We start from the raw sequence: 60,948 nt of genomic DNA on the forward strand, positions 1-60,948 counted from the left end.
AGGGGTTAATTTTAGCACAAATCTCCCCCTTTTGGTTTGGAAGAAACTTAAATTCAGAAAACTATGAATCATAGAATGATCTTAAAGGTAAAAACATAATAATCTCCTTATTAATATCAAATGGTCACCTATTACTGCTCTTGGATCACTACCGTTGTAAATAGCGGGTGAAGAATCACTGGGAATGCAGTAACTTAGGAGACATTAATGTTGTTTCTAAGGTTAGAGTCTCTTCCAATGGACCCTAGAGTCTAAGCCAATGTGAATGGAGATACTCATTATCTAAAACTAAAACAACTAACATTTCCTTTAGAACATTGTACTTTGTTTTCTCCCAATATCACAATTTCAGGGAGCCATAGAATTAACTATTTCCAAGTCTACATAAGCTCCAAAACTAAGTTTTTCTAGGATAAAGAAGATATTCAATATATTTTTAAAGCACATAGAAAATGACTGGCAAAACATCTATGAATAGTAAGGAGGAGAATATTTATTTGGTGTGATAATATATCTGAAGAGATAGGAACAAAGTTATAAGCATATGATGGATGCAAATAGGACGCAAAAGTCTGAGTGGGCAACATATGTTGGGCTGGAATACACTAATTTAGAAAAAAAATGTACAAGTAGTGAAATAAGTGGGATAGTCTTATAGAGGGCTGTTGAAAGGAAAATAGTCTCTTTGAATAAAAAATATCAAAGCCGAAATTAATAGTACCTCCTGGACGTGTGAGAGGTGACCCCCCTGCCACTTCAGAGGTGTTTCTGTTGGAAATCTAAGAGTGTATAAACTTGGCTCTGCTCTCCTTATACGTCTTTTACAAAATTTTTTATCTTTATTTATTAAAAGATAAAGCCTGAGTATATAAAATCTAGAAGTCCTTCCTTTGAATTGAGAAATAATTCAACTATCATAACTATGAAATGAAATGGAAGCAATTTCCTGAAAGGAAATGTGGATGAGAAACAGAAAACTATGGAATAAGGCTGTCCTCACTCTTCTGTTTTCTTCCACTGCATATTGGAAATGCTCCTTTTAGTTTCCACAACCAGTGGGACTGATTACCTCTCTTTAGAATACTCCCCACAAGGATTATATTTCAGTAGCTGAAACATTAACATTTCTATCCAAAGCGAAAATGGAGCACATAAGCCAGTATATAAAAGCCGCTCTTTGTAGAGTCCACTGTGTCTTTTCAAAAGTGAGGAGAATAACCCTATCTGACAACTCTCTTATGGCTCTTCCCAGTTCAGCTATCATCATTTGCACCCACTTTTTAATAAGAAGAATGCACCCCCAATTCAGAAATCTGCTCACCCTGAAAGCTACTGTAGTTCCTCGAGTAACTGAAGACATATCCACAGATTAAGTCATATTCATCTCTATGTGATGTTTTTGGTGCTGGAGGCAAGATCTAATACCTATTTTGAGACCACGAGGACAGGTGGAGGAGGACACTTTTCTATTCTGTGTGTGTGTGTGTGTGGGTGATATATCCTAAAGTTGGGAGCTGGGAAAACTTAATTGCTCCTATCTCTTTCTACTATAGTCTCAAAGGAGAATTGATTTCCTGTGTGTGTTTATAAGAAAAAACAGACTTAGGAATCAGATATATCTGGGTCCTAAAGACACCGGCTCAGCCACTGGGAATTGTCTTAGGAATTACTTTGTCCCAAATCATAGTCTAGGACTTTTGAAGGTATATTTTTTATAAGTACAACAGAGCCTATGTAGATCTGAAATGATTTAGACTTTTGGAATTAAATCCTTTGGGGAGACAGACCTGTCTACTACCTTTTTCAAAACTTAGAACAGTGTCATGCACAAAATTGGTACTGAAAAAAATATTTTAGGAAAAATTAAATAATCTTGCTCTAAAAAATTGAGCTTTATATGCAATATTGTAGTTAGCATTCTTGATAAATTTACTCATTAATTTTAACATTTTCATATAGATTACTTTGGATTATCTAGATATATAGCAACCCTTTGTGAATGAAGAACGTTTTGTTCTCCCTTTCCTGTACTTTTTGGCATGTGTGTGTGTGTGTATGTGTGTGTGTGTGTGTGTGTGTGTGTGCCTTCTTCACTAGCTACAACACCCTTCTTGTCAATGTTTAACAGGAGGAGTGAACAGGGACGTCTTTGTTTCATTACTGATGATTGGCCATAGTGAAGCCTACTAGGGATAGAGAAACCTAGTTCTAAACAATCATGTGAAAACTCTACATCTGAAACTAATGATGTACTTATATGCTGGATAATTGAATTTTTTTTTAAAGCACAGCAGTGCAATGATAAAAGTTATAAAATAAAAAGTAGTCACTTGCTTGAAATAAATCTTATTCCGCTAACTGCTTATAGTAGCATATAGTAATTTATAATAATATGCCTGTGCTTGCTGGTTGATAACATTTACTTGGACTTTCAGTGTGCCCCCCGCCCTGACACACACCCATACCTTGAAGCAAACATTTTGGATGTTCAGGAAAGTGTAATTCATTGCTGAGAAAATAATTCTGGATTAACATCAAATAACTCATCAACATGTAGGATAATTGCTATAGATTTTTATAGGGACCTTTTTTCCAGCTCTATTGAGATATAAATGACATATAACATGGTGTAAGTTTCAAGTGTACAGTGTGATGATATGAAACAGAATATTTGCCACAATACTGTTATTTAACATTCTTCACCTTACATAGTTACCGTTCTATTATTATGGTGAGAACATTAGAGCTCTACTCTCATAGCAACTTTCACGTATACAATATTGTTAAATGTAGTCACCATATTGTACATCAGACTCTCTAAAACTTATTCATTTTATAACTGCAAGTTTGTACCCTTTGGTCAACATCTCCCAATTTTCCGTACCCATCCACCCCTGGCATCCACCATTCTACTGTTTCAGTGAGTTTGATGTTTTGAGATTCCACACATTAGTGAGATCATACAGTATGTGTTTCTTTGCCTGATTTACTTCATTCAGCATAATGCCTTCAAGGTCCATCCATCTTGTCTTAAATGGCAAGATTTCTCTCTTTCATATGGGTGAATAGTATTCTGTCAAATATATATACCACATTTTCTTTATCCAGTCATCCATCTATAGATACTTTAGTTGTTTCCATGTCCTGGCCTGTTGTGATAATGCTGCAATGAACGTGTAATCACATTTCTTTGAGATAATGATTTTATCTCTTCGGATATACATACCAGGAAGTGAGATTTCTGGAGCATATGGTATTTCTATTTGTAATTGTTTGAAGTAACTTCGTGCTATTTTCTTTTTTTTTTTGATAGATTATTTATTTTATTTTTTATAATAATTTTTATTATATTATGTTAGTCACCATACAGTACATCCCTAGTTTTTGACGTAAAGTTCCATGATTCATTACTTGCATATAACACCCAGTGCACCATGCAATACGTGCCCTCCTTAATACCCATCATTGGCTGCACCAAATAGCATTCTCATCAACAGTGCACCACAGTTCCCTTTTCTCCACATCGTCTCCAACATTTGTTATGTACTGTTTGTGCTTTTTTTTATATATATATAATATCCATGCTAACAGATTTAAGGTGATCTTGTGGTTTTGACTTACATTTCCTTGATGATTGGTGATGTTAAGCACCTTTTTGTGTTCTTGTTGGCCATTTGTATGTCTTCTTTTAAAAAATATCTATTTAAATCCTCTGCACATTTTTAATAAAATCTTCAGGGTTTTGTTGTGTTTTGTTTTGTTTTGCTACTGAGTTATATAAATTGCTTATTTATTTAGGATATTAACCCCTTACCAGATATATGGTTTGCAAATATCTTCTTCCAGTCTTCAGGCTACCTTTTCAATTTGTTGATTGTTTCTTCCACTGTGCAGAATTTTTTAGTTTGATGCAATCACACCTGATGTTTGCTTTTGTTCTAGTGCCTTGTTGTCATATCCAAAACATCACTGTCAAGACTGAAGCCAAGGAGATTGTCCCCCAGGTTTTCTTCTAGAAGTTTTATGGTTTCACATCTTCCATTTAAATCTTTAATTAATTTTGAGTTAAGTTTTGCAAGTGGTGTAAGATAGGACCTAGGGCTCTTGATTCTGTCCCATTGGTCTATTCTGTTTTTATTTCAATATCATACTGTTTTGAGTACTATGTTTTGTGACATAATTTGAAATCAGGGAGTGTGATGCTTCCAGCTTTGTGAGTATTGGTGATTTATTCTTTTTAATTTGTTTCTTGTTTATCACTGTATGGATTTATTACAAGCCATTTATTCACTCACAATGCATTATTGGACATTTATTTGTTTCCTGTTTGGGGCAATTATGAGTAAACCTGCTCTAGAAATTCATGGGCAATCTTTGTATAGACATATATTTTCAGATTTATAGACATATATATTTCAGATATTTCTTATGGAAATATCCAGGAGTGGAATTGTTGAGTCCTATAATAGGTGCATGTTTAAGCTTTGAAGCTAGAATTGAGGCACTCTGCAAGTTAAAAATAGTTCTAGACTTATACTGCGATGGATACCAGACAGCTCATATGTTCCATCAGAGAAAAGTTGTTAAAATTTGAGGGTAACTATTGAGGATTTTTCCCCTGGCTCAAATATAGTCTAAATACCAAGTATCCCTCACTTTTTGAGTTCTTCTTATGTAACTTCACTTTTACAAAAGACTTACATTTGTACCGTTTTTGCTAAATGAAAGAAATTGAAAAAGATTTTCCCTTGTACAGAAAAAAAAAAAAGGCTAAAAGTGAAACTAGTGGTCAGTGTTTGTTGTAAATGGGGCATTATAGAGTCAGCGCACACCTGAGCAGCCCGAGCCCGCCGCCAGGCTCCTTCCCCAGGAACCACACCCAGCATCTCAGCATCTCAGCATCAAGCCCTCATGGCTTTGAACTGTGTCTGTGAACATCTGTGCTTTATCTCCATTTATTTTGTGCATCCATTAACAAGATGTATGTTAAAGTATCAGAAAAGCCCAAGAGAGGTTATTTTGGGATCTGGAAATGTTCACAAAATTTTCTATATAAATTAATGGTAATTGCCTCTTTGCTTTATGCCATTTCATAGAACACCCTATTTTCAGGTAACAGGGGAAATCTGTATATCGTTTCAACAAAGCTAAATCTACCTCCTGTCCCACCAGAGACCTATGGGACATCTACTTGTGAAGTGCTAAAAAAAAGTTTTCTTTGGTTTGGAAAATCCCCAGAGAAGCCATTAAGTGTTGATATAGAGGGTTCCCAACCAATGCCATACAATTTCCTAAGCAATACCAGTCATGAATGGAGATTTAAAAACATCAGGCATCAGGGTGAGTTTGGGCTATTCAGAAGAAAAAAATATATAAGATGCACAGAAAATCTGCAACTAAATAGCAGGGATCTGAGTGAGAGGGTGGCTGAATGTGAAGGACTAAATTATCTCACTCTTTTGACTTCTGAAGGGACTCACAAACTGCCTGGCAGGGGGAGGAGAAGTTGGGAAAAAATTTAAGTGTAGTTAATAGCACCATAGTGCTGATATGCTAAGGACCAAAGAGATAATGTTACAGGCAAGCAAATGTCTGCACAAGAACAGAAAAATTCTCTCTGTAAATGGAAAAGTCTTCCTTAGGAAGTGGTAAGACCTCTATGAATGAAAATGCATTAGGGCAAGAGTTGAAAGGAATTCTAGTGACCATGTACCTCAACCCCCTGGTAATGACGTTCATGATACACGTTATTCCTCCTTTGCTTGAATACATCTGATGACAGTAATCTTGTTACCTTACTAGAGATCTCTGTCTGCATGAATGAATAATAATACTTGATCCCAAACCTACTTTCCTATAAGTTTCCTTATTCATCATATGTGTGATTAAATTGTGCAAAATAACACAAAAGGCAATTACTTGCCTGCACTCCATGTACACATGCCAGCCAGTTTTAATTATCATGAATTTCACTAACAAACAAAAAACCTTTTAGGATTCTAGATAGCTTGAAACCATTTTACCTATCCTCCAGATACTCTGATTTTTCAATATGCCCACAATTTGTTAAGGTATTTATATACAAGCAAGAAGACCGATCAAAAAGGAAATTTTGAAATTCATTCATTCATTCATTCATTCATTCTAAGATTCTTTTCTTGTGCCAGTTAATACATTAAGTGCAAGAGACACAGCAGTGAACAAAATAGACAGCAATCCCTGCGCATATACATTTTACATTCTAGTGAGGGACTAAGGACAATGCTAATTGCTGTGAAGTATAGAAAATCTGGAAAGCAGGATGCTATGTAAAGGGTGCAGCATTGCCAAGACTGGCAAAGGTCTGTGGCTTGCAATTTTGAGTTAAGGTAAGGAAAAGCCTTACTTTGGGTCTGACACTGAGTGCAGACCTGAAAGTGTTGAGTGCATGTACCATGGTATTATCTGTGGAACAACAAAGCAGGCAGTAAAAGTGGCAAGTGGAGAACTGCGTTCATGCTTGCTGAGGTTGGGAAACCTCCAGCAGGTATGGATAGGCCGAGAGGATCAGAGTTAGAGCAGTGGGAGACCAACTAGAGATTCAAAAGAGTTCTAATTGTACAGGATGTTGTAAACAAATATAGAGATGCTGACTTTGCTCTGAGTGCGATGTAAGGCTACCAGAGGTTTAAGGGATGGCTAGACATTGTTTTGTTTCATTTATTTTATAAAGCAAAATAATGTAATAATACTAACAATAATTATGATAGTGCTGTATATTTTGTTTATTATGATCCAAGTTGTGGTGAAAATTTCCATGGTTTACATAATATTTCCATAGGTTGCTCAAATTACAGTTGAGCAAATTGCTTTAACAAATTGTCACTTCTAATCTTTTCCTATTTCCTAGAAAAAAATTTGCTTTTATCTTTTTTATATGTTAAAATTGTTTATATAGCATCAGTTGAAAAGTCTTCCACATGTTAAAAGTAATGGGTGTTATACGCAAACAATGAATCATGGAACTCTACATCAAAAACTAAGGATGTACCGTATGGTGACTAACATAACATAATAAAAAATTTTTTTTAAAAAAGTAATGGGTAAAAATAAACCAACTAACCACTTATATAGAAAAACTTTAGGCTAAGCTCTTTCTTTCTCTCTTTCTCTCTCACACATACAACCCACATGCACACACAATGGAGAGAGAAAATAGAAGCAATCAAAACTGGAACTTTGGAAAATACTTATATGGGGAGATTAAAATATAACAAAAGTATATATAAAATAATTTTTGAAAATGCAATAAAATATACAACATAATGCTGTGGGAAAATGAATAACTCAAGTTGCAAACAATAACAAAGGAAGGACTTTTAAAAATAGAAGATAAAGATTAATTTCTCAAAAATGAAACAGGGAAAGATATCCTGGGGTCATGATTAAGGTTAAATCCATGTCCCAGAACATAGAAGAAAGTTAGAAAGCTAACTCTTTCAAAAAACAAACAAATTGATTAAGAAAGCTTTCACCCTACCCAATATAATTTTCATAGTTATTTGGGGCAAAAAATAATATACCAAAAGAAACTAAAATAATTGTGATTATTGATATACTATGCTTATCTACATAGAAATTTGAAAGAACCAAGAGAAACTGTGAGCACTACATAGAGCTTAACAATGTCATTGGTTCAATGTAAATACTAAAGTCTTTCATGTTTACCAGCAAGAAACAATTAGATATATAGTGCAAAATGAACATGGATGGCCATGATTTGTAAGTTGTAACTTATTATGTAATTTTTGGCCCATCAAACCATGGCCTGAGAATATCAACACATACACATAGGCAGAGTTTAGAGTATAAAACCAAAGGAGATCAGGTCTCTGTTACAATGTTTGCACTGTGTTAGCATTGTTTTGCTTCATTAAGAGGCCCAGGACTACTCAGTAGGATCAAATAACACAGTGTGGGTACAAAAAGATTATTTTTCTCTAAATTTATTATTTATAGCATGCAAAATACCTGTTCATCTTTTGTCTCTGAGTGAAATCAATCTCACTACTATCTTCTTGCGTAGGTCGTCTTTACTGGTACAGAAGTAACATGCTTTGCAACTGACCATCATGCATGGAGCCAACAGCTCCGGCCTGACACCAAGACACTTCATCCTTAATGGGATTCCTGAACTAGAAGCCTTACACATCTGGATCTCCCTGCCATTCTGTTTCATGTACGTCATCGCTGTCCTGGGGAACTGTGGGCTCATTTACCTCATCAGCCACGAGGAGGCCCTGCACCGGCCCATGTACTACTTCCTGGCTTTGTTGTCTCTTACAGATGTTAGTGGGTGCACTTCATTTGTCCCTAATATGTTATGTATCTTTTGGTTCAGTCTCAAAGAGATTGACTTTAATGCCTGCCTCGTGCAGATGTTTTTCATCCACATGCTGACAGGTATGGAGTCTGGGGTGCTCATGCTTATGGCCCTGGACCGCTATGTGGCCATCTGCTACCCTCTACGCTATTCTACCATCCTCACCAACACTGTAATTACCAAGGTTGGGTTTGCCACCTTCAGTCGAAGTGTGTTGCTCATGATCCCATTCGCTTTCCTGATCAAGCGTCTTCCCTACTGCAGGGGCAAACTCATCCACCACACCTACTGTGACCACATGTCTGTGGCCAAACTCTCCTGTGGCAACATCAAGATTAATGCCATCTACGGTCTCATAGTTGCCGTATTGATTGGAGGATTTGATATGTTCTGTATCTTCATGTCTTACACCATGATTATCCGTGCCGTAGTGAGTCTGTCATCTGCAGATGCTCGCCACAAAGCCTCCAGCACCTGCATGTCACACATCTGTGCTATTGTCATCACCTATGTCCCAGCCTTCTTCAACTTCTTCACACACCATTTTGGGGGACGCACCATACCTCACCACATTCACATTTTTATAGCCAATCTCTACCTGTTGCTGCCCCCCACCTTGAATCCAATTGTCTATGGAGTGAAGACCAAACAGATCCGTGAAGGAGTGATCAAATTGTTTTCAGAGAGAAAGATATTTTGAGTGTGAGCTAAATTTATGGCATATAATTCTGCATATAGCATAAAGGTAAAGAAAGAAGTTATAGAGCAAAAGAATAGATGCAAAATTCTTAACCATGAGGTCAGGAGAAAATACCTGTCAATATTCTATTATAATATTTATGAGAGAATCACAAAAAATCTTAATATGAGACCTCTAACTTGATAGAAAACAATTAGACAGGAAACAATTGTATTTTCCACACAGTTTAACTTTAGTTAGACCTGGTAGAATGAATTCACAGAACAGGAGATCCAGAATTTGAAGTAAACTCTTGATGATTAATACTCTTTGGTCTAGGGCACTCTGAGGGAGTATATAGAAAAGAACAAAGCAGGTCAAATAGCTGAGAGACTCCAGAAGATTGGGGAAGGCACCTATGCAAACTGTCTCAGGTATTGTAGGGAAGCCAGAAACACTTCCCCAGAATGTTTGTGCTGAATTCCACAGTCCTGTCATCCTTTTTATTCCATGTTTATGTGAAACTTGTATAACTTAGGGAAAAAAATCTTCCTTGTCTGCTCATTTATTTCTGACATTTTGATGCCCAGGTAATTATTTGGATTCTTATTAATGTAGTCATGTACGTACGAATGAAGCTAGAGTAGATATGATCATTGGAGTTCATCATAATCTGGGAAGTACCCGTTGGAGTTGCTATCAAGCAGAATTTTGAAAAACACAGTGGACATAGTTGACGGGTATTTGAGTAAAGGTTTTATGAGTAAAGGAAAGGAAGCTTAAAAAAAAATCTATGTAATTTTCCAATCAAGATGTCTGGGCTTAACTGCTTTACTTGACTTTAATACGGGGGAAGAAATAGTTGAGTGACCAGGGACAGTGAGGAAAGGAGTACTTTATTTAGATTTCTGGAAGTAACAGAGAAAAAAGTAACAGAAGTGGAATGATAAATGTGGTATTCAGAAATAGCAAGACTGAATGAAAAGTGAAAAAGAATAAGAGCATAACAGAGGAGGTAACTGGAGTAATAGAATATGATCAGGAAATGGATTCAAGTAGGTAGTTAGGTAGAAATCTTAATTACATTAAATTATATTCTTATTACCTTTTAATAGGAAGAATATATTTCAATATTATATATAGTCAAATAATTGTAAAATATATGAATCGCATCACATATTTTTGCAATATAATTTCACATTTAGAATAAAAATCTGTTTTTTTAATACTAACATTATAAAAGTGCCTCTATGTAATGTAAATTATGAACTTCTAATCAGCAAAGTTGCTACGTCCTTGAATTATGCTTTTGGATTTTGTAAATTTTATTCAATTAAGGAATTTTCTTTAAGCAATACTAGCAATAAAATACTAGCAAACAGATCACAAAATTACTTTTCCTAAACTGCCATTTAAATACATATATATATATAATGTCAGGTATTATTATGATTCATATATAGTATCGCATTGAACTTTTAAGTCAAAACTATGGGATAGCTATAATTATCCTCATCTTATAGAAGAGGAATGTGAGCTACACAAACAGCAAGACTGGATGAATCTGAGAACATTAAGACTAAAATGTAAATACAATCATGTTGACAGGCCTATGCTGTGGGGTGGGGGGATGGGGGGCAACAACAGCAATAGCAACACAGCAAAACCAGAACATAAATTTAAAAATCTGAAGAAATAAAATGTAATAAATAACAGTTATTTAAGGCACTTGAGTAACAACCCCCAATTAATTTTATGTCTTCTTCCCCATTACAAGCTCAAAAATGGGTTTCTAATGAATCATCGAACCTTGCATCAGAAACCAGGGATGTCCTGTATGGTGACTAACATAATGTAATAAAAAAACATTAAAAATAATGGGTTTCATGGAAACAACAACATGACTCTGAAAACTAAGACTTACAACTAAACTAGAACCAGCAGGCTAGAATAATTGAGGTTTTTTTTTTTTAATTACAAGCTAGACTTGATAGAAGTATTCAGTATTCATGGGGAGTTTGCTTTTTTTTAATTACAAGTTAGACTTGATAGAAGTATTCAGTATTCATGGGGAGAGAAAGAAGAAGACTAAAGGCGAGGAGAGGAAAAGACTGGGGAAAAAATGGTGGAAGACGCTTCATTTCAAATTCCATCTCCTGCCCTAAAGACCAAGCCGTGAGCAGAGCTCATGGACTTGGTGGAAAGGCCCAGTCCTTCCACATCAACTTCACACAGTTTGATGAGCTCTAGAACCAGAGTATCAGGTATAAAGCACTCACACTTAGACTTCAATTTAGTTAAATCAAATTCCTTTTCAAACTAAGGAGATATTAATATTCCCAAAGGAAAGGAAGTAGCAGGAAATTACAAGGTGATATAGCATAGTGAAAATTATCCTGTTCTGAAGAATCTCCAGAACTATTGGACCAACCATTTCAGACTGGTCGTAAGTGCAGATATACAGAGATGAAGACAAGGAATGACAAAACAAACCATACAGATGGTGGGGGGGACACAAAATACAGTGAGCATTCCACATGACCCCTCCACAAGACTCCACTCACAGTTGTGTTTCTCTTTTATTGAACTGGTAAAATTAAGCCAAAGTATACCTGGAATCTCATCTCGCTCTTCCTCTGAGTTCTGTTTCTCAGAATTTGAACGACAAATGCACTTTTCCTTGAAATGAAAAATACCATTGACATAGCTTGTGTTTCAAAATAACTTAAAATTATTTTCAAAACAGTTTTATAAAAAGCCTGAAAAATGAACAATAAGATTGCACAAGATTAGCTTAATTATTTTGTGGGATGATTATACATGAGAATTTTGAATTTAACATTTCTATATTTGAGATAGGGAGTCAAAGTCATTTCAGTCAATCGAAAAGAGGTTTGATATTGGTCTGGGATTTCCCCCTGATTCATTTGGAGCAACAAATATCCATAGAAACTAAACAATTATACACACCTATCTATCTGTTGGGTACTTTTATATTAAATATTCAAGGCAAGATTGCTTTATCCAGGCAATGCCGTCTTCAGGCGCCTGAACACAGCCGAAACTTTGGATAACAATAAAGCACGAAGAGTTTGTAGGCTAACGCACACGGTATTGAGGGGGTGAAGTGATGCTGGATGGCTGCTGAGGAAGAGTTGCAGATGTGGAGGGGGGAATTTTGCTAAGGATAATTCTCAAGGGTAAAGTACTGCAAGTGCTGTAGTGATAAGAACTCTGGTTGCAGGTAAAGCTGGAATTTTGGGGTCGTAAAAGAGGAAAATCAAGAAGAAAGAAGAGAAGGAGAAAGAAGTGTAGGAAGAGAAGGAAACGGAGGAGAGATTAACACAATCTGAATATTGTACAGGAAGACATGGTATGATGAGAAGGAACAGAGAGCAATAATCTTAAGGAAAGAAAAAGGAGAGATTGGAGGAGGGGTGCAATTATTCTCCTCTTATTATTACTTCAAGTATAGGGATTATATTTAGACTAACATCTTAACTTTTCATTCTAAATCTCATGCCTCTGAACAGGAAAACCTCCAGTTATGTACATAATAAAATTGTTGACATTTTGATGTTAATTTCCTTGCCTCCTATGTGTCTCAGTCAGCACTGAACTGGAGAGGAAGGAATGGAGTTGTTTAAGAATAGGCCATTGCACGGGGCACCTAGGTGGCTCAGTCAGTTGTCTGACACTTGATCTCAGCTCAGGTCTTGAGCTCATGGTCAAGAGTTCAAGCCCCACCTTGGGCCCTGTGCTGAGCATAGAGCGTATTTAAAAAAAAAAAAAAAAAGGTCATTGCAAAACCCAAGTTTTACGATGAAATTAAGATAAGATGGAAAGGTATGTGAATAAGATAAAGGAAAAATCAAACAAAGCAAAAGTACAATATGCAAATTAAATTTTATAGGTATAATGAAGATGTCTCCAGCACAAATTACAAACAGAAAAGGTTTTCGGAAGAAACTGGCGTTGAAGCTGATGCTGAAGGATCAACTGGTGGTAATGAGGTGGAGTGAGGATAGGAGGTAACAACTGATCCAGGAAGACAAAATGGCCTGCATGAAGGTATGAAGGGAGCTAGAGACCTCGCTCAAGGGACTGGGAACCAGAGTAAGTGGACTAAAGCAGGGGCCAGTTCTTTATGAGTTTATAGCATACAAACATTTTTTAAACTTCTAATGCATTACTTTTCTGTTGTTTGGTTATTACTTTTGTTTTGTTCCATACAAAAAAAAGTCATACGTGTAGAAAGTCAAATGACTTCATGGGGTCATTTTTAGACTCCAAGGTAAAAACAGAGAGAGAACAAAAGTCCTAAACAGATGAACGACATAGGCTTTCCATTTTGGAATAACAATTTTTTCTGTGATGCAGAAAGTTGAGGAAATTTTTTTTTCAAAATAAACTATTAGCAAGACATATAGGAAATATATTAAAAATATTTGCAATAGATATAAGTTAAATCTTTGCCTCATATCTTATTCTGATGTATATAATTAAATGTAAAAATGAAATTCATAAAAAATGGAAATAAAAAATAACTTTATTAAGAATGCTTAGCTCTGTCAATTCCTAAACTCAATGTAAATATTAATGAGCAAAAGTGATAGATTGTAGGACACCCTATTATCTTTTTTTTTTTAAAGTTCCCTAGAAGATCTTGAGGCAGTTTAGTATAACCAGTTTGGGGACCATAGTCTACAAGTTAAGAACCCCTGCTCTATAGTTAACTAACATTCATACCAATTCTTATTTCCCTAAATTTCAAATCTAAAAGGAGAGGATTTATACAGAGACCCATTTGTAATTTTGGAACATATATAGTTGCATTTATTTAAATTTTATCAAAATAATTTTATGTGTATTCCATTGTTTTTTTTTACAAAACCAATTTTTTTTTATTTAATTGAAAGTTGTCTTTCCAAGTAGTGAATTTGAGAGTATCTTACAGTTGTTCCTTCTTATCCACAGGGGGATATGTTCCAAGATCCCCAGTGGATGCCTGAAACCATGGATAGTACCAAACCCCATATATACCATGTTTTTTTCCTATACATGCATACCTATGATAAAGTTTAATTTATAAATTAAGCACAGTAAGAAATTAGCAACAATAATAATTAAGTAGAACAATTTTAACAATATGCAGTAATAAAAGTTATGTGAATGTGGTCTCTCTCTGAAAATATCTTATTGTACTGTACTCACCCTTCTTCTTGTGATGATATGAGATGATAAAATGCACAATGATGCATTGTTAGGCTACTACTGACCTTCTGAGGATCACCTGCCTCTGGATCACAGCTGACCAGTAACTGAAATAGAAGAAAGCAAAACGACAGATAAGAGGGAGAACTATGGTTCTTTTCTAGCACTATCGCTAATGCAAAAAGCTAAACAAAACAACACCACCACCACAGTTAATACATTAAAATGTTATTAAATGCTTAGTATAAAAAAACTCCTGGAAATATACACCAGACCGTAGGCTCTAATTGCATTTACTTTAGGGCTTAGAGGAGATGTGAGTTTGTGGAGTAGTGCAACTTTATTTTCTACTGTATGTCATTTCCCAGTGAAGGGCTGAAGTATGGAAAGATTTTTCTTCAATAAAAGAGAGGGAAGGGAAAACAATTCAATCTCTGTCAATCATAAGACAAAATTTAAGGCCAAATGCTTGGGAAAATGTATACAAACTATGTCAGCAAATGGATTTATATTTCAGTATTGAAGGTACCCAGCAAGCAATAAAATACAACGATACCTCCAGTAAAAATGGATAAGGCAGATGGGGTACCTGGGTGGCTCAATTTGTTGAGTGTCCTACTCTCGGTTTCTGCTCCAGTCGTGATCTTAGGGTCAGGAGATCTAGAAGGGCTGGCTCCATGCTCAGCATGGAGTCTGCTTGGGATTTTCCCTCTCCCTCTGCCCCTCCCCGCCACTTGCTCTCTCTCTGTGTCTCTCCCTGACTCTCTCTCTCAAAATAAAATAAGATAAAATCTTTTAAAAAATGGATAAGGAGGTGAATGAATAATCAAAATATGAAAAAAACTGACCAAAACCACTTGGAAAAAAGTTCATAATCACTACAAATGAAGTTAATTTAATTTGAAGCTAAAATACCAAAGAAATTAATTCTCACCAGTCTAGCTGGGGAAAAGAGAACATATAATAACCAAAACTTATAGAGGGGCAGCCCACAGTACTGTATGAAAATGAAAACACAATTTTATGGAGATGATTTTTTCTAACATTTATAAATATAATTAAAATTGTCCATGCCTTTTGATCCCATAAACTAAACAATCCTATTTATTATATTTTTTAAAGATTTTGTTTATTTGAGAGAGTGAGAGAGAGAGAGAGAAAAAAATGAGTAGGGGGAGGAGCAGAGGGAGAAGCAGACTCCCCACCAAGCAGTGAGCCTGATGTGGGGCTCAATCCCAGAATCCCAAGATCATGACCTGAGCTGAAGTCAGACACTTAACCAACTGAGCCACTTAGGAACCCCCTATTTCTTATTATCTTAGAAGAGGAAAAATCAGTAATGCAGAATGGATTATGATATCCATAGAAGAATTATTTTTAATAGAAAAAATGAGGAAGTAATCTAAATATTCAAAAGTAATGAAATGCTTAATTAAATTTGGTATAGCTATTGGGTGAAAGAAGTTTAACTATTGAAAATTTTGATTTCAAGGTATACAGAATGACAAAAGAAAATTTTCACAAAATAATTCTAGGTAGAGAAGAAAAACAGTATTCAAAACCCCATATACTCTGAAATTTATACAAAAACAATATTACACATAATAATTTTATAAAATGAATAAACGAAGTACAGAAAATTTTTTGAGAATGGTTATTCCTCTGTATTGGATTTACAAGTGATTTTCCAACTTTTTTATACTTTTCTGCAGTTTTCAGATTTTCCACATTAAGGATGTGTTTCTTTTGCAATGAGAGAAAAAAAAAATTTTACACGATGTTCATCTCCACCAGGCTTGGTTGTCACATTTCCCACTTGGGAAAAGGCATTAACTTTAATATGTTTTGTTTTTGTTGTTTCTTTTCCTACTCAAGAGCTTCTAAATATAGATCTGTTACCACCAGGTGGAAAGTTTATTCTCTTTCCATGAAAATACCTCTGAGACATCTAAGTCTGGAGACTCAATCCGCCTGGGACATCCCGCTGGAAATTCTCCAGGGAAACTAAAAATCCTACGTAAGAAGGTATCATCCCAGCTTTTGAAGAACTCCTAAGTATTCTCCGCCATGAATAGAATTGTGCCTAACACTGAGGTGAGTTTGGGCAATTTTCCAAAAACAGCTATTTTAGGAAAAGTAAGAATAGTGATGGCTAAGAATACAATGGCCTAGAATATGCAGATGGTCTTTTAAAAGGCAATATTAGCAAGAGGCAACGTGCAATGTACTTCTCTTTCCCATTCACTTCTGCTGAGGTAATGGGTCTCTTTCTTGCTGGGTGGACTTAGTCTCACTTTCCAGTCACCCATTCATTTCACTGTGGCGTTCACATAAAAGATGGTGGACACCGGAGACTATAATCTTTACATTTCTCTGGTCTAGGACTATGAAATGATGATTCCTCCTTGTGGGGGCATTCCTGGAGAGGTCTGGGAGAACTCTCTCATGCGACATTAATTTACATGAGAGGCAATCACCTTAAGAACCAGAGACTGTGAGCCTGTGTAACTTGTATTCTTTTGTATCTTCTTTCCGTGGTGACTTCTAGGTACCCTGGCAAGAGGGGGGGACAAAGAGTGATTTCCAGATTATCAGGTGACAGGAATCTATGTCTGGTGTCTTCACAACCATGTACATGTCGTCACACTGCAAGTATCTATATAGTTCTGCTGGGTGGTGGGAATGTTTGCTATTGACATTGCTGCATGGAAAGGTGCCCATCCAGAGCTTAAGGACCATTTTATTTTCCTCAAATGAAAAAAATATTTTAACTGTTTGGTGACTTCAACCTTTCTCAAACATCCCTGAATCTGTAAATTCCTTCAACCATTTTTCAGTTCTTTCTACTACCTTTACAGGAAATTGCAATCCAAAAATATGGTGTTATCTTCTGAACTAATAACCTGTCCAGTTATAACCAAAGAAATATTACTTAAAATAAAGCATTACAGGCAATTGGTAATCTTAGAACTTGAAGGGCTTCTTAAATGCAAATGTTATATTGAAAATGGATAGGAAACTAATAAAAAATGTGGAAAAGCAGAGAAGCCAAATAGAAAGGATGCTATATCTGATTGGATTCACCCCTTTAATAATTTTTTTACTGAAATTCCATAAAACTTGCTAATAATTTAGAAGTATAAATACTTTTTTTTTCTTCTCAAGATATTCCTTTAAAATTTCATAGTGCAAAAAGCGTGATATTGATGTCAGATACTAAGTTCTTACTAATTCAAACATTCATTTATTCACATATATTTTATTAAGCATCTACAATATATCATCTTAAGCAAGTTATATGGAACATTACTGACAAATTTTACATGGATTAGTAGCTTTCTGCATAAACTTCAAGGTAGGACAAAAGTCCTGCTGATAAGGACTAGTCAGATTAGGGTGATCCTCTAACTATACATACATGATTTTAGTGACAAGACTTGGGAAGAATCCGAGAGGAGAGAACAAAAGTGGCTTATTGGGAGGAAGAGGTAATTATGGCCCAGTTCACAACTTTTTACTGGAATGTGGTGGAATAGAAGAGGTGTGCTGGGGAGAGGTTTAGAAAGTGAGGGTAGTTATTAGACAAATTATCCAATGACACATTGAGTAGTACTGTTTAATCAATTCCTAGATACCCTATTTCAAAGACTCCCTTGCTAGAGTAGGAGGAAAAACACTGTCTTATCATGACAAAGTTCACGGCATTTGTGGCTATTATCCAAACCACTCTCTCGTCTGGTTTCTAACCCCACTTTTCTCCTACGTAGAAAGCAATTTATGATAAAGGATGTAAAATGCCCTCCTCTTGTCAGCCATTATGTGTGGAGAAAACAGCTCCAGCCTGAGCCCAGGATACTTCATCTTGAATGGTGTCCCCGGGCTGGAAGCCGCACACCCCTGGATCGCCCTGCCATTCTGCCTCCTGTACGTCATCGCTGTCCTGGGGAACTGTGGGCTCATCTACCTCATCGGCCATGAGGAGGCCCTGCACCGGCCCATGTACTACTTCCTGGCCCTGCTCTCCTTCACAGACGTCACCCTGTGCACCACCACCGTACCCAACATGCTGTGCATATTCTGGTTCAACCTCAAGGAGATTGACTTCAACGCCTGCCTGGCTCAGATGTTTTTTGTCCACATGCTGACTGGGATGGAGTCTGGGGTGCTCATGCTCATGGCCCTGGACCGCTATGTGGCCATCTGCTACCCCCTGCGCTATGCCACCATCCTCACCAACCCCGTCATCGCCAAGGCCGGTCTTGCCACCTTCCTGCGGGGTGTACTGCTCATCCTCCCATTCGCTCTCCTCACCAAGCGTCTGCCCTATTGCCGGGGCAACTTCATTCCCCACACCTACTGCGACCACATGTCTGTGGCCAAGGTGTCCTGTGGTAATTTCAAGGTCAATGCTATCTATGGTCTCTTGGCAGCCCTCTTGATTGGGGGCTTTGATATGTTCTGTATTACTGTGTCTTACACGATGATCTTGCGGGCAGTGGTGAGTTTGTCATCTGCAGATGCGCGTCAGAAAGCCTTCGGCACCTGTACATCCCACATATGTGCTATTGTCATCACATATGTTCCAGCCCTGTTCACCATTTTTACTCATCGTTTTGGGGGACAAAACATTCCCCATCACGTCCATATTCTTATTGCTAATCTCTATTTGATGTTGCCTCCTACCCTGAACCCAATTGTTTATGGAGTCAAGACCAAGCAGATCCGGGAAGGAGTCATCAAGTTATTTTTTAAAGAGAAAGATGTCTTAGTTATGAAATAGATTCATGAGTTAATACCCAAAATCAAGGAAAGACAAGAAATATTTCAGAGGCGATTCTTGAGCGTAAGTTTAAAACCAATGGGTTCATTGCAGAAAACAATATTCATTGAACATCTACTATAATAGTAACTGATTTTTTTTGGTAAAACTCATTAATGATAAAAATTAATTAAATAAAAAATGAACTTGAGGATTTTTTTTTTCTTGAAAGGAATTTCACATCAATGTAATTTCAAGGCTGTTTGGAAATTACTGCATCCCTTAGATTCCTAATGTGTTTTGCACATGAAACAAATTGCAAATGGGATGCACATGAAAGAAAAAATTCCTGACCTCATGTTGGGGATTCACCAATTCTTGGTGGGAGATCCATTTTAAAAAGAAGTGTCAGTGTCTGTTTCTTAAGACACTTCACATGTATTTTAATGACTTCAGAAACCCTCTATTCCCTTCACTGCATAATTTGGTATAACTTGTTTCAGTTATGTAAACTATCATATTTATCTAAGCTATATTGAATTTCCACTATCAAGGAGAACAATTTTCATGTATTTCTATCAATACTATTTAAATAAAAGATGGGAAGATAAGCAGGGGAATAAACCACAAAATCTTAAGTCAATTTCTTGAGGATAATTCTAGGAGATTTTTGAAGCAGACAGAGAATAAGTCTTATAAATGGTTGGGAAGTGGTAGTAGAAAACAGAGGGCATTCACTAGCAAAATTGATAGGCATTTGGGTTTGGCTGACTTCATAGAATTTTTTTCCAACCTTAGTCACCACAGCTAAAAATCTTTTCCTGTAATTTGACTCCGAAGTGAAGTTTATTGCCAAAGAAAATTTACATTAACGACCAAGCCATTTACAAACACTGGCTTTGTCTCCTGTAACCAGGCCTTGTCCCCACACAGCAAAATATGGAGAATAAGAACTGCATTCACGTCACTGTGGGGCACTAAACAAGCCTGGATATACCTTGCATACCGATTTCCATTCCCTATGTCCTTCTGCACACTAAGGAAATCTAGCTCTGGATGAAAACTTTCTGAGTTTTGTAATTTTATTGCCAATCCAAACCGTACACCACCACTGGTAGATGTGAAATGCACATTTATTAATATTTAAGTGTATCACTGAAAACAATTAGAAAAGTATGCTATTCTTCCACTGGAATGTTGAAGACACCAATATGTAATATGGAGTTCTCTGAAGTTATATTGCACTAAAAATGCTAGTTTGTTATTATATGATATTAAGTTGATATTTTGAGGGTCTCTAAGCTAGGGTAGCAGTTTGAATATAAAAAGGAATATATAATTCTCCTAACACTCCAAACACATGGAAATGCTGAATTAAATACACTTATGAAATTATAGAGGGCAAAACTAAAATCAAATAAATAAATTAATAAAGATTTCGAAAATAAAAAAGAGAATCACAGAGGCAATCAGGAATGAGAACTCACAGCCGATACAAAGACTTTTACTGAAATGACTTCAGCGTTGGGACTCTAGCCTGTGTGTTAAGGCTGGACAAAGTGAGAAGTCTAGAATCTGGGATCACAGCACAATCTTTGAATGGGAGCTAAAATATCTATGCCTGCTAACTCAAAGACACAGGAAAAATAGTGTGTTACTATGATAATCTGAGAATACATCAATGCAGCACATATCACTATAGATGGATCCAAAAAAGATAAAAATATACAAAGATATTTTCTGGAAATAGTCCTTCTCCATACATTCATTGCGTCTCTCTTAACTCCTTACCCCCACATGGACAATCATACACACCCACCTTCAACATAATGAGAAAAATTGCAAATATAGGAAACAATCAGGAAGTAGGTATTGAAAGGGAGGGATAAATATATAAGGGTGTATATTAATACATTTAGTCTGTAAGTCTTTACTAATAATTACCATAGGTGGGGTAATGGGTGTGGTGGGCCTTGATTTCAGTAACTTCTGGAAATTGTATATTCCACACTAACAGCATGGTAAGAGAAGAACGGTCCTTCAGGAGAGAGACACTGATCAAACGTGGCTAGAAAGTGACATTTGGTATAGGAATCTGTATGCTATTCTCCTCTTCAGGACTGCGTATGAGTACGATGAGAGAGAAAGGAAACAGAGATATTTATACTGTGTTTGTTGAAAAACACTGAGAATAGAAAAATCTAATCCTGGTTGAAGGAGAATCAAGAGGGGAAAGCAACACCATCATAGACAATAGTAATTTTCTTGGCCTATAGTAATATCCTGGTAAGCAAGAGGGAAATGACAAGAGTATCACAGTTGTTTAAATTATGTATTGTTAGATTAAAAAGACTAAAGAATGTTTCAAAAGTGGGGATGATTACATATAATCTATGAAAAAGAAGAAAAATAGCATAAGGACAGAAATGCCATAGGTGGTCACATCAGGGAATGAGACAACATGGCAGAATTGAATCAAACAAAGATAAATGAGTAAAAGAAAGCTTAATTGGGAAGGTAAAAACATGATATAAATTAAAATCTATGACTAAAGAGTAAGGAAAATGTTATGCTTTTCAATGAGTAATTATTATAAATTAGTAATTAGAAAATATTAGAAGTATGTATGAAGAGGAAACATAAATATCCTTGGTGTAAATAAAGCAGAGTTCAGAATGCCTAGAGCAAACAATATTCAAAGCCATAAAGAAAATAATGGGTCTAAAGTTAATATTGATGTATGTATGCAAGTTTAAAGTCTATCACATACAAAGAAAAAAAAAGCACTCCAAGAGACTCATTACAATAGACAGTTTAATATCTGAACTACAATAATGATTAAAAAAAAGAAACAGTGTTCATATGTAAACAGACAATAGCAGACTACATGTAAAGAAAATAAAAGAGAAGAGAAGATTATGGTAAAAGAGAAACAAAAGGAGAGAAGGGAGGAAAGGGAAGGAAAAGGGAGGAGACAGAAGAAATAAGAAATATCTATTTACATGCTGCAACACCAAATTTCAGAAGACTGGGAAGAATTGTTCAGAATTTTTTAAAAGACAATGAATGTATTTAAAATTACCCAAATTGCATAAAGCTTGCTTTTTTCGATCACTTTCTTTCCTAAATAAAATGCCAATTTATGAATATGCAATGATTTATTACACTCTTGAAGAACATTTTTGGTGGGTGCCTATGAATAATGCTACTCTGAACATTCCCGTATGTCTTTGGGAGCAAATATTTGTACATTCTTTAGGTTTAATACCCAGGAGTGGGATTTCTGGATCACACAATAGTTTTAGATTCTCTCTCGGTGTACAGTATCAACTGTATTCCAAGGTGTTGTACCAATTTAAACTCTCACCAAGACTATGAACTACTTACTCTGCATTCTTCCCAACACTTGGTATTGCAAGTGTTGTGGCCTCTCATTAGCATTTAATATGCATTCTCCTGATGACAAAGGCGATGGAATATATTTTTATAAATTCTCCACTATTTAGATGCCTTGGGGGGGTGGCAGCTGAGACTTTTGTCCTTTTCTCTTTAAAATTTTCATTTCATTATTGAAGTAAAAGATGACTTTATAAGTTTGGGATAACACTTCTTTGTCAGTTACATATGTTGGCATGTATTTTTTCCTATCTGCCCCATTTTTATTACCTTACATTTTTTTTTTGATGAGAAAAATTTCTTTATCTTGCTGTAGTCAGTTTTTATTTAATTATTTTTATTTTTAAATTTTTATTTAAACTCCAGTTAGCTAACATACAGTGTAATATTAGTTTCAGGTGTACAGTATAGTGATTCAACACTTCCGTACAATACCCAGTGCTCATCGAAATACGTGCCCTCCTTAACCCCCATCACTGATTTAACCCATCCCCCCACCTACCTCCCCACTGGTAACCATCAGTTTGTTTTCTGTAGCTAAAAGTCTGTTTTCTGGTTTGCCTCTCTCTTTTTTTCCCCTATGTTCATTTGTTTTGTTTCTTACATTGCACATATGACTGAAATCATGTGATATTAGTCTTTCTCTGACCGACTTATTTCACTTAACATAATATTCTCTAGTTCCATCCATGTTGTTGCAAATGGAAAGATTTCAGTCTTTTTTATACACTACCTCTTCTTTAGCCACCCATCAGTTGATGGACATTTGCATTCTTTCCATAATCTGGCTATTATAGATAATGCTGCTATAAACATTGGGGTGCACGTACTCTTTTGAATCACTGTTTTTGTATTCCATGGGGAAACACTTAGCAGTGTAATTGCTGGATCTTAGGGTGTGTTGGTTTTTTTTTTTTTTAACTTTTTGAGGAATCTCTATACTGTCTTCCACAGTGCCTGCGCCAGTTTGCGTTTCCATCTGCAGTACAGGAGGGTTCCTGTGTTCTTGATTTTAGACATTCTGACAGCTGTGAGGTGATATTTCATTGTAGTTTTTGTTTCCCTTGCCTCAGGAAACATAGGTAGAAAGAAGTTGCTATGGCTGATGTCGAAGAGGTTACTGCTGTGTTCTCCTCTAGGATTTTGATGGTATCAATTTTATCTTTTAGAGTGACCATCCTCTGGACCTTGCCACCTCTGCGGTGGGATTCAGGAGAAGAGCACTGGTTTGGGAGTCAGAAGAGTTGTAGTTTCAGTTTGGTTCGGCCTCCTAGCAAGTAGGTGACCTTGTCAAGTCAGGAGACATCTTCAAGGTGTGGTTTCTTCATCTGGCAAAATGAATGCCAGGTTGTGTGCAGAAGAAGGGAGGTGACAGGGTATGGGAAAGGCCTTTCAAGAACTCTGTGAGTGGAATGGTTGTTATTAAAATAACATAGAGTCACCCACGTAAAAATTAGCATTTAGTTTCATTGATCTTTTCTAATGCTTTTTATAGTCTCTAGTTCATTTATTTCATTTCTGATTTCTGTTATCTCCTTCTTTCTGCTAACCTTAATCTTAATATATTCTCCTTTTTCTAGTTCCTGAAGTGTAAAGTTAAGTTGTTTATTTAAGATCTTTCTTTTTTCTGGGCTGCCTGGGTGGCTCAGTCATTAAGCATCCAGTCCTGTGTCAGGCTCCCTGCTCAGCAGAAAGCCTGCTTCTCCCTCTCCCACTCCCCCTGTTTGTGTTCCTTCTTTTGCTGTCTCCCTCTCTGTCAAATAAATAAAATAAAAATCTTAAAAAAAAAATTCTTTCTTTTTTCTTAATGGAGGGATTTATCGCCATAAAATCTCCTCTTAGAACTGTTTTTTTCTGTATCAAGCGAGTTTTGATAATTTGTGTTTATACTTTTGTTTGTTTCCAGGCATGTTTTGGCTTCGTTTTTGACCCACTGCTGTTCATGAGTTATTGTTTAATTTCTACATGTTTGTGAATTGTCCAGCTTTCCTCCTGATACTGATAACTAGTTTCATACCATTGTGCTCAGAAAAGATACTTGATATGATTTCAATTTTCTTAAGTTTGTTTAAGATTTTGTTTATTTATTTGAGAGAGAGAGGGAGCACGAGCAGGGGGAGGGGCAGAGAGAGAAGCAGGGTCCCCACTGAGCAGGGACCCAGGATCCCAGGACCCTGGGATCATGACCTGAGCCAAAGGCAGATGCTTAACTGACTGAGCCACCCAGGTGCCCCTCTTAAGTTCATTAAGCCTTGTTTTGTGGCCTAATATATGATCTATCCCAGAACATGTTTCATGGGTGCTTGAGGAAAATGTGTATTCTGCTGCTGTTGGATAGAATGTTCTGTATTTGTCTAAGCCCATTTGGGCTAAAATGTAGTTCAAGTCCAATGTTTCCTGACTGATATTATGTTTGGATAATGTACCCATGGTTAAAAGTGAGGTACTGAACTTCCTTAACTATTATTGTATTGCTGCCTGTTTCCTCCCTTAGGTTTGTTAATCTTTGCTGAGTATATTTAGGTGCTCCAATGTTGGGTGCATATATATTTACAACCATTATATCCTGTTTATAAACTGAGTCCTTTATCATTGTATGATAACCTTATTTGTCTCTTGTAACAGTTTTTTATTTAAAGTATATTCCAAATGTATGCGTATATATATCATGAACATATATGTAATATATGTTATATGCATTGAATATATATATACACACACACACACATACATACTCAGGGTGATGAAATGAACCGTTTATTTCAGAGCTAAGAGGAAGATTAGTATTGTAGGTCTTTTAGTATATTTTTGGAATTTTATAATTATGTTCTTAGACCATTATTTTATAAATCAATAAAAAAGGAACACATAATTCTTATGACTATCAGGTCTCTTAGTCACATTGGGGGGAAGACACTTAACTTTGATACACTTATTATTTTGTAGTTTCACTCCTGCTTCAAAAGCTGATCAATATAAAATAATCTCAAAAGTCCCAAAGGATCTTTGCTTCAACCAGAGCCCTCTGAGACACCAACTGTGGAGATCCAATCAGGCGTAGACACTCAAGTCTGGAGAATCCTCAGAGGGTACAGTGATACTATGTAGGGGGAGAAACTGGTTGTTTCAGAACTCTTAGGCAGGAGTCTCAGTCATGTCTATGAACCTGGTCTTTGCTGACACTGAGGTGAGTTTCGGTGATTCCTAAAGACTTGTATTTTCCCCAAATGTGAAACTTGTAGTACAAGAAATACAAGTGTTTGAGATGTGGTTGATTGGAAGGAAGCTCAGTATTTCTTCTTGACTCCAATCAGAATAGATGACCATTTATTTAGGGGCTAAGAGAAAAAACAGCCTACCCCTAATTGTGAAATAAATTTAAAACTACCTCAGAATTCATTCAATAAAGAGAAGTTCGGACAATAATGGGCTCCAATGGGAGGAACACAAAAGCTTTTGCCTTAATAGATATCTGTACTCAGACCTGCTTTTGGTGGAAATGATCTTTGTGAACAAGTGGAAAGTAACTGAAGACTAGACTTGAATCCCAGAAGGCATTGAAAGGAATTCCTGAAAGGGGTTTCCCTATAGAAATTTTCTTGTGCAACCCCCTTAGCAAGTGCCCTATAGTGTCTATGTGAACAAGTCCAAAAGTAGGAATCCAGCTATCTCACAGACAGGCTCTTTCTCTCTCACAGGAAGAGTGTCTCTGCAAAGATACCTCCCTTGGCTAAGACTGATCTTCTGTAAATTTACACATTTATTCTTTCTCTTCCTGGGACACTATTAAGAACAAGCTTTCTCCTCTTTCAATGTTGTAATGAATTATTTAAGCTAGTTATGCCCAGCAACAATTCCTCAGGACCAGGATCAGGGTCACTAATTGAGGACCATGGATAGAGATGGATTAAACACATGACTTCAAAGTCAAACCAAATTAAATCTTGGCTCTACCAGTTTTTAAGTGTTGTCAACTTAGACTTTTTATTGAGTTACTTTGCACTTACATTCCTTTATATATAAAATGAGGTTAATTACATGTATCCATGGCATTAATAGAAGTTTGAATACAGGAGTCAACACCATTGAAATAGTAAATCCATTAGTGGAGCAGATTTTGTTTGTTTGGTTCACTAATGTATCCCCCCAAACTAGAATGATACCTGGCACATATATCAATCAATAAATACCTGTTAAGTGAATAATATGTGTTTTAGCACAAAATCTGACAATTACTATCTATTATTATAATAGATCACATATACTGATTACTTACTAAATGCCAGGCAACACTTAAAAGGATCAACTCTCATTTAACTGTTCTAACACCTCTATAGTCTATACTATTATCACCTTCCCTTTACAAGTGATGAAAATTGTACAAGGGTTTGAAGCGTGTTCAAGTCCATCCAGTTAGTGTTGGAAACTCATGGAGCCTCAGTACCTATGTTTCCATAAATAAACATACAATAAGACTCTGTTTTCATATTTTCAGAGGTCAGATGTATCCAACTAGTTTTCTTCCTTTTTATATTCTAAGTTTAAAAATAGCCTACTCAATAGCAAAATTCACATGCATCTTGGAAAATCATCTGAGAGGGATAGTGTAGACAGAAATCTTACACTGAAGGGGAAAAAGAGCTGGCACTCTTTGCTTATTTGTGATTAATGAGTGTAGATTAATTGCTGAGTTATATGGTGTTGATGTTTGGAGGAGCCTGAGAGTTTCCCAGGATAGGCAATCGTTTTAGTTTATAAGCCAGTTACGCAGAATGAAATATTATTTCCCCCTTGTTATCTCAGTATCCTGATCTTTTCAGTCTTATGGCTGCAGTGTTCCCTGAGAAGGAAGTAGACATCAGTAGTGGCCTCCTATCCACACCATTCTCTCTGCAGATGTTCCAACGGCCACTGATGAGTTACCCAGAATTAGCAGGAGACTTGCAAGGATTTGGATAAGATGTCCTGGGATATCATTCGAATGACAAGAGATATTTATCATTTTTTTTCTGCCTAAAATATAAATTCAAGATAAGAGAATATGTTTTCCTTTCTTGAAGGCCCCAGTAACAAGTGTTTGTTTTCTAAAGGTTAATTCTCTTTTTTTCTGTGTAGAATGCAACTTAATTTTTTTATTTAAATTCAATTAGCCAACATATAATACATCATTAGTTTTTGATGTAATGTTCAATGATTCATTAGTTGCATATAACACCCAGTGCTCTTCACATCATGTGCCTTCCTTAATGCCCATCACCCAGTTACCCTATACCCCCATCCACATCCCTTTCCAAAACCCTCAGTTTGTTTCTAGAGTCAAGAGCTTCTCATGGTTTGTCTCTAAAGTTCAATTCTCAATCACCCAATATAATTAAGTTTTTCAAAATCTAATACTACCTTTCACACCCTAAGTGCACAGTGACACTTGAATTATAGCAGGTTCAACAGTTCCATTTGAATTCATGTATATTAAATAAGATCACATGGGGTGCCTTATAGTGAGGTAGGAATAGTAATAACAACAGCTAATATTTATTGAGCATTCACTATATACTATGCACAATTTTACCACACTATATAAATGTATTACTGAATAATTCTGACAACGTTCTGAGGTTGGCACAATTATTATCCTCATTTCAGATTTAGAAAACCGAGGCATAAAATGACGAAACAGTTTGTCCCCGTCATGTGCAAGGTTAAGAACCAGAGATGGAATATGATGATGGATAATGTGACTCCAAGGAAACTTAATTACCACTTTTCATTCAGAAAAAAAAAAAAAATCCCTTTTGTACTTGGTTTCCAAGCCCCTACTCACCTTTGAGTTATTTTCTCGTCCAGGAAATCACCACTTTTAAAGAACACAAAATGCCCACCTCTTGTCAGCCATTATGTGTGGAGAAAACAGCTCCAGCCTGACCCCAGGATACTTCATCTTGAATGGTGTCCCCGGGCTGGAAGCCGCACACCCCTGGATCGCCCTGCCATTCTGCCTCCTGTATGTCATCGCTGTCCTGGGGAACTGTGGGCTCATCTACCTCATCGGCCATGAGGAGGCCCTGCACCGGCCCATGTACTACTTCCTGGCCCTGCTCTCCTTCACAGACGTCACCCTGTGCACCACCACCGTACCCAACATGCTGTGCATATTCTGGTTCAACCTCAAGGAGATTGACTTCAACGCCTGCCTGGCTCAGATGTTTTTTGTCCACATGCTGACTGGGATGGAGTCTGGGGTGCTCATGCTCATGGCCCTGGACCGCTATGTGGCCATCTGCTACCCCCTGCGCTATGCCACCATCCTCACCAACCCCGTCATCGCCAAGGCCGGTCTTGCCACCTTCCTGCGGGGTGTACTGCTCATCCTCCCATTCGCTCTCCTCACCCAAGCGTCTGCCCTATTGCCGGGGCAACTTCATTCCCCACACCTACTGCGACCACATGTCTGTGGCCAAGGTGTCCTGTGGTAATTTCAAGGTCAACGCTATCTATGGTCTGATGGTTGCTCTCCTTATTAGCGTGTTTGATATCTGCTGTATTTCTGTGTCTTACACTATGATATTGAGGGCGGTAGTGAGCCTGTCATCTGCAGATGCGCGTCACAAGGCCTTCAGCACCTGTACGTCTCATATCTGTGCCATTGTGATCACCTATGTTCCAGCTTTTTTCACATTTTTCACCCACCGTTTTGGGGGACACAGTATCCTCCACCACATGCACATCATTGTAGCCAACATTTACCTGCTACTGCCCCCTACAATGAACCCAATTGTTTATGGAGTCAAGACCAAGCAGATCCGGGAAGGTGTGATCAAGTTTTTACTTGGAGACAGGTTGTCTTTATCCAAAACAAACACGTCCTAAGATAGATATATTGCTTAGGGGGAGGGGCGTTTAAAGAGAACGGAGAACACATTTGTAAATGCTGTGAGTAAAAGGATATTAAACACACAAGTCCCTCTAATATGTAGATTTTTCTGAAGCCTTTGTAAGTATATATTATAAAATGTTTCTAATGTGTAAAGATCTGCCAAAGAAGAGAATGCAGACTAAAAAGTAATGTACCCATTCCTCACAGGTTTTATGTTTTACAAAGGGTTTATAGGTTTCTATGTCTAGTGAGAACAGGCAGGTAATAAGCTGAGGGATGCAGGCCTGGTGTCGATGTACGTACTGTGCATGAGAAGAGGGGACTCTAGTGGTGGGAAGCAAGGATGTGCTCTCCATAAAGAACAAATTGACATAAATCAAGCACGTTACTGCCATGCAAAATGTGGGCCCAGTGCTGCGATATCCTGCAGCATGCTTAAAGACAAGCTAGATTGAGATGTTTTCTGACATCTCCTGATTTTATTGGCTAAATGTGTTTTTAAAAAAATACTCTACATTTTATTTAAGACATGTCTAGGAATTGTTTTTTTCCCCATTTCATCAGTTTAGGACCTCCACTTTAAATGTACCTACAGGGGTGCCTGGGTGGCACAGTCAGTTGAGCGTTCAACTCTTGGTTTTGGCTCAGGTCCTGATCTCAGGGTCATGAGGTTGAGCCCCACATCAGGCCCTGTGCTCACTGTGGAGTCTGCTTGAGATTCACTCTCTCTCTCTCCCTCTGCCCACTGCCCTGAATGCTCTCTCCCTCAAATAAACAAATAAGTAAATAAATCTTTAAAGCGCACCTACAAAATGTAATTGTGATGTTATCAGTGAAACAGACAAAACCAACACGTAAATTACTAGTATGTATTATAATTCTTTCTCTCATTCATTCACTTTGAGATACTTATTTAGGTCATATTATTGGTCATGTATTAGGTTAATGAGAGAGAGAGGCCGAGTTGAATTGAGACAATCCCTGGCCTCAGGGTACTCAGAATCGAGACTCTGGCCAGGGACACAGGAGAGGAGACATAAATGAAGGAAAGAAGAGAGATGATACAAATGGATGCAGCGTGGAGAGAATAAAATGTGAGTTAGGAAAGTGCTGGGGGAACATGAGTTTTGTATCCAGATAGTCCCAGGATTTAAATCTTATGCCTTCTTTTCTAGCCACTAGACTTTAACGGGACATTTCATCGCTCTTAATTTCAGCTTCTAGGGCACCTGGGCGGCTCAGTTGGTTAAGTGGCTGCCTTCAGCTCAGGTCACAATCCCAGGGTCCTGGGACGGAGCCCCACATCAGGCGCCTTGCTCAGTGGGGAGCCTGCTTCTCCCTCTCCCTCTGCCTGCTGCTGGCTCTGTTTGTGCTCACACGCTCTCTGTCTCTCTCTCTCTGTCAAAAAAATGTTTAAATTTCAGCTTCTAAACTTTTTATCAAATGTGGGGAAAACATACCACAAAGATTTATCTGGCTGATTAAATGCTCTAATGCAAAAAAGAAGAAGAAGAAGAAAAAGAAGAAGAACTTAGCATAATTTCTGATACATACTAACCACTTAGTAAATTATAGCTGAGATTATTGTTATTATAATCTATAGTTTCAACTCTGATTCGTCCTGAACATTATAGTTTGAAGAGAAATCTTTCCAGTTATACAGGTAGTAGAAATCAGTTTTATTTCATCTCCCAAACATGTCACCAAAATTAACCCACAAAGTTTTCTGGATACCTTCTATGTGACTGATTCCATGATATGCACGGAAAAATAGAAGTGAATACAAGCACACTAATGAATTTCTAGTTTAGTAGAAGGTATAAAATGCAATAGAATCACTGTTATAAAATGGTAACAGGGTCATCGTACCAAAAATTATTACAAAATTCATGAAAAGTAAATGATTATCAATGGCCATTGTGGGTGGTAAGTAAAGATTTTATAGAGAAGTTAGTAGATGAGATGAATCTTGACACGTGTATAAGTATTTTAAGAGAAAGGGTGATGGGGCACCTGTGTGGCTCAGTTGTTAAGTGTCTGCCTTCAGCTCAGGTCATGATCCCAGGGTCCTGTGATCGAGCCCCTCATTGGGTTCTCCCCTCAACGGGAAGCCTGTTTCTCCCTCTCCCACTTCCCCTGCTTGTGTTCCCTCTCTCACTGTCTCTCTCTCTGTCAAATAAGTAAATAAAATCTTAAAGAGAGAGAGAGAGAGAGAAAGGGTGGATGGGGATCATTATTTTTAAAAATGAAACAATATATGCAGAATATCAAAGCTAAATAAAGCATAGCCAGTTTGAGCCTAGAAATGTTTTAGGGTGACTGGAGATAAAAGAGAAAGGGGGAGGAACAAAAGACTCAGAAAGATAGATAGAGGTCGTACCTGGAAGTGCCCTGTCTGTGAGTTTCTGCATGACCACAGCCATGCCAACCTCTGCTCTCAGACTCTGAGAAATAATCTCTCAGATTATCTCAGAATCTCTTAGAATTGCCCTTGACCTGAAAGTAGCTGCAGCCCCATCTGTCACCTGCCTGGACTCTTCAGATCTCCAGCATACCCTCTGCCCCTGAAGCCCATCTCCCTCTCCTTCCTCCTCCACCTTTCTTCTCTCATCCCTAGAAACTCAATTTTCTCAGTTCCTACTCACTTCTCCAGCACTCCACCCCAGCTTCTCAACCTTTGAGTCATTTCAGCAGAGTGCAGATTCCTTGTGTATTTCCCGAGTAACTTTCTGTCAAAGGGTCGATTGCTTGCCTCCACAGAAAATGGTTTTTCAGAAAATAATTGTGACAACAAGAAACATACACAGCATTTATTTTCCAGGTACTTTTCCGAGAATTGTATACTTATTCGATCCTAAAAATAACTATGAGGATGATGCTATTTTATGCCTAGTTTTCAGACAAGCAAACTGAGGTACAGAGAAGTTAATGACTAAATGAAAGTCACATACCCAGTAAATGATAAAGCATGTATTTAAACCCAGCCAGTTTGGTTCCAGAATCTTTGATTATAACGTCTATAATATACTGCATGGTTTCTCTAAGAGATTAAAAACATAAGGGTTTGGACCATTCTTTAGGACTGGGATGGTGAAAAGTCCCCTCCCTGATGACCCTGCGACACTTCAAGGGATTTCTCTAATGGCTTATTAAAGCACAGAAGTTTGACATTAGATTCTTTAAGGTCCCTCATAGTACAGTCTCACGAGCAAACACTATTATTGCCTCTTTCTAGTTTACCCTGACAGAGGACTACTACAAAGGGCCTGAGGACAAATTTTAACAAATACTTTATATTGTAACTTCTGGACTTTCTCCCACCATGAATGGAAATATCAACTTCTTGTTGATATTCAAATCAAGATATTCACCCTAACACCATGTTTGTAAGTCCTGTCTAGTACTCCTGATTTTCTTTGACCTGCTCTCATTTTTTTCATAGCACTTAGTCCTCTCTATTTTATAATACATCTTACCTAGTCGTTACGTTAATGTTTATTGGATGCCCTCCCCAGTTCTGCTCTTCAGGATTTTAGTATCCTGAGCATAGATCTATCTTATTTGTTTACTGATGTGTCTCAAACTCCAGAGTGATTACCTGTCACATAGTAGGTGCAATGAAAGTATTTCATCAGGGGCTTAATCTAGAAAAGGTGAGTAGGCAAATCTATGCTGGGAAAGATACATTTAAATTGTCATGTGAAAGTAGACAAAAAGCCAACTAGAAAAAGGAAAGAAAAAAAGATCTGTATCTGACATGTTTTAACATGTGGTTATACTGTAAAATTTTATAACTCTCATTTTATTTCATAACATATTATGAACATTTTTCATGCCAATAAGCATACTCCCAACTTATAATTTTTGTTCTAGATAGTGATCATATATTTTCTTTGTAGGGGATGGAAACGTTTCTTCCTAGGGTCCCTGGCTGGTCTGAAAATTAAACTGACGAAGAGAGACTAACAGAAGAAAAGCATGTACATTTTATCGAATTTTTGCATGCACATGGGAGCCTTCTTAAGAGAATGAAGTGAAGAAGACCAGAGCAGGAAGCTTTTTTATCTTTTAGACAAAGAAACAATAGATGGGAAGAACTGACACAGAGGTTTGGGTGAGGGGAAGTCAATGTAAAGTAGCAACTAAGAAGATAACAGTGTAACAAGGTTGGTTTGCAGATTCCTTTGGTGCCTTTGCTGGGCTGGTAAGAGCCTGTTTCCACTAAAAGAATCTATTTCTTGCCTCCAGGCAAAATATCAGAAACTTTGCTGCATTAACTTCTTAATTGCCTTCAGCTCAAAATAATTTTTTATGCCAAAGAGGCATATTTTGAATTTACAAATTCTGGTTTCCTTCAGTTTCATACATATTGGTCATATATGCATGAAATTCAATATTCAAATTTGCCAAACATTGTCTAGTGAAATAAAATCTCTCACAACCTAACATTCCTCTCCGGAGGCAATCGCTATCATCAGATCTTAACATGTTCTTTCAGATTCTTCCATGTATATAGACTTTTTAAAATCAAAGTGGTAGCATACTGAATACTTCATTCCTTTTCATTTTATAATATATGTTGTTATTCCTATATCCCATATCTTTTTATATACAACTTCTTTCCTCTTTGTATGATAATTTCCCTCCTTTACTTGGAGTGTATCTAAACAATGTTGGGGAGCATAAGCTTTTACAAACCTAGTTTTTTTCCATTTAAGTTTAAAAGGAAACTTAAAAATTATTTCTGGGAGGCAATGTTGGATCTTAGGGCATCTTCCCTTTCTTCAGAGAGGTGATATCAATTTGTACCCTCATGAATAAAGTACGAGATCTACTTTTTCCCTATGTCCATTAAAAAATGTTTTAGTAAGTTTTCAAATATTTGCCATTTGGAGAGGTAAAACAGTGTATCTTTGTAATTTACACATTTTCTTATTTTGAATGAAATCAAGCATACTTCCAAATGCTTATAACTGATTGATTTTTATGTGTACTACCTATTTATAGTACCTGCTGTTTCATTAAGCATTTGAAAATGATTTGTTATAGCTGTTTACTTATTTAGGTATTTATTCTTTTGCCTTTGATATGGATCACATCCCTCTGTGCCCTTGGGTCTCTCTCTGGACATTGTTTATGGCTGTTTGTCACAAGGAAATTTATTTATTTATTCATTTAGTTAGTTAGTTAGTAGAGCAGGGCGGGGGGGGTGGGGAAGGCTGAGGGAGAGAGAATCTTAAGCAGTCTCCACACCCAGTGTGAAGCCCCACACAGGGCTCAATTTCACAACCCTGAGATCATGACCTGAGCCATAATCAAGAGTCAGATGCTTAATTGTCTGAGCCACCCAGGCGCCCCAAGAATTTTTTTAAAGAGTCAAATGTACTGATCTTTCCTTTAATGACTACTGAGTTTTATTGTGAATTTAGGATTATTTTTTGCTCATTTGAAACTATTAAAATAAAAGCACTTTTATTTTGCTCATCTGAAATTATTAAAAGTATTCTCCTATATTTTCTTCTATATTGTTGTTTTACTTTAATCCTCACTATTTAAAATAAGTGAAACAGAACACATGTGCAAAACAGTGCCCAAAGCTTAATAAATTATCAACATTCATGCAACTACAACACAGGTCAAGAACTAAAACACTGCCAGCCCCCAAAAGCCACTGTCATGGAAATTCCACTTTTCCTCCACACACCCTCAAAGAGTAACCACTATCTTAACTTTTTTTTTGGCCAATTTATCCTTGCTTTTCTCTGTGTACTTTCATCATTCAGCATGCATCCCTAAACGTTATAATTTAGCTTGATACATAGTTAACTATCTTATATAAATGGGACCATACGGTATATATTCTTTTGTGCCTGGCTTCTATTTCTCAACATAAGAATAATCCATGTTGTTGCATACATCTGTGATTCAATCATGTCTATTGCTAGACATTATGTGAAAATACTACACTTCTTTTAATCCATTCTACCGTTAACAGACACCAAAGTTACTTTCAGGTTTGGGCCATTATGAATAATATTTTTACACATTTCTCCATGCTCATATGCATGTAATTCCCCTGATCCAGGGTGATCTGTTAACAGTTTCTGAAGAATGTCCAACCATCCAAAAGCAGAGACCAGTGTTTGAACTTCTTATATGAGACCATTTCCTTGAGAGAAGTGCCCAGCCAATTGTTGGTGGATTCCATGATGATGGGAGTAATAACAGGAGTGGTATTTCTTTATGTGAGGAGATATGAATGTCAGATACAAATATGTCTTTACTGTCTGCAATACGGTGGTTTGTGTTACGGTCGGGGGTTCATGCAACATTTTTGTGACACCAAATAATTTGTTTTTCAAATAAAGAGTTGTTACACTATAATCACACCCATGGAATTCATAGAATTTACTACATACTTTACCACCCCAAGCAGATGGGCTAAGAAAATAATGGGATAGATTATGCAGGACAAGGAAAGCTGCCAGCTGGGGAAAAAACCTCCAAATGAGAGGTTCTATCCTATAGCATGTGGTATATGCTTGAATAAGGACAACTTAGGTTGCCATATTCTCTCCGGTCAAATTTCTAAATCCAGTAACCAAGGGATGAGGGTAGGAGTAACTTCCTCACTATCACATGTCATAACTGAGTGGGTTCCAGGAAGGTTACCACAGAATCTGCCTCTTCCGCTGGTGGGTTATTTACAGCTAAAGGCAATCAAGGCCCAGCAGACTCAGGAAGAGCTTTTTACCTCCCCCTTAACATCTTAAAAGAATTTAGATGGGGGGGCCTGTACCAAGAGAGCTATGATCAAAAATATTTTTTTATATGGGAAAGACTTATCTGCATGTTATAGCAAACCTTTGTTTACTAAGCATCTGTTCTCAGCTTCCTGTGAATTGTCTTCCTCCCCTTTAAGATCTCATCTCCCTCTCCCTTTCTGCTTGGCTCAAGATGGTCTATATAGGTTTCCACTGCTTTCCAAACGTAGAGCATTTCTATACCGTCTTTCGTAAGCTGAAATGGCATAAAGCAAAAAGCAATTGCCATTAATTTATATGGAAACAAATTTTTGAGTATTCCCAGAGTATATTTTCCTATCTGCTTAATTATGAATTTGGCAAGTTGGAGGTCCTAGTTTCCAAGAGAGATAATCTTCTACTAGAAAATACAGCCACGATTCTACTTAATTAAAATCTAAGATTTCCCCCCAATCATTATGGATATGTCACAGTATTTTCCTAGTTAGGATGGTTAATCCTGACTATCAAGAAGATATTCTGTTGCTTTTACACAGGTTTTGAAAGATGAGGTTAATTTATGGCTGGACTGGAAATACTGCATATTTATCTCTGGAGATAATGGGTGTATAGTTTTTTAAATTCAGAGGCAAGCTAAGGGCAGTAGGGTTTATAATGTGTCATTTAAAGTCTGAATTTTTCCTGATAACCCCAAGGTCTGTTTGCAACAGGCTTCACTGATTAACAGACACTTCTTAAAAGTAGAAATTTAAGTGACTAATAAAAAATAACAAGATTTTCAACCTTATTAGTACCCGGGAAATGCAAATTAAAACGACAATGACACATCTTGACATATATATCAATTTGCTAAATGGAAACATCTTTCAGTATAGACAGTTAGAAAATAGAGCAATGGGTAGGGCTCCTGGGTGGCTCAGTCCTTAAGTGTCTGCCCTCCGCTCAGTGGGATTGAGCCCTGCATTGTGCTCCCTTCTCTGGTCCTTCTCCCACTCCCCCTGCTTGTGTTCCCTCTCTCACTGCCTCTCTCTCTATCAAATAAATAAATAAAATCTTTGAAAAGAAAAGAAAAAAGAAAAGAAAAGATAAAGAAAAGAAAAAAAGAAAAGAAAAGAAAATAGAGCAATGGAAATGTCTATATTCTGAAGTCCAAAATATAAATTGGTATGCTCCACTTTGGACAGTATTAGTTAAAGATATACATAGCCTACGATCCAATAATTTTACCCTCAGGGATGCATCCTAATGGAATTCATAATTCTGTCTATGCGGATCTGGTTTTACTAAAGTAGACTGCAGGTGGAAACATGATGATCAAAAGCCATGATGACCAATACAACTTGTATTTCATTGAATATATGGTTGAAGATCATCTGTGTGAGGCAACCCTCAAAACTGATCTCCTCTCTGGGGCCCCCGGGTGGCACAGTTAAGTGACCAAATCTTGGTTTTGGCTCAGGTCGTGATCTCAGGGTCATGAGATCAAGCCAGGCGTTGGGCTCTGTTCAGCAGAGTCTGCTTGAGAATCTTTCTCCCTCTCCGTCTGACCCTCCCCTATGCGCTCTCTCCCTTTCTAAAATAAATAAATAAATTTTAAACAACAGCAACAATAACAACAACAACAAAAACCTGATTTCCCTCAAATTGAACTAGACTATTCCCAGCATCCTGGGGATAGTAAAAGTGAACAGAGTCAATAGTGGCTACCAACAACAGAAAGGAAAACCAATTCAGAGGAGTGTCGTTCAAAAGAGATACCTTAGCTTTCTCTTGGAATTTGGGAGGTGGGCAGAGGGTTGTGAACAATGACAAAGATAAATTATCAAACACAGTAGCCATTAAGAGTTAGGAATCAGCTAAATATTTAAGGAGATCATATATCAAACTATATAGATTGGATTTGTTCAATTTCAACAAATAATTGTTGAATGATAATAATATTTTGTTGAATAATTGTTGAAATCATAACTAATTGTTGAAATAATAATCCCTACAAACTTAGGGAATAAAACTGGAAATGAATGCAATTTGAAGTGTGTAATATTTCAGTGGTCTAGGAAAGAGCTTCGGGGGCCTAAAACATGGAAAAAAGAAAAGACAGGTTGAAAGAAACATTTTTAAAAGTTAAAATCAGTATGATTTCTTTTCTTATTTGAATGTGTAGTATGTCCTATCTGAAATAAAGTTCTATTATTTTCAGATTATTTGGTAATTTTTTTCTTCCAAAATGAAAATTCAGCCCCATCTTTCCTCTTGGCTTACCTTGATGTTTACTTAAAATTTCACTCTTTCACCTTCCACATACCTTGGACTTTCACTGGGTAATATGAATTAAAGCTTTATTTTTTTCATGTCCCCTCCCACATTCCAAATGCCATCACCCAAATGGAAATAATTCATTGGCTTTTCATGCTTTGAGGGAGAAACTGAATGGGTACTTGCTTTGTATGAATTTCCTCACTACTTAACAAGATAACAGAGATTCCTCTCTTTGTGATGCGTGAAGGACTTCAGTATAATTGTATAAGCTTTCCTCTGGATTCCATGGAATACAGTAAGCCAGTCCAATCTATTGTCCTGCCAGGAAATTTTGGACACAATCACTCAAAGCAATGACTCTTCAGATTCAATTGTTTGTAATGTTGAGTATATTTTCTACCACTTTCTTGGGAAAAACATACTAAATGAATAAATAAATCTTTATATTATTTTATTTATATTTTATTTATATATTTATTTATATATTTATTTATATTTTATTTTACATAAAAATAGAAGGCAGAATATAGACATCAGACTAAAAAAAGGGTGGCTTTTAGTAGGAGGTATAATGGACAAGATCATTTTGATCTCTTTCTCTTCCTATTAATTTGTCCTTCCACCTAAGTTTAGGGTGTCATGAAGTGAGGTTAGTTTATTGTATACTTTGAAGCTGTCCTGGGCCACACAAGTGAAATGTGACCTTACAGGGCGGGTGGTAGTGGGAAGGAATTATGGAATATCTTGCTTAGCAGTGCTTCTGTTATAAACATTGGGGAAAGGGTTTTTAAAAAATGGAGTACTTAAAGTCTGAGTATTATCTGCCTCATTTAACAAAGTAGAAAGTTCATTATGGGTTTAATTCTTGGTTAGTGGCAGGAGAAGACTACACAGGTAACTAGAGTATCCCCTAAAAATTATGCCCGTCATGTAAAGTAAAAAGTTGTACCAGAGCAGGCACCCCCCTCCATGGAGGAGATTCAAATGATGCCTCTTACTGTACTTTTGCTGCAGACGCTAAATCCCTCCATTTCTGCCTCAAAAGCTCCATCTTATTCCACTGAGATTTTAAAAGGTGGAGGTTTAGCTCTTGGCTACCTGAGTTCAGGGTCTTCCATGAACAACAGCACCTATCTTAGCCGTGGCTCGTGGCATCTCTCGGGATCACACTGCTGCCAGCGTCCCTCCATTTGTCTATTTGAAGTCCCTTTAGAAGATCCTTTATCCCTGTGCTGCGACTTCCCTTCAAATTTCCTTCTAAGAGGTATGGAAAATTGGCATGACTGGAGCCATTTTATGTTGGCTAATTGAATTTACGTAAAATTAATTAATTAGTTAATTAATTAATTAAAGCCGGAGTGGGCACTGCACAGAAACTACCTTACCTGCCTTGGTTTGAACTGGGCCAAAGCCTCTGGACTGGGTAAAGTGGCAATTGTTTTAAGCAATTGCTTGAGAAGTCAGCAACAGAACAGACATCCTCATCACAAGAGTAATAGTTGCAGACTTTCGGGGGATAAAACCAGCAGTCTATCAATGTATAACCCAGAATAGTTTAGCCTATTAAAACAGTCATGGAAACTTTCTTCCCTTTTCTTCAGCTCATGTAATTGCCCCCTCTCTTTTCCTCATAAAAATCTCTTGCTTTTGCCCTACAAGTGAGACAGTATTTGGGTTTCCACCTGATTTTATGCTCCTTGAATTGCAATTCTTTGATCCCAAATAAATGCTCATTTGCCTCTCACTGTGGCTCTTTATTACCAGATTGACAGAGGATAGTGGATCCTGGATTCCTAGAATCTAGAAAGCTCCTAATGTTGAAAGCATAGGTGATCAATCCACCTGTGCCCACCATTGCCTATCTGGGCCAGGGAACTATTATTCATCATTGCTACCTTCCTTTCTTTTGTCTCCACAGATACTGCTGCTAGTTTCAATTATACCTCACCAGAATTAAACTCTGAACAGATGTTGGGTTTGACTTCTGATCACAAAGAAAGAGAATTTCATAGAAATGTGTACATAACAGCCTTGCTATACTGAAAATGGAGGACGGACTAGATTAAAAAGTCACACTCATAATAAACTCACACTAAAACTCTACAACTGAGGAAACAGACGAGTAAGAGAGTTCCTAGGTCTTCTATTGGAGTACCAAATAATGTGTGACTACATGCCTCAAGATCCCCTAGGTAGCCTATTTTATCTCCTCACCAATTATGCAATGATGCATTCCTCCTCTTTATACTCTTACTTTCAAGCTCCTTTCACTTTACGATTAAGGCAATATATATTTTGTGAACTTGAATTTAGTCACCCATTCATTCAGTCATTCGTTCATTTGTTCACCCAGCCTACAAATATATGTTGAATACCTACTAGATGACTTGTTACAGGCAGCAAGACAAATCAGTGAATAAAACAGAGTTTTACCCATGTACACGGCTTACTAAAGGCTTACTGTTCTTCTCCATGATAAGGCTGTGAGGTCAGTGAGTTTTCATTTTCTCTTTAAGACCTTACCTCCTGAATTTAGATGAATTTTCATTCTAAGCTATTCATTGCCTAATTTTTGTTTTAGTAAAGACTGGATATAACTTAGGTAACTATTAACTTAAGCTGATTTGAAAAAAAATTCACATATAAAATTCAAAATTATTAATCAGTAAAAAAAAAAAGGAAGTATAGATTATTTTTGAAAGGACAAAATTAAAGCTGATACTAGACTGGCATCTGGAGAAAGAAAATGAAGTATAAGATTTCCAAAATTAGAAGGAATTTTTTTTCTACATAATTCTCCAAACCAGGGGTGGGCAACAATGCCAAAACAGTAATTAATTAAAATTTTGCAAGCCAAGAGGCAAAACTAAGCATATTATATAATTTTACAAAAAAGAAAATAAATTTCTATATTTTTAACCACAAAATTAAAAATATAGTAATTATTATTTAGTACATTTTGTTGGCAACACGAGTATATCAGTGAGAGAAGAGAATCCTTTTTTGTGTGTGTGACACTGTTTCCTATCATCAAAACTGATTGCAAATGTTCATCTGTTAATGCTGATCTATAAAACAATCATGGGGGGAAAAGAGGCAAACCAAGAAACAGACTCTTAACTATAGAGAATAAACTGGTCATCATCAGAGAAGAAGTGGGTGGAAGGGTGAATTAAATGGGTGATGGGGATTAAGGAGTATGTAAGTGCTGAATCACTAAATTATACAGCTGAAACTAGTATTACACTGCATATTAACAAACCGGAATTTGAGTAAAACTTAAAAAACATTCTTTTTCACATAGATAGGAACTCTCAAATACTGATATTAATTCTTCAGCTTGCAGTTTTAATTGAGCATATTTATCTCTTGGAAGGCACTTATAGAATCCTAACAGACTTGCATCTTGATATCAGCCTTTTGCATTTTTTAAAGGTTTTTTTAAAATTTTATTTATTTATTTGACAGAGAGAGAGTACAAGCTGGGGGAGGGGCAGGGAGAGGGAGAAGCAGGCTCCCACTGAGCAGAGAGCCTGATGTGGGGCTTGATCCCAGGACCCTGGAATGATGACCTGAACCAAAGGCAGATGCTTAACTGACTGAGCCACCCAGGCGCCCCTGCCTTTTGCATTTTATTATATTAGAGATGATGGGGTTGAGGGCAGGCCACATCAGAAATGCCTCTTTGGCACGCTGTTGAGTTCCTGAAGACAATGAAGGCCTAAGAGACTTACGAAGAGCTTTTAACCTCCCCTTAACTGCCTAAGAGAAATTAGAGGACCAGTACCAAAAGAGAACTCTCCAAAGATAACTTTTTTTTTTTTAACGTAGGAAAGATTTGGCATGGTATGGCCAACTTTTGTTTACCGAACACTGACTCTTCCCATCTCCTGTGAACTGTCTTCACCCCCTTTGTCCAAACTGCTACCCCCTTCTCCTTATCCCAGGACTGTATATAAGCCTCAACTGCTTTCTCAGTGGGTCTCATATCACTGGGACCCCATACATAGGCAATTAAATTTGTTTTCCTCCTCTTAATCACTGGGACCCCATACATAGGCAATTAAATTTGCTTTCCTCCTCTTAATCTGTTCCATGTTAATGTAATTATTAGACCAGCCAAAGAACCTAGAGGGGAAAGGGAAAATTCCCTCCCCTACAGAGATCAATCAATTCCAAATGAAGGTCAGATGCTACATTTCTTTAATCCTAACTCTTTGTCCCATTTTCAGAAAAGCTTTATTCTATTCTCAGAAATCAGCAAATCCCTGCCCCCTATGTATATTGGAATTTTTTAAAGTATTGCTGTTTTTACAGTCCGCTCTGTTCCTCATCTCATTTCTGCTTGTAGGTGGAGGATAGTGAGGAGTTTGGGGTTCTGTAAGGGAAGAGGAAATAAATGTGGAAGGGGAAATTACTGATTATAGGCAGCATTTTGTATCTCTCAATTTAAATATTGAGGATGCATATTGTTCATAGTAGAATAATTGTGACCATATTTAAAAAGTGCTATGCCTCATTGTTCTTTCCTAACCCAGCGATGATTGTCACTACCCACTGTAACTGAACGTGAGGATGCTAATTCTTCCATCTCATGATTAAACCACATGTGTTACCCGAACTTCGATCATGTCCATTCATGTTCTTCAGGGTCACAAAATGTGATTTTTGCTTTCTTCAATGTCATACATTGTTACACTGTCCACGAAAAAAAAATAGATATAGATGTAGACAGAGAAGGATTGGGGACGGAAAATAGAAAGATTGTTAAAATTTTCAACTCACTCAGAGTATTTCGTGAGCCACATATTGTTGCACTCAGTAATAAGTCTTGGGCAGACCTAAAGGGCTCAATCACATTTAGGTTTTTTTGACAATACCGGGAGCCCAACATGAAGCTGGAGAGGAAGCAAAGAAAATGAACAGCGTCCTTGAGGAGCAATGTGGCTAGAGTGGTCTGAGCGCACCTGATGTGGTACCAGTAGATTTGTGCTGATGGGTTATTTCCATTTATTAGCCATGTAAAGACATTAATAAGTCTCCTTAATTAATGAGTCCATTTTCTTTATTCATTGTTGATCAAACAATGTACATTATAGGGAGAATAACCAAGGATATAATTGACAGTGTTTTGAAATCTCCTATCTCATAACCTGAAGAATAGTTGATATTCATAATGATAAACAGATCTCCTTACCCATACCCATTTTCAGAAATAGAAAAATCCTTGTAGCTCACTTGGAAGTTCGCTAATAAAAAGACTTTCAACCATCCTAATGTTCACTATTTGATGCTCTCTCATTGGTCTAAGAATGTACTAATGCTTAGTTAGGAACAGAGTTTGAGGGCTTAGGGGACTTAGTATGGAAAATTTATATAAATATATATATAATATAAATATATATTATATATAAAATATAAATATGTATATATATCTTCATGGTAAAGAACAAGAATCCTGGCTTCAAGATTTATAATCAATGAAACCACACCAATATCAGTTCCTCATCTATAATACAATAATAATACTTACCCTTATTTAATACAATAAATAACTCTCATGAGGTAATTAAGATAATTGAGATGATTTATGCAAAAGTTATAATATTAACTAATGCATTGTAAGCAATCAATATACATTTGCCTAAACTTCTTTTCAGAGAGACATCAAAGCTGACATCAAAGTTGAAGAATGTAACATACCCTCTAACTTGTCATCATGCATGATTACAACTATACTAGACTGACTCTGTCATTGTTCATATTGAACAGAGCACCTGGACTAGCAAGTGCTCATATCTGGATCTCTCTCCCATATTGTTTCATGTACATTGTTACTATACTGGGGAATTATGGGCTCCTCTATCTCATTCATCCGGAGGAGGCCCTACACCAGCTCATGTATTATTTCTTGGCCCTACTCTCCTTCACTGACATTGTTCCGTGTGTACCTCAAATGCTGTGTAGGTTCTGGTTTGATCTCAAAGATATCAGCTTCAATGCTTGCCTGGTCCAGATGTGCTTTCTCCACACTATCACAGGGATGGAATCTGGGGTGCTCAGGCTCACGGCCCTGGACTGATATGTGGCCATCTGTTACCCTCTACACTAGGCCACTATCCTCTCCAATTCTATCATTGCCAAGGCTGGGTTTCTCACCTTCCTTCCAGGTGTGATACTCATCATTCCTTTTTACTCACGAAACATCTGCCCTATTGCAAGGGTAATAATCTCCCAACCTGCTGTGACCACATGACTGTGGCCGTTATCCTGTGGCAATATCAAGGTCAGTGTTATCTACGGTCTGATGGCTGCCCTCCTGACTGGGGGCTTTGATGCCCTGTGCATCACAATCTCCTACACCATGATCCTCTGGGCAGTGGTCAGCCTCTCCCCAGCAGAGGCTTGGCAAAAGGCCTTCAGCACCTAAATTGCCCAAATCTGTGCTACAGTCATCACCTACGTCCCAGTCTTCTTCACTTTTTTTACCCACCATTTTTGGGGTCATACAATCCCCCATAACTTTCACATTTTTCTGGCTAACCTACACCCGCTTCTGCCACCCATCCTGGATCCTATTGTCTATGACACAAAGACTAAATGCAAGACGGGATGCTCAAAGTTTTCCTTAGCAAGACCGCTGAAGAAAGAGATAAAAGTAAACCCCATCATAATGGAGGAAAATGTTTTCATAGATGAAGAAGGCATCCATACCACACAGATAGTGGATATGTGATCTGACAGTGACTAACCAATCTTCTTTTTTAAAAAAATTAATTTAGAGATTTTATTTATTTATTTGAGAGAGAGAGAGAGCACAGTGGGGGGAGGGGAAGAAGGAGGGGGAGAAGCAGCTTCCCCACTGAGCAGGAAGCCCAATGGTGGGGCTCGATCCCAGGACTCTGGGATCATGACCTGCGCTGAAGGTAGACAATTAACCGACTGAGCCACTCAGGTGCCTGACTAATCTTCTTCTTAATGGATCATTCTTATACTTTTCTGAGACCTTGTATGTCAACTTGAAAACTTTTCTTTAAAAAGGACCCACAAACCAATTTAATTAAATCCAATAAAACTACTGCTAATGCCTTTGTGTTATTTGCGTGATACTGAATTTGATGCTATTTGAGAGTAATACAGTAAGACAGAGTTTTGTCTCTGAAGAACTTTCCAGCTAGTAGATAAAATTGAAAAAAGGGACCATACCAGTTATTCAAAAACACTGATAATTTCTAGTAAAAGCACTTTCCCTAGAACTCCATAGATTTTTGTTAAACTAGAAAATGTATTTTCCATCAAAGAATAAACATGCAATGCTGCCCATTCATTTGTTCATTCATACATACCACAAACTTATTTTGAGCACCTACCTTCTTGGGAAATTGTAGTACAAACACTGATAGAAATGGGCATTGCTACATATGTATACACACATGAAACCATCATTACCTTGATTTCAATGACATTAATTAACATATTCATCACCTTTAAAATTTCCTTTTACATCTTTGTGATCCAACCATCGCCTAAACCTAACAGCACTGACATGCTTTCTGTCACTATAGATCAGCTCTATAAAATTCTGGAATTTTATATAAATGAAATATTACTGAATGTCATCTTTTTAGTCTGGCTACTTCCATGACCACTTTGAGTTTCATCAAATCATTGTTGTGCTAATCACACATACGGTTTTCTTGCTGAGTAGTATTCCATTTTATGGATGGACCAAAATTTGTTTATCCATTTATCTGTTGTTGGGCATTTCCTTTATTTCCAGTTTTTGTATATTACAAATAAAGTTGTTATGGGCATTCATGTGCAAGTCTTTGACCAAGCATATACTTTCATTTCTCTTGAGTAAAAGCCTAGGAGTGGAATAGCAGATATACATAAAGCCTTCCTAAGAAACTGACAAAATTATTTCTATAATAGTTGCATTTTACATTCTCACAAGCAGTGCATAAAAGTTCTACCTGTTCCACATCCTCACAAACATTTAGTATGGTCAGTCTTTTAAATTTTAGTCATTTTAGCAAGAGTCTGTTAGTATCTTATTGTGTTTTTAAGTTACATTTACCTAATGACTGAAGATGTGGGGCATGTTTACCTTGCGTATTTGTCATCTGTATACGCAGAAAATGTGTGAGATAAGAAATGTTTATTGTTTTAAGCTGCTAAATCCTAGGGTAATTGAACTATTTACTCGTTTTGAAAAAATTGAAGAGCCTATGGTTAACAATACAGCATTGTGTACTTAAACATTTGCTAAGAGGGTACAGTAAATCTCACATCAAATGTTCTAAATGAGGAAAACATAATTACTAAGTAAAGAAGGCAGGAGGAAACTTTTGGAAGTGATGGATTTTTATTTTATTTTTCATTTTATTTTATTTTATTTTTTGAGAAAGAGCATGAACAGAGGGCAGGGGCAGAGGGAGAAGGAGAGAGAGAATCTTAAGCAGGCTCCACACTCAGCGTGGAGCCTGACACGGGGCTTGATATCACAACCCTGAGATCTTGACCTGAGCCAAAATCACGAGTCAGGTGCTCAAATGACTGAGCCACCCAGGGGCCCCAGAAGTGATGAATATGTTTATGTCATTGATTGTGGTGACGGTTTCACAGGTGTATATTTATTCCCAAGCTCACTGTCATATACATTAAATATGTATGTCTTTTTTAAGTCAGGCATACTTCAATTAAACGGTTAAAAAAAAAGAAAACATAAACTAATTAAAAAAAATTCTCACAGGGGAGTTTATAAAGTGTACTTCCTATCACTGACTTCTAGTCTCCAGATCTCTCACCAGAAAAAAATGTCCAATACCAATTTATTGTGATTCCTTCAAGACAATTTATGCATGTCTCTTCATTTCCTTTGAAAGCTACATAGCATCACATTATATTGATATACAATAATTAAATGTAAGTAGTTCTCAGTTGATAATCATGTACATTATTTATCATCCTTACAGGAAAAATGATAAAATATGAAATCATTAATGTTTAAGTGGTTAATTTCTTATCAAATAAACAGAAAAATAAAAAGTTTTTGAACACAGAGACTTTAGCACCAAGTACAGAACTCATTAAAGAGAAAGAAAATCACTCTAATAGCATCATTTTTTGTTTACTAGAACAATTCTTAGACTATATCAGGTGCTCAATAAATATTTGTTGGAGGCTGGGGATGTATGCATGCATGGATACATGGATGTTTGGGTGGACAACTGCCTGTCTATAAAATGCGAGTTCATTCACCAGCTGGGAAGTCAAATAAACTGAAACCAGAAGAAGCGTTAGAAGACCTTGTCTGCCTCATAGATAGTACAGAGAAAGTGGGAATTGAGGAAGTTTGAGATCGATAATGAAATAGAGTTTAAAGTAAGGTTTAATGGAAGGATTCTCTCCGTGCATGCATTCCAGAAATACAGTTGGCCTCTAACACATTGCCATGGAAAACAGTCACTGTTCGGTGCTCAAGCTTGTTGATATTGGTGGTATTCCGAGAGGCAGATCAGGACACTTGTCAGCCACGTTGTCATCAGCAACAAGGCTTGGCTGCAAGCCCTTGGGTGATACCAGAGAAGTGCTGGTTCTCATCCGCTGATACTGAATGGCAGAAAAGGGTGACTAGTCAAGTCTCTCACATAACATACTGCTGAATCAGCATTATTTGGCCTCCAGCCTCCTAATCACTCTAGTTATTATTCTCCCAAATAATGAGTGTGAGCTGGTGGAATAAAGTTAGAAGCCAGTTGTCTAGCCCATCTTATTATCTTGTCCTAGTCTCTGATTGGTGATTTAGTGTAACTTAGGGTCCCATTGCCCAAAGGTCAGGGTTCTTTTCCTAGAGTCTGACATCTGACCCCACAGAGCATCTCATACTACTCTAGAACACATTGACAAGGAAAAATCCATGCTTGTGCTATTACTCCTTTCTCCATAAGTGCCTTAAATATTTTTTTTTCCCCTAAAGGCCTGGTCAGTGTCTGACACAGTGAGCTACGCATCTGGTCAGTCAACTGTGTGCCTTCTGGAAATGAGCCAAGTGAATGGAGATTAGAGAGCCCCTTTAGAGGTAGGAACAGTCTGCTTAAAGTGGCAGTAATAGTCAGAGTTAAGGAATGAAATGGGGAGGATGGTCATCAAATATTTATGGTGACTTGTTTTCCAATATGTGCAATTTTGCAGTGGTGAATCTCTTATAAACAGAGACAATATTCCAAAATTGTTTTATTATTTTTTAATGGCTCTGAAAGGACCTAACCAAGATGTAATAGATTTATTGAGGGACAGGCTAAACTAGCATCTTGATGTGGGAAAAGGAGATAAGCTTCATTGTGCAGAAGAAAATACAATTTAAAAATCCAAATGCATTGTAGAGATTCCTCATGAAATCTGCTTGTATCTCTCTATGTCATAGCAAGGTGAAACAAACAAATGAATTCCTTGAGTCTCATCCTGAGACTGAGAGGGTCACTCAGTACACCATTGGTGGGCTGTTCCTCATTAAATGGGAACAAGGAGAGAGGCTTACTGTGTATGGTACCTCTATGGTACTGTGATTTCACATCTTCTTCCTCCCATTATGTAGTTCATAATTGCAAGGGGAATCAAGTAATTTCACTGAATTAACAGGTGAGCTTCCCTGTTTCAGGGGACAGATGTGATGAGATTTATTGTGTTCCCAACTCCGTTTTATGGCAAAAACATTGGATTGTAAGGGCTTGCTCTATGATTGTCAAAGGGTTTGGAGCTCATGCCCTCACTCATCACTTAGCTCATGGCACACAGAGGATATTAATGAAGAATGTGAACCATCTGGAAGATGAGGACAATGAGATTATAAAACTGTACTCCATCCCTGAGAGATTAGAATTGTCAAGCAGTTATTCCACAGATATGACCTTGGGGAAATCACATGCCAAAGATCCTCCTAGGACCCGAGAGTTATCTGATGACTTGAATGACAAATCAGAGATACTGACTTCCAAACACAGATTCCACTGAATACCAGTTTAAGCACTGCCAAGATATCTCACTACCATTAAGATATTCAAGCCTTATCTAATTGTTTTGTCATGCCTTATATCTTCCACAGGTCTTGGAGCAGAAACCGCTGAAAAGGTTGATAGAAAGACAAATTGTGTGTGCCCAGTGCCTGCTTCCCCTGAAGAATTAAATGAACCACTTGCACCATGACATAAATACCCTGAATAAAGTGCCTTATAAAGTGTCCTTGGGGATGTTCATGAGTACATTCATCACCATCCACCAGTGCTATCTTCAGTGATGTCAGTGAGGACACTCTCAGCATTATGGATTTAAGTGGCTTGAGTTTCTGATGGCATTGGGCAGGACAAATAGAAGCCATTCCTTGGAATAAGTGGTCAGACTGATAAGAAAGGGTTGGTTTTTCAGATTCCCTGCAGGTTGGCCACTTGGACAGGCAGTTAGTTGGTCTCCTGCAGAATACCATGAAAACTGGCTGCAGATAAGTTACAACCAATACTGGAAGAATGTTGAGAGGTGGATCATGCCAGCAGTTCACCACATCACATATGGTAGTAAATTATTTAGTTCTCTGCCATTCCTTCCCCTTGTCTAATTCTCCCATTTCTCAGATTTCCATATTGCATTCACTAACCTGTATCCACTCATATATGAGGGATTTCTAGCCTCTTTACAGCAATTATTCTGTTGTCCTACTTGGGTAAACCTACTCACTTGTGGTATAGCCTAGACCCTGCAAACCTAATATATGTTGATCTGAACAAAAAGGACGTAAAGCCTAGACAGCATGAGAAGGAATGTTTGAGCTCTCAGGTCACAATGATGTTGGATGCTAGGGGAGGAGATACTGAATCTCTGTGTATGAATCCAAAATGCAATATGTAATGGAGGACCTAAAACCAACTACTGCTCCAATCTCTGTGAAATTCCACTAATTACACAATTCTAAAAGATTTGGCATGTGCACTGTCTAGCTGTTCCCCCTAATTTAAACTAGAGCAGGATAACTCAGAAGGTGTTAGAGCCCTCCTCCTCACTGCTATTCAGTACCACTTTTACATGCCATGACTTTAGCATTATTTTTGTACTCATTATTTCTCCAGCCTATGTTATACATTTCCAATTATTTTACCTTGTTTCTATTATTATAAATCAAAACCAACACCTCCTAAAAGTTTAATGCTATTGGGCCAAAGGTAAAGCTGGGGGATAGAATCTGTGGGGATGGTCAGAGTAGAGACTAATAATGTAAGGTGGCAACCATAGATCCCGTAGTTCAGAAATCAAGTCACAGGAGAATTAACTATCTTTTTTCAGGAAGAGGAAACTTCCAGACCCTAGGGATTAAGGGTTCTGTGGGAGATTGATTGGGGTTTGGACATCTGTTGCAGCATAAATATAAACTTTCCTTTGTAGGCATGACAAATACAATGAAGTCTGAATATTGCTGTAATCTGACCCTAAAAGAATCACGGTAATGGCTAAGCCAGGCGGTGCTGCTCAAGGCTGGGTTCTGGGCGCCAGGCACTGGAAATGAGGGATAGGAAGTCTGAGAAATAGTTGAAACAAGAAACTCCTGAAATAGGGTTGAAGCTGTGAGGAACAGAAGAGCATAAGGTAGGTATTGTTTAAATGTTTTTGGTAGGGGTAAACTCTCTTACTTTGTTTCTCAATTTCAGTATTTTTTAAGTATAGCTCAAACAGGGTATTTTAAAATAAAGTACATTCTTTTGTTTTTGTTCTTACTACCCAGAATTTTTAGAGTAAATTTTGATAGAAATTTCTATAGAAAACTTGAGAAAGCCCTCAGAAATAAGTATTTCATCTGTCCATCTTACCTGAGTCTCAACTGAGCTGAGGGGCTTCGGGAACCGTCCAAGCAGAAGCACCTCACTCCAACTTACCACACCACCCATGGACCATAGAAAAAGAGGAAAATAAACTGAGGAGGAAGAGTTCAATTTCCTTCTTTACTCCTCACAAACCTACTACCTGATGCCCCAGAGAGAGAGTCCCCAGCTTTCCTAAAACCCTATTTCACAGCCTTATCAGAGGAGAGCAATTACCACTTTCAGTTCAAGGCCCACAGGGCTGAAGGAGCCTCCTTTTCAGATTCAAATCCAAGTATCATCCCATCTCTCAAATGTATTTAATGTTGATGGTTGCCAGAGGGGCGAGGGATGGGGGGGATGAGCAAAATGGGTGAAGGGGAGTGGGAGATACAGGCTTCCAGTTATGGAATGAATAAGTCACAGGAAGAAAAAGCACAGAATAGAGAACATAGTCAATGATATTGCAATAGCGATGAAATGGGACAAGTGGTAGCTACACTTGTGATGAATATAGAAGTTAGACACTTAAAACTAATGTAACATTGTGTGTCAACAACACTCAAATAAAAAACATATTTAATGTTCATTATTAACTTCACACTAAATCACCCCAGTATTGTATTCATTTACCTGCTTAATATCACTTCGTTAGAGGGAACTTCCCTCATGATAAATTTAAATAGACACCAACTTTATTAGCATCCAATCATCATGCGTTGTTTTTCTGTAAGTCACTTAGATCTATTATATCTACCCGGCATATATATGAATATGCACATATATGACATCTGTACATATAAATATACACCGCCACACACTTATTTTTTGTTTGTTTGGATATTGTCTGTCTCATCCCCCAAATCATAACATTATATAATCAGATTTTCTCAGATTTGTTCGCTAGGCTTAGCAGATTTATTAATATTTCTTAATATCTGAATGAATCCATACTTTAAAGGCTGGCATAAAATCTCCTTCACGATTTCCTGTTGATCACCACTCCAAGTTTATTGTATTCTTTTAATGGATGTGGTTTGACTTTTTAGATATTTGATAACTTGTTTTCTCTGCAATTCCAAAATAACGGAGAGAGGATGTTCCCCTCAAATGATACCACGGTCCACCCCTCCTATTTCCTCCTGCTGGGAGTTCCGGGCCTTGAAGAGATGCACATCTGGATTGGGTTTCCTTTTTGTTCTGTGTATTTGATTGCCCTTGTGGGGAACATCACTATCTTGTTTGTAATCAAGAATGAACACAGTCTTCATCAGCCTATGTTTTACTTCTTGGCTATGTTAGCCTCCATTGATCTGGGCCTGTCCACATCCACTATCCCCAAAATGTTGGGCATATTCTGGTTTAATTTCAAGGAGATTAGCTTTGAGGGCTGTGTCACCCAGATGTTCTTCATTCATATATTCACTGCCATGGAGACTGTTGTGTTGGTGGCGATGGCCTTTGATCGCCATGTTGCCATCTGCAATCCTCTGAGATACAGCCTGATTCTCACAAATAGGATGATGGGTCTCATCCTTGTTGTGCTGTTTGGCGTCAATTTCATTTTGGTTATCCCTCTGGTGTTTCTCATCTTGAGGCTTCCCTTCTGCGGACACCATATAATCCCTCACACATACTGTGAGCACATGGGAATTGCACGGCTGGCCTGTGACAATATAAAAATAAACATGATATTTGGATTAATTCTTATATCAATGGTGTTTGTTGATGTTGTTCTGATTGTCATCTCCTACGTGAGAATACTCCGAGCTGTCTTCTGCCTTCCTTCTCAGGACGCCAGACTCAAAGCACTTAATACATGTGGCTCCCATATCTGTGTTATTCTAGCCTTCTTCACTCCAGCTTTTTTCTCCTTCTTGACCCACCGGTTTGGTAGGAATGTTCCTGTATACATTCACATTCTCCTGGCCAATCTATATGTTGTTGTTCTACCTGCCCTCAATCCTGTCATCTATGGAGTGAGGACTAAGCAGATTCGGGAAAAGGTTTCAAGTATCTTTTTGAAAAATGACTGACAAACTGTCTCAGAGATAATTCACTAATCTCGGGGAAAGAGATTGTGTTTCTCAACTACGGAATCTTGCAACAGAAAAAGGACTGGGATCTTAGTATTACTTCATTAATAATTTCCCTAGATATCCCATCTAAAACATATAGTAGGAGTAATGTCAAAACAATCACTGTGAAAATTGATGGAATACATAAAGTTTTGGACAACTTAGTTATAAGATTTTATTACTTTCCTGTATAATCTCTACAGAGCAGTTCTTACAGAAAGGACTATGTGGAATGAAATGGTTTTTATTTGCAAATAGTTAACTCTGTTGGCCACATTACCAAATTTATATATATCTCTAAATCAAGGACTACAGGTATTTAATACTTGTGACAGATTCTTTCATTCCTTTCTTAATTGTTTTTATCCATAATTTTATTGATATTTTATTATCTTCCAGAAACTGATAAGTCATAGAAATATAAACATAAAAATGTATGTGACATTTCAAGGTCTTATAGAAAGAAGAATTTGGAGAAATTTTCCCCATGACTGACTGTGTGGAATCTTCCCAGGCTCATCACATCTATGCCGATCTCCCATAATTGTCTTACCGTTCAAAGTGAACCAGTCTGTCTTTAGATGTATGCATCTGCAATACTGCAAAACTTAAAGAAATATAAATATATTTATATCTCTTTCTCTCTCAATGGTAAAGGGGGAGTTCATAAAAGCATCAATATGATAAGGAATTTAAGATGCTCAGGAATGAACACCTCTAAATGGGTGAATTCCTAAACATGTCAATTACATTCTTGAAGGTCAAATCTAAAGCCATAGATAGTAATTACTCTTGGATTCACAAACTTTAGTTATTCATTCATGCATTATTTATTAAATACCTTACCCAGCACTTTTTAATTTGCACTTCCTCCTTGTGGCTTATCAGATGAACCTGAGTATCCTATCCACATTTTATAGTTTTTGATCAATGATACGTATTTGGCCAATGTTTACCTCATGGTGTCTTGCTACACATATACTAGGTGCTTAATAATTTTTTATTTAAAAAAAATTTATCTCCCAAAGAAGACATACAGATGGCCAATAGGTACATGAAAATTTGCTTAGCATAAATGATCATCAGGGAAAGGCACATCAAAACTATAGTGAAATAGGGGTGCCTGGGTGGCTCAACTGGTTGAGTGTCTGACTCTTGGTTTCAGCTCAGGTCATGATCTCATGAGTCATGGAATCAAGCCCCACGTCAGGCTCCATTTTCAGCAGGGAGCCTGCTTGGGGATTCTCTCCCTCTACCCTTCTTGTGCTCATGCTCTCTCTCTCTCAAATAGATAAATAAAATCTTAAAAAAAAAAAAAACTAGAGTGAGATATCACCCCACACTTGTTAGAATGACTATTATCAAAAAGACAAGAAATAACAAGTGTTGGTGAAGATATGAAGAAAAGGGAACCCTTTTGCTCTTTTGGTGAGCATGTAACTTTGTGTAACCCCTATGAGAACAGTATGGAGTTTCCTCAAGAAATTGAAAACAGAACTACCATGTGATCCAGAAATCCCAATTCTTGGTATTTATCTGAAGGAAAGGAAAATGCTAACTGGAAAAGATATCTGCATCCCCATGTTCATTGCAACATTACTGACAATAGCTCAGATATGTAGCAACCTATATGTTCATCCATGGATGAGTAGATAAAGAAAATGTGGTACACACAGGAATACTATTTAGCCACAAAAAAGAAGAAGATCTTGTCATTTGTGGCAATACAGGTGGACCTTGACAGCATCATGCTGAGTGAAATAAGCGAAAGAAAGAAAAACAAATACTGTATGATCTCACTTATATATAGAATCTAAAAAAACAAACAACAAAATAAAAAGAACACATAGATATAGAGAACAGACTGTTGGATGCCAGAGGAGGGGGAGTGAGTGAAATGGGAGAAGGGGGCCAAAAAGTACAAACTTCCAGTTATAAAATAACTAAGTCATGGGGATGTAATGTACAGCACAGGGACTATAGTCAATAACATTGTATTATATATTTGAAAGGTGCTAAATGAGTAGATCTTAAAAGTTCCCATCACAAGAAAAAAAAGTATAACCATGTGATGAACTAAACTTATTGTGGGATCACTTCACAATATACTCAAATATTGAAGCATTATGTTGCTCACCTGAAACTAGTAAAATTTATATGTCAATTATATCTCAATAAAAAATATAAAAGATATTAACAAAAATTATCAAGTACAACGTACACATAGTAAAATGAAAGAATCTTACACATACCACTTTATGGATTTTTATGAATGCACAAACTATGTAAGGAATACCATTCTTGAAAGTTTCTAAGTCCCTTTCCAGGGGCTGGGACTAGCTACCCTTCCCCAAGCTCAAAGTACCCCTCTAAGAGCCTTCCTGTTTCTCCACTTTAGGACACTCCCTTTTGGGATACTTCCTAACCCAATATTCTGCATTAATGGTGTTGTACAGATGCCCAAAGAACTCCAGGGGTAATGCCTATAGTTTCCCAAGGCCTTTTGAATGATCTCTATTCTATTGTGACGGCCAGGAGAGCAGATTGCTCCACTGGGTGGTACAGTATTTATTTCATGGGACTGCTAAAGGCCAGTCTACCAGAACAGAGCTGGCATGCTGATTTAGAGTGGTTCAAATTGTATATGTGGTCAGAGACCCCATAGAAAGTATTTGCTGAGTACTTGCACACCTTGTGGGCCACCCAGAACCTATGTAACTGCTGCTCAGATGAAAATACGTGGCACTACCAACAATCCAGAAGAAGACTTCATGCCCCTACTAGTGAATAACTTCCAGGGTTCACCATTTTTTATATCTAGGACTATAGATTGGATACTTTATGACTTTACTATTAATTAACATTAATATTAATTAAATCATGTGATATATATCTTTTGTGATCACTTATTTCACTCAAAATTATGTCTGTGAGATTAATTCATATGATTGGATTTAACTGTAGCTTGTTACTTTTTGTTGTTGGATAGTATTCCTCTTCATAAATATACCAAATGTAATTATTAATTGTGGATGGACATTGGAGTTTTATCTCATTTTTGACTATTTTGAATAAAGTTGTTATTATTATTTCCCTACATGTTGTTTGGAGACATCTGCCATCAGTAATAATTCCTTTGTATGACTGTTGAGTGACTGGGAGAATAGTTCACCAGTTACAAAGAAGCCAATTGCTGTAAATCCTCGTCAGCACTATTGGTTTGGTATGTGTGTTGGTGTAAGGGTGGGCATGTATGTTTATGTTTATTTGTTGCCATTATTTGTTAACTTCATGTAATGCTATTGTGATGTGGCTTTAATATACATCACCTTACCACTAATGATGTTGTAAAAACTATAGCTATTGGCCATTTGGTTTTTCTCTTTAGTGGAACACGATTTTATTTAAAGTCTGTGCTCATCTCTTTAAAATTGTATTATCTTTTCCTTAGGAAGTTGTAAATGTTCTTTTTATAGTCTGTGTATAAATCCTTTCTCAGATATCTATCCTCCAAATATCTGCTCCCACTATATGGATTGACTTTTCACTCTTTATGTGGTATTTTTTTAGGAATACAAGTTTTCATGTTCAATGAAATCAAATTTATTAATATTTTACATTAAAGTTATTGCTCTTTGTGTGCTGTTGAAGAAATCTTTGTTGAACTCATTAACACGAAGATATTCTTTTTATTCGGTATTTCTTTATTTAAATTCCAGTTAGCATGCAGCATAATATTAGTTTCAGGTGTACAATACAGTGATACAACACTTCCATACAATATCCAATGCTCATCACCAAATTCACTCCTTTTAAAAATAAATATACATATTTCTTATTTTGATGAAGTCCTTACAGTCATAGTAGGGACTTTGTAGGTCAGGTGATCAATGGGTCTCCAAAATCATCCTGTGGTTATTTTCCCAGTTACAGATGCATAATTGGAATATACTCAGCAACCAGCAGAATCCCTCTTGCTCCATGAAAGTGGGTCTTTGTTCTATACAAGCCTTCAACTGATTGGGTAAGGCCCACACCTATTATGGAGGTCCCAGTTTTTGCTATGTAACCAGTAAGATTTAAAACAACAACAACAACAACAACAACAACTCTCATTAATCTTGTGTGTTGGCTTAGGTGAAATGAAGGTATCTTTCCACATTTTTAGTGGTTCACAACAAAGATAAAGTTCATTCTGCACAACTGAGAGAAAAGGTCCTACAAATTGTGGCTGAATTTTTTTGGATCTTTGTATGTTTACCTGTTCTAATTCTTGTTCCTGCTGTATTTTACCTTAACCTTACTTAAAGCCAAAAATGAGTATACTTCATGAAGCCCCATGAATCCTTTCAAATATTTTTGGCTGTAGTTGCTATAATTGCTATTTCAAAACTTATAAAAATGGAGTATACAATGATGTCTATGGTGTTTTATTGACTATTTTCTTCCCTGTGGTTACATGATTAATGAAGTCAACGGTGCCACAGGAGAAATAAAATTGGTGTTTGATTTCTTTAATTGTTGCTCCTGGAACCACACCTTATGGCTTGTCTTGTCAGTCCCATTACAGCTATGATAGTTCTTGGCAGTTCAGCACTCCTTCACCATAATCAGTAAACTTTGTTCAGAGACTAATTAATAGTGCTTGGGGAAAAAAAAAATAGTACTTAAGTTGCACTAAGACTTTATCCTTGGATCCTGATTTTAATATGAGCTCCAGGAATAAGTGACCCGTATTTATTTAACAATAATGTTTACAGTTAGTCTAGGAACAATATCTACTATGCCAATTCATCTCTAATTTGATACTGCACATAAATGAGGAAACATTGTGCTTAACATCATATACTGGAAAGCATTTACTCTATAAAAGCTTAACAACACTTGCCTCTTTTATGGATGAAAAGGAAAAAGATTTGAAGACTCTTTCCAAATCAAGTGTTCAGAGTCAAACTTCCTTAAAAAGGAAGATTGTCACTACCCGCTCTCGGATCTGCTTGGTTCTCACTCCATAAATAATGGGGTTAAGAGCAGGAGGGATGATCACATATAAATTAGCCAGGAGGATGTGGATATAACGTGGAATATTGTGTCCAAATCGATGTGTCATAAAGGAGAAGAATGCTGGAGTGAAAAAAGCTAAGATGACACATCCATGGGAACCACAGGTATTAAGAGCTTTAAGCCTGGCCTCCCAGGAGGGGAGTCTGAAGACAGCGTGCAGAATCTTCACATAGGAGATAGCAATCAAAACAACATCCAAAAGTATCATAGAGATGAGGATTAATCCAAACACTGTATTGACCTTTATGCTGACACAGGCAAGGCGGGCAATGCCCATGTGCTCACAGTAGGTATGGGGTATAATATTATGTCCACAGAACGAAAGCCTTAGAAGGAGAAACACAAGTGGAAACACTAAAGCAAAATTTTTCAACATTCCTACTCCAGCAATAATACAAATAGTTCTGTTGGTGAGGATTGTGTTGTATCGTAGAGGGTGGCAAATGGCTACATAACGATCAAAAGCCATGGCTACAAGCATGAATGTTTCAAAGCCTGTAAACAGGTGTATGAAGAACATCTGAGCTAAGCATCCTCCAAAGTCAATCTCACTGAGGCCAAACCAGAAAATGCTCAGCATCTTGGGAATAGTGGCAGTGGAGAGGCCTAGGTCAGTGAAAGCCAACATGGCCAATAAGCAGAACATGGGTTGGTGAAGGCTGTGCTCAGTCTGGATCACAAACAGGATGATGACATTCCCCAGGAGGGCAATCAGATACACTGTACCAAAGGGGACACCCAGCCAGAACTGCATATTTTCCAGTCCTGGGATTCCCAAAAGCAGGAAGGATGAGGGGTGAATACATGAGGTATTGGCTAGAGACATACTGGCAAAGGCTTCTAATGGTCACACTCTCCTCATTTGAAGGAATCTTTAGTTCTTTGTAAGGTTTCCCAATGCCTCATCAATATTGCTAATACTGAATAAGAACAAAAAAGGATGCAATTACTGTATTTCCTCTAGGAATACAGATCATGGTTTCCCTCATACATATTTTCACCTCTTTTACTTTCACTGATACATACATATGACAAATGAAGAATATTCTGCAAGAAATGAAGGGATATTTAGGTATTAGATGAGATCATCTAAATTAATTTTAGTGAGAATACTGACTAAGCTAGTTGAAATAAGATTCTATTTTCAGGGGCACCTGGGTGGCACAGTGATTAAGCGTCTGCCTTCGGCTCAGGGCGTGATCCCGGCGTTATGGGATCGAGCCCCACATCAGGCTCCTCCGCTATGAGCCTGCTTCTTCCTCTCCCACTCCCCCTGCTTGTGTTCCCTCTCTCGCTGGCTGTCTCTATCTCTGTCAAATAAATAAATAAAATCTAAAAAAAAAAAAAAAAGATTCTATTTTAGGCTCTAACTTTTAAAAATATTTAATTATAGATTGGGAGGAGATATACACATTGATAGCCCACTGATAATAGACTATAATCTGTGAGTACTTACAATATTATAGATTTCAGAAGCATCTTTTAAAATCGTTTGTTTAAAAACAAACAAAAAGCAGAAACATACCCATAAATACAGAAAACAAACTTTTGGTTGCCAGAGGGCAGGCGTATGGGAGAATGGACAAAATAGATGAAGGGTGATAGGAGAGACAGGCTTCCAGTTACAGAAAGATTAACTCACAGGGATAAAAAAAAGTTAGAGTATAGGGAATATAGTCAATGGTACTATAATTGTGTTGTATGGTAAACATGGCATAATGTATCAACTTGTCAAATCACTATGTTGTACACCTGAAACTAATGTAACATTGTGTATCAACTATACTTCCATAAAATAATAATAACAATAAAGTTAAATATCAACTGTTTAACTGAAAATATGAGTCCAATATATTCCTCTATGCATTTCCACTTACAACCAATGGACTTTTATTTCTGCTACTTAATATGGCCTATCTTTCTTCTTCAGCTTGTTTATAAATAGCTTGCATCAAAATCTAAGCATATTTTTTGCTTTTTCTAAATTTGTGTTACTTTTGCATCAAGGGATGAAAACATTTGCTTCATTTTTTGAAACAAAGACCTTGCTTTATGAGGCCACAGAGTCCACAAAATTCAAGGTAACATAATTAATCTTAGATATAAAACCACCATTTTTAGAAAGATTGACTGAGGCTTCAAGCACTGACTGAACCATTCAGGTTCCCTATTTATGTCCCCTATTCCTCATAGCAGACAAGTTGGCTTCCCTTCACTTCTAAACAATCCATACCATTTCCAACTTTGTCCCTAAATGTGAATTCATTATTACTGTCATTGCTATTAGGAGGGAGAGAACAACTACAGAAATAATAGTGTTATATAAGCATTTAATATTATTTATTTCAATTTCAAAAAGAAATTTCAGACAAATTATACCACTTGCTACTCACATCAGCCACTTGGGAAAAAAAGGACAGATTCTGACTCCTGAATCAGTCGATTTCTTTTATGTCCAGATCACAGGAGCTCGTCTCCATCCACAAAATGACTGCTTGGTTGCAGTCACCAGCTCTGTGACTTCCTGGTATTCCTAGAATTCTACCCAAATGCACGTATTTATGGAGTTTTCATATAGTATCAAGCATTTAGCCCTTTATTCGATTTCTTGAGCTACTTGCCCTTATCATCAGCACCCCAAATTTCCTCCC

The 60,948-nt window shown here is 37.1% G+C and overlaps 5 protein-coding genes and 1 pseudogene across 5 annotated transcripts; 5 read left to right on the forward strand and 1 right to left on the reverse strand.

Moving 5' to 3' along the window:
* Nucleotides 1–8,111: 8,111 nt before the first annotated feature.
* LOC100478452 (olfactory receptor 52N2) lies at nucleotides 8,112–9,062 on the forward strand. The gene has a single exon (XM_011217419.3). It carries the CDS (start codon nucleotides 8,112–8,114, stop codon nucleotides 9,060–9,062), a length of 951 nt encoding a protein of 316 aa, XP_011215721.2.
* Nucleotides 9,063–18,072: 9,010 nt separating this feature from the next.
* LOC100477186 (olfactory receptor 52N2) lies at nucleotides 18,073–19,035 on the forward strand. Its single transcript, XM_002930582.2, has one exon. It carries the CDS (start codon nucleotides 18,073–18,075, stop codon nucleotides 19,033–19,035), a length of 963 nt encoding a protein of 320 aa, XP_002930628.1.
* A 9,269-nt stretch (nucleotides 19,036–28,304) lies between these two features.
* On the forward strand, nucleotides 28,305–29,277 carry LOC100478703 (olfactory receptor 52N2). The gene is given in 2 exon segments (XM_002930587.4): nucleotides 28,305–28,799; nucleotides 28,801–29,277. Coding segments are annotated over 2 exon segments (972 nt in total).
* A 14,740-nt stretch (nucleotides 29,278–44,017) lies between these two features.
* LOC100478957 lies at nucleotides 44,018–45,006 on the forward strand (annotated as a pseudogene).
* A 7,246-nt stretch (nucleotides 45,007–52,252) lies between these two features.
* On the forward strand, nucleotides 52,253–53,191 carry LOC100479209 (olfactory receptor 52E4). Its single transcript, XM_002930588.1, has one exon. The coding sequence runs from the start codon at nucleotides 52,253–52,255 to the stop codon at nucleotides 53,189–53,191; it is 939 nt and encodes a 312-aa protein (XP_002930634.1).
* Nucleotides 53,192–58,181: 4,990 nt separating this feature from the next.
* Nucleotides 58,182–59,123, reverse strand: LOC100477439 (olfactory receptor 52E8). The gene has a single exon (XM_002930583.1). It carries the CDS (start codon nucleotides 59,121–59,123, stop codon nucleotides 58,182–58,184), a length of 942 nt encoding a protein of 313 aa, XP_002930629.1.
* Nucleotides 59,124–60,948: the final 1,825 nt, after the last annotated feature.

The sequence above is a fragment of the Ailuropoda melanoleuca genome, chromosome 8 (genome assembly GCF_002007445.2).
Source record: "Ailuropoda melanoleuca isolate Jingjing chromosome 8, ASM200744v2, whole genome shotgun sequence".
Lineage (NCBI taxonomy): Eukaryota > Metazoa > Chordata > Mammalia > Carnivora > Ursidae > Ailuropoda > Ailuropoda melanoleuca.

Bases quoted from the DNA above. Each gene is read 5' to 3' on its own strand.
- LOC100478452 (XM_011217419.3), top strand. From the start codon at position 8,112: ATGCATGGAGCCAACAGCTCCGGCCTGACACCAAGACACTTCATCCTT.
- LOC100477186 (XM_002930582.2), top strand. From the start codon at position 18,073: ATGTGTGGAGAAAACAGCTCCAGCCTGAGCCCAGGATACTTCATCTTG.
- LOC100479209 (XM_002930588.1), top strand. From the start codon at position 52,253: ATGTTCCCCTCAAATGATACCACGGTCCACCCCTCCTATTTCCTCCTG.
- LOC100477439 (XM_002930583.1), bottom strand. From the start codon at position 59,123: ATGTCTCTAGCCAATACCTCATGTATTCACCCCTCATCCTTCCTGCTT.